Source organism: Hordeum vulgare, chromosome 7H (assembly GCF_904849725.1).
Source record: "Hordeum vulgare subsp. vulgare chromosome 7H, MorexV3_pseudomolecules_assembly, whole genome shotgun sequence".
NCBI lineage: Eukaryota > Viridiplantae > Streptophyta > Magnoliopsida > Poales > Poaceae > Hordeum > Hordeum vulgare.
The window spans coordinates 521,639,905-521,711,993 of NC_058524.1; the positions used below are offsets into that span (position 1 = coordinate 521,639,905).

General features: G+C 43.5%; 3 protein-coding genes and 1 pseudogene across 5 annotated transcripts; all 4 read left to right on the top strand.

Moving 5' to 3' along the window:
* The first annotated feature begins 24,585 nt into the window (after positions 1-24,585).
* On the top strand, positions 24,586-27,369 carry LOC123411644. Of its 3 annotated transcripts, none has more exons than XM_045104608.1 (2): positions 24,586-25,622; positions 27,001-27,369. In XM_045104608.1, exon 1 carries the CDS (start codon positions 24,641-24,643, stop codon positions 25,598-25,600), a length of 960 nt encoding a protein of 319 aa, XP_044960543.1. In that variant the 5' UTR covers positions 24,586-24,640; the 3' UTR covers positions 25,601-25,622; positions 27,001-27,369. The 3 variants fall into 3 exon arrangements, with proteins under 3 accessions (XP_044960543.1, XP_044960542.1, XP_044960540.1); XM_045104607.1 differs by having other exon boundaries at positions 27,004-27,369; XM_045104605.1 differs by lacking the exon at positions 27,001-27,369 and adding an exon at positions 26,082-26,296.
* Positions 27,370-31,303: 3,934 nt separating this feature from the next.
* Positions 31,304-32,802, top strand: LOC123411643 (peroxidase P7-like). Its single transcript, XM_045104604.1, has 3 exons — positions 31,304-31,581; positions 31,683-31,874; positions 31,963-32,802. Exons 1-3 carry the CDS (start codon positions 31,363-31,365, stop codon positions 32,512-32,514), a joined length of 963 nt encoding a protein of 320 aa, XP_044960539.1. The 5' UTR covers positions 31,304-31,362; the 3' UTR covers positions 32,515-32,802.
* A 5,658-nt stretch (positions 32,803-38,460) lies between these two features.
* Positions 38,461-40,087, top strand: LOC123411645 (annotated as a pseudogene).
* A 15,199-nt stretch (positions 40,088-55,286) lies between these two features.
* Positions 55,287-56,525, top strand: LOC123409203 (outer envelope protein 61-like). The gene has a single exon (XM_045102165.1). It carries the CDS (start codon positions 55,287-55,289, stop codon positions 56,523-56,525), a length of 1,239 nt encoding a protein of 412 aa, XP_044958100.1.
* Positions 56,526-72,089: the final 15,564 nt, after the last annotated feature.

Consider the following 72,089-nt stretch of genomic DNA (forward strand, 5'->3'; position numbering starts at 1 on the left):
TGATGCAATCGAGAAAATGCCTTGCCCCACAGATATCAGAGGTATACGAAGTTTCCTAGGTCATGCTGGTTTCTATAGAAGGTTCATTAAAGTCTTCTCTAAGATTTCTAGGCCTCTCACCAACCTCTTGCAGAAGGATGTTCCTTTTGTTTTTGATGAGGATTGTGAGGAAGCTTTCGAAATACTTAAGAAGGCCATGATAACCGCACCTATTGTTCAACCACCTGATTGGAACTTGCCCTTTGAAATCATGTGCGTTGCTAGTGATTATGATGTTGGTGTTGTTCTAGGACAAAGAGTTGACAGGAAGTTGAATGTCATTCACTACGCTAGTAAAACTCTAGACAGTGCCCAAAGAAACTATGCCACTACGTAGAAGGAGTTTTTAGCAGTCGTGTTTGCATGTGAAAAGTTCAGATCTTATATAGTTGACTCCAAAGTACCTTATGGAAAATTAGGTACCTTATGGAGAAGAAGGACGCTAAGCCTAGGCTAATCAGATGGGTTCTCCTGCTACAGGAATTTGATTTGCACGTTGTTGACCGAAAGGGTGCTGATAACCCTGTAGCAGATAACTTGTCTAGGATAGAGAATGTCCTTGATGACCCACGACCTACTGATGACAGCTTTCCTAATGAGCAACTAAATGTCGTCCGCACTTCACATAGTGCACCGTGGTATACTGATTACGCAAACTATATCGTAGCCAAATACATACCACCCAGTTTCACCTACCAGCAAAAGAAGATATTCTTCTTTGATTTGAGACAATACTTTTGGGATGATCCTCACCTTTATAAGGAAGGAGTAGATGGTGTTATTAGACGTTGTGTGCCTGAACATGAACAGGGACAGATCCTGCAGAAGTGTCATTCCAAAGCCTACGGAGGAAACCATGTTGGAGATAGAACTGCTCATAAGGTATTGCAATCAGGTTTCTATTGGCCCACTCTCTTCAAGGATGCCCGTAAGTTTGTCTTGTCTTGTGACGAATGCCAAAGAATAGGGAACATCAGTAAGCGTCAGGAAATGCCTATGAACTATTCACTTGTCATTGAACCATTTGATGTCTGGGGCTTTGATTATATGGGACCTTTCCCGAGTTCCAATGGGTATACTCACATCTTAGTTGATGTGGATTACGTCACTAAGTGGGTAGAAGCTATCCCCACTAGAAATGCTGATCACCACACCTCTATTAAGAAGCTTAAAGAAGTCATTTTCCCAAGATTTGGAGTCCCTAGATATCTGATGACTGATGGCGGTTCACACTTCATTCATGGTGTTTTCCGCAAGATGCTCGCTAAGTATGATGTCAACCATAGAGTTGCATCTCCTTATCATCCTCAGTCTAGTGGTCAAGTGGAGTTGAGTAATAGGGATATCAAAATTGATCTTACAAAAGACCGTCAATAGATCTCGAAAGAATTAGTCTAGCAAACTTGACGATGCACTATGGGCTTATAGGACTGCTTATAAGAATCCCATGGGCATGTCGCCGTATAAAATGGTTTACGGTAAGGCCTGTCATTTACCTCTTGAGCTGGAACACAAAGCTTATTGGGTAATCAAAGAGCTCAACTTCGATTTCAAACTTGCCGGTGAGAAGCGGTTATTTGATATCAGCTCATTAGATGAATGGAGGGCCCATGCATATGAGAATGCCAAGTTGTTCAAGGAAAAGGTTAAGAGATGGCACGATAAAATAATACAAAAACGAGAGTTCAATGTAGATGATTATGTCCTGCTATACAATTCTCGCTTAAGATTCTTCGCAGGCAAGCTTCTCTCTAAATGGGAAGGTCCCTACGTTGTCGAGGAAGTATATCGTTCCGGTGCCATCAAAATCAATAACACAGAAGGTAATTTTCCTAGAGTGGTAAATGGGCCAAGAATCAAGCATTATATCTTTGGTACTCCCATAAATGTTGAGACCAATATCATCAATATCATAACTCCATAGGAGTACATAAGGGATGTTTATCAGCCTGTTTCAGACCCTGAAAACAAAGAGGTATGTGTTTCGGTAAGTAATTGGACTCCGAAACTTTTCCAATAGGAAATTTTCTCTGTTTTGGAATTTATGGAAAACTAGAAAAATAAAAAGCAGTCCGGAGAGCGCACGAGGCGGCCACAAGCTTGGTTGCCGCGGCCGCCCCCCTGGTCGCGGCAACACGGCTTGTGGGCACCTCGTGTGCCTCCCGGACTCTGTTTTCTTGCGGAGCACTCCTTCTGGTCCAGAAAAAAACATTATATATACGCCCGAGGGTTCTGATCACCGTATCGCACAATTTTCCTCTTTTTTCATTTCGAGCCTGTTGTCTGCCGCAGATTTAGAGCAAAGATGTCTCAGGAATCTGTTGGGGAGAATAATCTCCCTCAAGTTCATGAAGAAGTAGGTGCTGATCTTAAAATAGTAGAAGTCACGGAAGCCAGGGACAAAGCTAAGGAGAAAACACAAGCTAGGGAGGAAGTTCAACCTATGTTCAACATTGAAGACGTTGAAGGAGTGCATTTTCTCCAACCCTTCCTCCATGTGTTGTCTCCATCCTTGATTGAACTCTTGAGATCTCCAAGGTATAAATCAAAGATTGATAGCTCTCTTGGAATCAAAGGCAAAGACTCCATCACCATCACCACCAAAGGAAGACAATTAAGCATTGGTATGGGCAACTCCCTTGGCTTATGCCAAGATTGGGGGAGCTGCCTTGGTATCGTATCACCTTTATATATTTTGCTTTTACCTTTGTTTTAGTTCTTTCTTTTTCAGTTTTTACTTTATTCTCCTAGTGGAATAAGTATTTAGTGTTTGGTTTGAGTCTTTTTCCTTGTGTCTCCCCCGATGTATTTGAGCTTGCGAGCTATATAATAAAGAGTATCTTAGTCAAGGGCTTTGTTTTGTGCCGTGATCAAAAGTATGAAAAGAACGATAGCATGAAAGATCATGAGATGATCTTATGGAAAGTGATAGCTTCACATATAACAAGTATGATGATTGAAACTTGTTGGGAATAGACCAACATAGACCTCAGTCATTGTTGCAATTAATAAGAAGTAATAAGGAAAGAGAGGTTCACATATAAATATATCATCTTAGACACTTTCTATAATTGTGAGCACTCACCAAACTATTACATGCTTAGAAGTAGATGTTGGACAAGGAAGACAACATAATGAATTGTGTTTGCTTGGTTCCAAACAATGTTATATGATTAGAGATCCCTTAGCATGTGACGATTGCTTCCACCTCATATTAGCCAAAACTCCCGCACCAAGTAGAGATACTACTTGTGCATCCATAAACCTTCAACCCAGTTTTGCCATGAGTGTCCACCATACCTACCTATGGATTGAATAAGATCCTTCAAGTAAGTTGTCATCGGTGCAAGCAATAAAAATTGCTCTCTAATATGTATGATCTATTAGTGTGTGGAAAATAAGCTTTATACGAAACTGTGATGAGGAAGACATAAAAGCGACAGACTGCATAATAAACTTCTTTATCACAGGGGGCAATATAAAGTGGCATTCCTCCGCACTAAGAGGACACGCATCCAAACCTAAAAAGCGCATGACAACCTCTGCTTCCCTCTGTGAAGGGCCTATCTTGTACCTTTAATTTTTTGCCCTTGTAAGAGTCTTGGTGATCAAGACCAATTCCCTATTCCGTCTTCATCTTGGTGAACGTCATATGCTTGGGAAAGATCTATATTCATATATCAACTTGGAGATGAGTACTTATGCTTTATTATTGTTGACTTTACCCTTGAGGTAAATGGTTGGGAGGCAAAACTATAAGCCCCTATCTTTCTCTATGTCAAACAGCTTCTCCCCAAAAAGTCCCCGACAGGTTCTTGCTCTTGAGTAAACTCCTTGACATGTCAATGACGGTTCGATTGCGCCTTTCAACGACACCGTTCTGCTGCGGTGTGTAAGGTGTCATCAATAACCTTTTTATGCCAATTTTCTCATAGTAGTCGTTGAACTCGATCAACCTAAACTCTCCGCCACGATCTGTCCGTAGACCGCGAACATTCAACTTGTGTTCCATCTCCGTTGCAGCCTTCAGCTTCTTGAACGCTTCAAACGCCTCATCTTTGGATCGTAGGAGAACGACCTACATATATCTCGAGTAGTCATCTACCACAAGGAAGAAATACTTCTTTCCCGTGTGAGTTGTCGGGGTGATAAGGCCACATAGATCACCATGGAGCAGCTCGATGATACGTCCATTTTGCATCATGCTTTCATGTTGATATTTATCGCTTTATGGACTGTTATTATACTTTGTGGTACCATACTTATGCGTTTTCTCTCTTATTTTGCAAGGTTTATTTGAAGAGGGAGAATACCGGCAGTTGGAATTCTGGACTCGAAAAGGAGCAAGTATGAGTCCTCTATTCTGCGCAACTCCAAATGCCCTGAAAATCAACGTGGAATTTTTTGGGAATATATAAAAATACTAGGCGAAAGAAGTGTCAGAGGGGAGCTGCCAGGGGCCCACAAGCCTGGTTGCCACGGCCTACCCCCTTGGCCGCGGCAACAAGGCTTGTGGGCACCCTGGTGGCCCACTGCCCCCCCCCCCCCTCTTTTGCTATATGAAGGGTTTCGTCCAAGAAAAAATCAGGGTGGAGCTTTTTCGTGGATTCTCCGCCGCCACGAGGCGGAACTTGAGCAGAACCAATCTAGAGCTCCGGCAGGACGATCCTGCCGGGGAAACTTCCCTCCCGGAGGGGGAAATCATCGCCATCATCATCACCAACGCTCCTCTCGTCGGAGGGGAGTCATCTCCATCAACATCTTCATCAGCACCATCTCCTCTCCAAACCCTAGTTCATCTCTTGTAACCAATCTCCGTCTCGCGACTCCGATTGGTACTTGTAAGGTTGTTAGTAGTGTTGATTACTCTTTGTAGTTGATGCTAGTTGGATTAATTGGTGGAAGAGTTTATGTTCAGATCCTTGATGCTACTCATTACACCTCTGATCATGATTATGATTATGCTTTGTGAGTAGTTACTTTTGTTCCTGAGGACATGGGATAAGTCATGCTGATAATAGTCATGTGAATTTGGTATTCGTTCGGTATTTTGATATGTTGTATGTTGTCTTTTCCTCTAGTGGTGGTATGTGAACGTCGACTACATAACACTTCACCATCTTTGGGCCTAGAGGAAGGCATTGGGGAGTAGTAAGTAGATGATGGGTTGCTAGAGTGACAGAAGCTTAAACCCAAGCGCCGGTCCACCCACATATCAAACTATCAAGGTAACGAACGCGAATCATATGAACATGATGAAACTAGCATGACAGAAATTCTCGTGTGTCCTTGGGAGCGTTTTTCCTCCTATAAGACTTTGTTCAGGCTTGTCCCTTGCTACAAAAGGGATTGGGCCACTTTGCTGCACCATTGCTACTACTTGTTACTTGTTACTTTTCGCTTGCTACGTTTCACCTCACTACACCATCACTTGTTACCGCTACTTTCAGTGCTTGCAGTTATTACCTTGCTGAAAACCATTTATTAGAGCCTTCTTCTCCTCATTGGGTTCGACACTCTTACTTATCGAAAGGACTACGATTGATCCCATATACTTGTGGGTCATCACTCGAGTGCATCTTTTGCACAATAGGTAGACTGAGGAGGGAACGGCCTGCGGTGCTGTTTTCCAACCAAGCACCCGTCACATACTCGATAAACATGGTCGATAAATGGAATCCCGGATACCATCCATCTTTGACATCTTCTTCAAGGCGTAGAAGTTAACGTGTCCAAATCTAGCATGCCATAACCACGAATCATCATCACTCTTGGCAAGCCAACACTCTGCTTGAGATTGATCAAGGTTGAGGATATAGAGCCTGTTCCGTGTGCGATTAACACGAGCTAGCACGTTTTGGAGGTTGTCGAAGATCGTCATCACTCCGTTCTCGATATCCACCTTGCATCCATTCTCGTCAAGCTTCCTAATAGAGATTATCTTGTTGTGAAGCCGTGGGATGTAGTACACTCCGGTGAGTATGCGATGTTAACCTGTGAGACCCCCGAAGAGGACAGATCCTTGCCCACAAATCTCCACAGCTGAATGCTACGGCAACAAAAGTCCTTCCCTGGCAACGGCGCCAGAAATCCTTCTATCGTCTCTTGAGCTTGTGTTGGTTTTCCCTTGAAGATGAAAGGGTGATGCAGCACAGGAGCAGTAAGTATTTCCCTCAGTTTGAGAACCAAGGTATCAATCCAGTAGGAGAATCTCGTCAAGTCCAGAGTACCTGCACAAACACAAAGAGCTTGCACCCAATGCTATAAAGGGGTTGTCAATCCCTTCAAGATTGATTGCAAAGTGAGATCTGAAGGCGGAAAGTGCAATGAAGTAAAAGTGTAAGGCTGAAAATATGGTGTGGAGTAGACCCGGGGGCCATAGTGTTCACTAGAGGCTTCTCTCAAAATAGCAAGTATTACGGTGGGTGAACAAATTACTGTCGAGCAATTGATAGAACCGCGCAAAATCATGACGATATCTAAGGCAATGATCATACATATAGGCATCACGTCCGAGACAAGTAGACCGATACTTTCTGCATCTACTACTATTACTCCACACATCGACCGCTATCCATAATGCATCTAGTGTATTGAGTTCATGACGAACAGAGTAACGCCTTAAGCAAGATGACATGATGTGGAGGGATAATCTCAAACCAATGATGAAAACCCCATCTTTTTACCCTTGATGGCAACAACACGATACGTGCCTCGCTACCCCTTCTGTCCCTAGGTGAGGTCACTGCATGGTATGAACCCAAAACCAAGCACTTCTCCCATTGCAAGAATCATAGATCTAGTTGGCCAAACAAAACCCACAACTCGAAGAGAATTACAAGGATCTGAAATCATGCATAAGAGAGATCAGAAGAAACTCAAATAAGATTCATAGATAATTTGATCATAAATCCAGAATTCATCGGATCTCGACAAACACACTACAAAAGAAGATTACATCGGATAGATCTCCATGAAGATCATGGAGAACTTTGTATTGAAGATCCAAGAGAGAGAAGAAGCCATCTAGATACTAGCTATGGACCCGTAGGTCTATGGTGAACTACTCACGCATCATCGGAGAGGTCATGGTGTTGACGAACAAGCCCTTTGTATCCCAATCCCCCCCATCCGGCAGGGCACCAGAACATGCCCCAGATGGGATCTTCTGGAGACAGAAGCTTGCGGCGACGGAAAAGTATTTTCGATGATCTCCTGATTTTTTTTCTCGGATTTTAGGGAATATATGGGCGCAAAAGCTAGGGCATAGGAGGTTCAGGGGGCCCACAAGCCTGGGAGCCCCGGCCTCGCCCCTGGTCGGGGCTAGGGGCTTGTGGGGTCCCTAGGGACCCCCTGACTTGGTTCTCAAGTCTCCCGATCTTCTTCTATTTCAGAAAAAATCGTTTCGGGGATTTGATTCCGTTTGGACTCCGTTTCAAATATTCCTCTGAAAAGGGTCAAAAACATGGGAAAAAAACAGTAATTGGCACTTGGCACTGAGTTAATAAGTTAGTCCCAAAAAATATATAAAAGGCATACAAAACATCCAAAGTTTGACAAGATAATAGCATGAAACCATCAAAAATTATAGATACGTTGGAGACGTATCAAGCATCCCCAAGCTTAACTCCTGCTTGTCCTCGAGTAGGGAAGTGATAAAGACTGAATTTTTGATGTGGAATGCTACCTAGCATAGTTGTCCTTTGCAACTTCTTTCATGTGACATGAATGTTCAGATCCGTAAGATTCAAAACAATACTTTGCTATTGACATGAAAACAATAATACTTCAAGCAAACTAGCAAGGTAATCATGAACTTTCAAAATAAAGAGGCCAAAGAAAGTTATCCCTACAAAATCATATAGTCTGGCTATGCTCCATCATCCTCACACAACTAATGTAAATCATGCACAACCCCGTTATTGGCCAAGTAATTGTTTTCGCACTCTTACTTTCTCAAACTTTTTATAACTATCACACAATACATGAGTGTGAGCCATGGATATAGCACTGTAGGTGGAATAGATGGTCACATTGACTCGGCGTATCAAAGGGCTATGGAGATGCCCATTAATAGATATCAATGTGAATGAGTAGGAATTGCCATACAAGGGATGCACTAGAGCTATAAGTATGTGAAAGCTCAAAAAGAGAACTAGTGGGTGTGCATCCAACTTGCTTGCTCACGAAGACCAAGGGCAATTTGAGGAATATACAAGCCAAGTTATATAATGAAGATTCCCACTAGCATATGGTAGTGACAAAGCAAGAGGCTCTCAATCATGAAGAACATTGTGCTATTATGAAGCACAAGTGTGGAAAAAGATAGTAGCATTGTCCCTTCTCTCTTTTTCTCTATTTTTTTATTTGGGCTCTTTGGCCTCTCTTTTTTATTTCCTCACACATGACAATTCTCTAATAATGATGATCATCACACTTTTATTTACTCACAGCTCAAAGCTCAAAATGATGATGACTCTATAGGAAATGCCTCAGGCAGTGTACCGGGATGTGCAATGATCTAGCTTGACGTATGACGTTGAAAACATCTCGCTAGCTATCTTACAATCATGCAATGGAAATATGAGAGTGACGACACAAGTCATGAGACGGAATGGTGGGAGTTGCATGGCAATATATCTCGGAATGGCTATGAAAATGCCATAGTAGGTAGGTATGGTGGCTGTTTTGAGGAAGGCATATGGTGGGTTTGTGCACCAGCGAGAATTGCGCGGCGCTAGAGAGGCTAGCAATGGTGGAAGGTGAAAGTGCATCTATACCATGGACTCACATTAGTCATGAAGAACTCGCATACTTGTTGCGAAAGTTTTTATTAGTAATCAAAACAAAGTGCTAAACGCATACTCCTAGGGGAAGGGTTGGTAGGTGTTAACCATCGCACGATCCCGACCTCAACATGAAGGATGACAATCAATAGATCAATTATGCTCCGACTTCCTAACATAGCGGTTCACCATACGTGCATGCTACGGGAATCACTAACTTCAACACAAGTATTTCTAGATTCACAACACCCTACTAACATAGCTCTTAATATTACCAAATCCACGTGTCAAAACTAATTGAGAGGAATCAAAACTTCTCTTTCTACTCAATGCACATGAAGATGGAGGTTTTTGTATCCTCTTTGGGTACCTATCACCTTTGGGACTACTTTCATCGCATAAGCCAACTACCAAGTCACGCACCGCCGTGCTCTAAAGATATAAGTGAAGCACATAGAGCAAAGTTATCTAGCTCAAAAGATATAAGTGAAGCACGATGAGCATTCTAGCAAAATCACGATGAGTGCATGTCTCTCTCTAAAGGTGTGCAGCAAGGATGATTGTGACACAACAAAAATAAAAGACTCCTAATATACAAGACGCTCCAAGAAAAACACATATCATGTGGTGAATAAAAATATAGCTCCAAGTAATGTTACCGATGGATTGAAGACGAAAGAGGGGATGCCTTCCCGGGGCATCCCCAAGCTTAGGCTTTTTGGTATCCTTGAATTTGGCTGGGGATGCCTTGGGCATCCCCAAGCTTGAGCTCTTTCCACTCCTTATCTCTTTGTCCATGAGAACATCACCCAAAACTTGAAAACTTCACAACACAAAACTTAAATAGAAACTCGTGATAACATTAGCACAAGAAAACAAACTACCACCTCTTTTGGTACTGTAGAAAACTTGAATTATATATATATTGGTGTTGGGCTACTGTATTCTCACTTTTCCATGGCTAGTACCCCCCGATACTATCCATAGTTTCATCAAAACAAGCAACCAACTCAACAAAACAGAATCTCTCAAAAAGAGACCAGTCTGTAGCAATGTGTATACTTCGTATACTTCTGGTACCTCAAAAATTCTGAAACATTACGACTGCCTGGGAAAAAGGCATATCAACCAGCAGCAAGAAGAATCAACTCAAAAGCTCTTTCTGAATAAAAATGAAAAATCATCTCATGAGAGAAAAGTTTTGTCTTTTTCCAGCAGGATTAAACAACCATCACCAAGACTAGTCATAAAGGTTTTGCTTGGCTCAAACACAAAAATAAACACAAAAAACACAATCACAACAGAATTATGATGGTGTGGACGCAAAAAACAGCAAGAAAAAGATAAATTCATTGGGTTGCCTCCCAACAAGCGCTATTGTTTAATGCCCTTAGCTAGGCATAAGGCGACAGAATCACGTATCGTCGTCTTTGGTGCTCAAACCATAAGTGGCATGATCACTTATCATCTTAAGGTTTTCATCTTTCTTGCTAGATGATTCACCACTATTTTTAGGAACAAAAACAGACTTGGTGACCTTATTGTGGACAAAAATTGGAGTATTCTGCACAGCGGCAAAAGCAGAACCCAAGTTGGTTATAACATCCTCTAGTTTGCCAATCCTAGCAGAATCATGACCTAGTTTTTCGTTAACTGTGGGTTCCTTCTCCTTTAAATTTTTCAAAACCATTCCCACCTTGGATCCGTACTGGGTGATTTGATTGTGGATCTTTTTATCCAAATTCTCAATAAGTTCGATCGTAGCTACTTTATTTTTAATGACATCCAGCCTACGCATCACATGTTCCAGAGTTAAGGTAGTTCCATTAACCATGAGTGGGGGTGAGCCTACCAAATTTATTACAGCTCCGTAAGAATCAACGGTATGGCTACCCAAGAAATTTCCACCTACGATGGTGTCAAGAATATACCTATTCCAAGGAGAAACACCCACATAAAAACTGCGAAGTAGGACGGTAGTGGATTGCTTATGAGTGGATCTACTCTGAGCATTGCAAATCCTGTACCGAGCGTCCTTTAAGTTTTCTTCCTCAATTTATTTGAAATTAAGGAATTCATTCTCGGGAGTATCGTTCGAAGTGGTGGATCTAGCCATGAGTGACAGGTAGACTATCCCACACAAACGAACAGAAAGCAAGCGAGAGAAAATGGTGAACAAAAAGGCAAACGAAAAAGGCAAAGATTTTTTTATAAATTTTTGTTTTTCAGAAGTGGGGGAGAGGAAAACGAGAGGTGCTACTGCAACAAAAGACCTTCCAATAGCGCCAGAAATAGGCACGTCGATGGGAGAATACTTGGCTTGATCCTTCTGCTGCGGCTACGCCTTAAGGGAGTTCATAGGCAAGTATGCAAAGGATTTCCCCCATGGCCTTGGAGCCTTGCGTTGGTGTTCCCTCAAAGCGGAAAGGGTGATGTAGCGTAGCGGTGGTAAGTATTTCCCTCAGTTTGAGAACCAAGGTATCAATCTAGTGGAGGAGTATCTCAAGATCCTACACAAACACAAAACTTGCTCCCAACGCTATGAAGGGGTTGTCAATCCCTTATAGATTGTTTGCCAAGTGAGAACTGAAAGCAACAAAGTAACAAAGCAAAGTAAAAGCGGAGGTGTAAACGATGGATGTGAATAGACTCGGGGGCTGTAGTGTTTACTAGTGTCTTCTCTCATGAAAGCAAGTAGACGGTGGGTGAATAAATTACTGTCGAGCAATTGATAGAACCGCGCAAAGTCATGACGATATCTATGCAATGATTATTTCTATAGGCATCACGTCCAAAACAAGTAGACCGATACTGTCTGCATCTACTACTATTACTCCACACGTGGCCACTATCCAGCATGCATCTAGTGTATTAAGTCCATAAGAACAGAGTAACGCCTTAAGCAAGATGACATGATGTAGAAGGATAATCTCAAACCAATGATAAAAACCCCATCTTTTTACCCTTGATGGCAACTACTTGATGTGTGCCTTGCTGCCCCTACTGTCACTAGGAAAGGTCACCACATGGTAGAACTCAAAACCAAGCACTTCTCCCATTGCAAGAATCATAGATCTAGTTGGCCAAACAAAACCCAAGACTCGGAGAGACTTACAAGGATATCAAATCATGCATATAAGAAATCAGTAAAGACTCAAATATATATCATAGATAATCTGATCACAAATCCACAATTCATGGGATCTCGACAAACACACCGCCAAAGAAGATTACATCAGATAGATCTCCATGAAGATCATGGAGAACTTTGTATTGAAGATCCAAGAGAGAAAAGAAGCCATCTAACTACTAACTACGGACCCGTAGGTCTGAAGTGAACTACTCATGAGTCATTGGAGGGGCGATGATGATGATGAAGAAGCCCTCCAACTCCAAAGTCCCCTCCGGCAGGGCGCCGGGAAAGGTCTCCAGATGAGATCTCGCGGAAACGGAAGCTTGCGGCGGCGGAAAAGTATTTTCGAGGCTCCCCTGATTTTTTGCTGAATTTTTGGGAATATATAGGCCAAGGATCTAGGTCAGGGGGCGGCCAGGGAGGCCACAAGCCCTGCCACCATCGCCTCCCCCTGGTGGCGGAGTGGGGGCTTGGGGGCTCCCTAGAGCCCACCTGGCTTGCCCAGAAGCCCCCTGATCTTCTTCCATTTGGGAAAAAATCATTTCAGGGTTTTTATTCCGTTTGGACTCCGTTCCAAAATCAGATCTGAAAAGAGTCAAAAACACAGAAAAAACAGGAACTGGCACTTGGCACTAAATTAATAAGTTAGTCCTAAAAAATATATAAAAGGTACACAAAACATCCAAAAAAGACAAGATAACAGCGTGAAACCATCAAAAATTATAGAAACGTTTAAGACGTATCAAGCATCCCCAAGCTTAACTCGTGCTCGTCCTCGAGTAGGGAAGTGATAAAGAATGAATTTTTAATGCTTTCATGCTACCTAGCATAGATGTCCTTTGTAATTCCTCTTATGTGACGTGAATGTTCAGATCCATTAGATTCAAAACAATAATTTGCTATTGATGTGGAAACAATAATAATTCAAGCAAACTAGCAAGGTAATCATGAACTTTCAAAATAACAAGGCCAAAAGAAAGTTATCCCTACAAAATCATATAATCTGGCTATGCTCTATCATCATTGCACAACGAATTTAAATCATGCACAACCCCGGTATTGGCCAAGTAATTGTTTTCACACCTTTACTTTCTCAAACTTTTTCAACTCGCACGCAATACATGAGCGTGAGCCATGGTTTTAGCACTATAAGAGGTGTGAAGTGTGGTGGAGGTTGCAAGACAAACAAGGAGAAGATGGTCACATTAACTAGGCATATCAATGAGCTGTGGAGATGCTCATCAATAGATATCAATGTCAATGAGTAGGGATTGCCATACAAATGATGCACTAGAGCTAAGAGTATGTGAAAGCTCTTAAAGAAAACTAGTGGGTGTGCATCCAACTCGCTTGCTCACGAAGACCTAAGGCAAATTTGAGGAAGCCTGTCATTGGAATATACAAGCCAAGTTATATAATAAAAATTTCCCACTAGCTATATGGTGGTGACAAAACGAGAGACTCTCAATCATGAAGATCATGGTGCTTAATATGCACAAGTGTGGAAAAGGTGGTAGCATTGTCCCTTCTCTCTTTTTCTCTCATTTTTTTATTTGGTGGGATCTTTGGCCTTTTTTGTGGGCTTATTTGGCCTCTTTTATTTCCTCACATGGGACAATGCTCCATTAATGATGATCATCACACTTTCAACTCAAAACTTAGAGCAAGTATGACTCTATATGAAATGCCTTCGGTAGTGTATCGTGGCAATGATCTAGCATGGCATAGACATTAATGGAAACATCATACTAGCTACCTTACGATCATGCAATGGCAATGTAGACATGGTGGCACATGTCATGGTGGTATTTGTATGGCAACATATCTCGGAATGACTTTGAAAGAGCCATAGTAGGTAGGTATGGTGGCTGTTTTGAGGGAGGCTAATGGTGGGTTTTGTGCACCGGCGAAAGTTGCACGGCACTAGGAAGATAGTGATGGTGGAAGGTGAAAGTGCATCTAAACCATGGACTCAACATTAGTCGTAAAGAACTCATATACTTGTTGAAAAAGTTTTATTAGTAATCGAAACAAAGCATTCAACGCATACTCCTAGGGGAAGGGTTGGTACGTATAAACCATCGCGTGATCCCGACCGCCACGCAAAGGATGACAATCAATATACTAATCATGCTCAGATTTCATCACAAAGCGGTTTACTATACGTGCATGCTACGGGAATCACTAACTTCAAACAAGTATTTATAGATCCACAACACCTTACTTTCATGACTTCAATATTACCATAACCACAACTCAAAACTAATTGAGATGAATCAAACTTCTCTAACTATTCAATGCACATGAAGGTGGAAGTTTTCGTATCCCTTTGGATAACTACCCCTTTTGAGACTACTTTCAAAGCATAGATCAACTACCAAGACACGCACCGCTGTGCTCTAAAAGATATAAGTGAAGCACATAGAGCAAAAGTATCTAGCTCAAAAGATATAAGTGAAGCACATGTAAGCTGAATTGTCTACCAAAAGATATAAGTGAAGCTCGACAAAATCATGGTGTGTGCATGTCTCTATCTCTCTAGGTGTGCAGAAAGGATGATTGTGACACAACAAAAATAAAAGACTCCTATGATACAAGATGCTCCAAGCAAAAACACATAACATGTGGTGAATAAAAATATAGCCCCAAGTAACGTTACCGATGAATTGAAGACGAAAGAGGGGATGCCTTCCCGGGGCATCCCCAAGCTTAGGCTTTTACGACATCCTTGAATATCTTGGGGTGCCTTGGGTATCCCCAATCTTGAGCTCTTGCCACTCTTTATCTCTTTGTCCATAAGAACTTCACCCAAAACTTGAAAACTTCACAACACGAAACTTAAACAGAAACTCGTGATAACATTAGTACAAGAAAGCAAACCACCACTTCCTTAGGTACTGTAGCAACCTTAAATTCTACTTCTGCTGATGTTGGGTTACTGTACTTTAAATCTTCCATGGCTAATACCCCCAATACTATCCATAGTTTCATCAAAATAAGCAACCAACACAACAAAAACAGAATCTGTTAACAGCAGACTAGTCTGTAGCAATCTGTATATTTCATATACATCTGGTACTTCAAAAATTCTGAACAATTACGAGAGTCTGAACAATTTGCGTAGCAATCATAAGCAGAAAGAATAAACTCAAAATCTCTTACAGAAAAAAAATGAAAATTCTTTTCGTGAGCAGAAAGTTTCTGTCTTTTCCAGCATGACCAAACGATCATCCCCAAGACTAATCATAACGGTTTTGCTTGGCACAAACGCAAAAAAGAAACACAAAAACACAATCATAACAGAATTATGAAAGTGTGGAAAACACAAAACAGAAAGAAAAAGGATAGATTCGTTGGGTTGCCTCCCAACAAGCGCTTTTGTTTAACGCCCTTAGCTAGGCAAAAAGTGATGGAATCACGTATAGTCATCTTTGGTGCTCAAACCATAAGTAGTGTGATCATTTATCATCTTAAGATTTTTCATCTTTATTAGATGACTCACCACTAGCTTTAGGAACAAAAACAGGCTTGACGGTCTTTTTGAGAGTAAGATTTGGAGTATTTTGCACAGCGGCAAAAGCGGAACCCAAGTTGGTTATGACATCTTCTAATTTGCCAATTCTAGAAGAATCATTAACTATAAGTTCCTTCTCCTTTAAACTTTTCAAAAAGTTTCCCACTTTGGATCCGTACTGAGTAATTTAATTGTGGGTCTTTCTATTCAAACCCTCAATAAGTTCAATTGTGGCAATTTTGTTTTCAATAGCGTCAAGCCTTTGCATCACGTGTTCCAAGGTCAAGATAGTTCCATTAACCATGAGCGCGGGTGAGCCTACCAAATTCATGATAGCTTTTTAGGCGTCAACAGTATGGCTCCCCAAAAAGTTCCTGCCTACAATGGTATCAAGGATATACCTATTCCAATGAGAAATTCCAACATAGAAACTACGAAGGAGGGCGGTAGTGGATTGCTTACGAGTAGATCTACTTTGAGCATTGCAAATCCTGTACCAAGCGTCCTTCAAATTTTCTTCCTCATTCTGCCTAAAATTGAGAACTTCATTTTCAGGGGTGTCGTTTGGAGTGGTGGGCCTAGCCATTGATGGACTATCTCACACACAAACGAGCAGGAAGAGAGAGTGACACGGGCAAAAGAAAACAGCAAAAGAGAAAGGCAAATGAAAACGGCAAATGTGAAGTGGGGGAGAGGAAAACGAGAGGCAACTCGCAACAAAAGTAAATGCAAGAGAAGAGTTTGTGAGACCTACTTGGATAGATCTTGATTTATCCTCCCCGGCAACGGCGCCAGAAATACTTCTGCTATTGCAACAAAAGACCTTCCAATGGCGCCAGAAATAGGCACGTCGACGGGAGAATACTTGGCTTGATCCTTCTGCTGCGGCTACACCTTAAGGGACTTCCTAGGCAAGTATGCAAAGGATTTCCCCCGTGGCCTTGGAGCCTTGCGTTGGTGTTCCCTCAAAGTGGAAAGGGTGATGTAGCATAGCGGTGGTAAGTATTTCCCTCAGTTTGAGAACCAAGGTATCAATCCAGTGGAGGAGTATCTCAAGATCCTGCACAAACACAAAACTTGCTCCCAACGCTATGAAGGGTTGTCAATCCCTTATAGATTGTTTGCCAAGTGAGAACTGAAAGCAACAAAGTAACAAAGCAAAGTAAAAGCGGAGGTGTAAACGATGGATGTGAATAGACCCGGGGGCCGTAGTGTTTACTAGTGGCTTCTCTCATGAAAGCAAGTAGACGGTGGGTGAACAAATTACTGTCGATCAATTGATAGAACCGCGCAAAGTCGTGACGATATCTATGCAATGATTATTTCTATAGGCATCACGCCCAAAACAAGTAGACCGATACTGTCTGCATCTACAACTATTACTCCACACGTCGACCGCTATCCAGCATGCATCTAGTGTATTAAGTCCGTAAGAACAGAGTAACACCTTAAGCAAGATGACATGATGTAGAGGGATAATCTCAAACCAATGATAAAAACCCCATCTTTTTACCCTTGATGGCAACTACTTGATGTGTGCCTTGCTGCCCCTACTGTCACTGGGAAAGGTCACCACATGGTAGAACCCAAAACCAAGCACTTCTCCCATTGCAAGAATCATAGATCTAGTTGGCCAAACAAAACCCAAGACTCGGAGAGACTTACAAGGATATCAAATCATGCATATAAGAAATCAGCAAAGACTCAAATATATATCATAGATAATCTCATCAGAAATCCACAATTCATCGGATCTCGACAAACACACCGCCAAAGAAGATTACATCGGATAGATCTCCATGAAGATCATGGAGAACTTTGTATTGAAGATCCAAGAGCGAGAAGAAGCCATCTAGCTACTAACTACGGACCCGTAGGTCTGAAGTGAACTACTCACGAGTCATTGGAGGGGCGATGATGATGATGAAGAAGCCCTCCAACTCCAAAGTCCCCTCCGGCAGGTCGCCGGGAAGGGTCTCCAGATGATATCTCGCGGAAACGGAAGCTTGCGGCGGCGGAAAAGTATTTTCGAGGCTCCCCTGATTTTTTGCTGAATTTTTGGGAATATATAGGCCAAGGATCTAGGTCAGGGGGCAGCCAGGGAGGCCACAAGCCCTGCCACCGCCGCCTCCCCCTGGTGGCGGAGTGGGGGCTTGAGGGCTCCCTGGAGCCCACCTGGCTTGGCCCAGAGGCCCCTGATGTTCTTCCGTTCGGGAAAAAGTCATTTCGGGGTTTTTATTCCATTTGGACTCCGTTCCAAAACCAGATCTGAAAAGAGTCAAATACAAAAGAAAAAACAGGAACTCGCACTTGGCACTGAATTAATAAGTTAGTCCCAAAAAGATATAAAAGGTACACAAAACATCCAAAGAAGACAAGATAACAACGTGAAACCATCAAAAAATTTAGATACGTTTGAGACGTATCAAGAGGCAAAAAAGTAAATGCAATAGATGAGTTTGCGACACTTACTTGGATGAGTTTTTGACTTGATCCTCCCCGGCAACGGTGCGAGAAATTCTTCTGCTATGACAATAAAAGTCCTTCCCCGGCAACGGCGCCAGAAATCCTTCTATCGTCTCTTGAGCTTGCTTTGGTTTTCCCTTGAAGAGGAAAGGGTGATGCAGCACAGGAGCAGTAAGTATTTACCTCAGTTTGAGAACCAAGGTATCAATCCAGTAGGAGAATCTCGTCAAGTCCAGAGTACATGCACAACCACAAAGAGCTTGCACCCAATGCTATAAAGGGGTTGTCAATCCCTTCAAGATTGATTGCAAAGTGAGATCTGAAGGCGGAAAGTGCAACGAAGTAAAAGTGTAAGGCTGAAAATATGGTGTGGAGTAGACCCGGGGGCCATAGTGTTCACTAGAGGCTTCTCTCAAAATAGCAAGTATTACAGTGGGTGAACAAATTACTGTCGAGCAATTGATAGAACCGCGCAAAGTCATGGCGATATCTAAGGCAATGATCATACATATAGGCATCACGTCCGAGACAAGTAGACCGATACTTTCTGCATCTACTACTATTACTCCACACATCGACCGCTATCTAGCATGCATCTAGTGTATTGAGTTCATGACGAACAGAGTAACGCCTTAAGCAAGATGACATGATGTAGAGGGGTAATCTCAAACCAATGATGAAAACCCCATCTTTTTACCCTTGATGGCAACAACACGATACGTGCCTCGCTACCCCTTCTGTCACTGGGTGAGGTCACCACACGGTATGAACCCAAAACCAAGCACTTCTCCATTGCAAGAATCATAGATCTAGTTGGCCAAACAAAACCCACAACTCGAAGAGAATTACAAGGATATGAAATCATGCATAAGAGAGATAAGAAGAAACTCAAATAAGATTCGTAGATAATCTGATCATAAATCCACAATTCATCGGATCTCGACAAACACACCACAAAAGAAGATTACATTGGATAGATCTCCATGAAGATCATGGAGAACTTTGTATTGAAGATCCAAGAGTGAGAAGAAGCCATCTAACTACTAGCTATGGACCCGTAGGTCTATGGTGAACTACTCACGCATCATCGGAGAGGTCATGGTGTTGACAAAGAAGCCCTCCGTATCCGAATCCCCCCTCCGGTAGGGCACTAGAACGTGCCTCAGATGGGATCTTTCGGAGACAGAAGCTTGCGGCGGCGGAAAAGTATTTTCGATGATCTCCTGATTTTTTCTGGGATTTTAGGGAATATATAGGCGCAAATCCTAGGGCAGAGGAGGTCCAGGGGGGCCACAAGCCTCGGAGCCCCGGCCTCCCCCCTGGCCGGGGCTAGGGGGCTTGTGGGGTCCCTGGGGACCCCCTGCCTTGGTTCTCAAGTCTCCCGATCTTCTTCTGTTTCGAAAAAATCTTTTCGGGGATTTTATTCCGTTTGGACTCCGTTTCAAATCTTCCTGTGAAAAGGGTCAAAAACACGGAAAAAACAGGAACTGGCACTTGCACTGAGTTAATAAGTTAGTCCCAAAAAAAATATAAAAGGCATACAAAACATCCAAAGTTTGACAAGATAATAGCATGAAACCATCAAAAATTATAGATACGTTGGAGGCGTATCACTGAACCATCACCGAACTTGACCGAGCCTTCAACATCGTATTCCAGGTCGAGGAATTTCTCCTTGCACCCTGTCATGTGGTTACTGGCACCCGTGTCGAGATACCACGACACATTTTGATCACCGGATAACTTCGGTGTCACTTTCTTCTCATGAAGTAGCACCTTCCAGCTTGGTTTCACAACCACCGTTTCAGCGAGATCACGAACTTCGGCCATCAGAACACTTGGACCTTCACCTTCCTGCTTTGCCAAATTTGCCTTGATCTCCCGCTTGTTAGCCTTCGGACAATTCTTCGTAAAGTGACCCATCTTATTGCAGTTATAGCATTTGACCTGGGACAAGTCCAAGTTTTGTGGCTACTGCTCTTTAGATTGGTCCGCCTTACCACGACCTTGTGGTTTGCCTTTTTCGGTTTGTCTGTCGCCCTTCGTGTTGCTTGAGACTTCACCACCGTCACGCCTTCCTTTGTTACTCGGGGCCTCCCAATCTGCGCGCGAGTACATGAATTGGTCACTACCTCTTCCTTTGCCTTTCCGATAGCCACAAGCATTCTCTTCCCATGTCCGCAAGCGTCCGATTGCCTCCGTTCTGGTCATGTCGTCGATGTCGTAAAGCTGCTCGAGCATGCCAATGATGTATGTGAATTTATCAGTCACCGAACTGAAAATTTTCTCCACAATCTCAGTCTCATCGAGCTTTGCACCAAGCGCGCGGATCTCTCCCACCAAAGTAGTAAGACGCATGGCATAGTCGTTCACCAATTCAGTTTCCTCCATCTGCAACTTGTGAAATTGACGCTTCAGCACTTGTCCCCAAGCCTTGGTGACGCGATCTTCTCCGATCCTCATCTCCTTGAGTGTGTTCCACGCCTCTCTTGCCGTCTCGAACTCCGCCAATGTCATTAGCACGGAATCCAGCAGGACTGGGCTATGGAGGACATGGCACCTTAGTCGCGCTCCTCATTGACGTCGTCGTCCGTGATGGCCCCCCACACTCAAAGGGACCAGAGAATAATCTTCATCTTCACCGCCCACACGCCGTAGTTGGCGTCGATGAGCATCGTGTACTGGATGGGGATGTTGCGATGCGCCTGGACGTTGGAGCCGCTCGTTCCCCCACCACTGGTTGCTGACTCGCCGCCCTTCTTCACCTTGCCGTCGTTTTTGTTCGCCTTGGAACCGATATTGCCGGACTTGATCGACTCAGAGTCACTCTCCGTCATCGGAGATCGTAGGTCTTAGATCGTCGAGGCTCTAGATACCAATTGTTGGCTTTCAGATCGGCTGATCAAAACACGAGAATAGCAGCACACGCACGTACGTGCAAAGCTAGCAAGCTAGCAAGCAAGTGGATGGATTTGCAATGTACGTGACTAGCCGCAGCCTCTCAACTTCAGTCAGCTAGACCTGGTTACTTCCGATCAACTCGACGGAACGGGAAAAGAAAACTCTCGACGGAACACACCGAATCGATGTATCGCTAAAGGCTCGTATCGAGCCTTTCTTTTCTTTGTATTGCTTTGCTCAATCTGATCTGGTGTAATACAACGTGGGTTACATAGATATATAAAGAAGATACCATGCCCCTATTCAAAACCTATTCGGTGACTATTTCCTGTCCAAGCCGGACTAGGACATTGTGGTTAATTTCAATAACATATATAATACCTGAAACTAGCACTCGTAATAATGATAAACAGTTCATTCTACCTAAATCTAAGTATCTGTTATATGCGAGGCTAGCTTTCCAAACATAAATGTTTGACTCTTTTTGTGTGAGGCTAGCTTTCCAAACATAAATGTTTGACTCTTTTTGCGTGTCTGTATTTGTTTCATAAAATACCATTTGAACCATTGTAATTAAATAAACATCGAAGAGCTTAGTTTTTTTTGTCTTTTTGATGCCTTTTGTAAAGAACTGATAATCGATAGTGACAATATTACACATGATTAAGCTGTATCACTAACTTGTTCCTAAGATTTGTATATCTGCAATCTGATGAATGTCCTTGCAGTATTTTTGTACCTGGTCAGATTAATCATTGTAGTAGTTATTATGGCATAATCTCAATAACATGAGCAAAATCCTGCAATATCTTGCTCAGATTTTTCTTACTTAGCTGGACAACAATCACTTCAATTTCTTATTTTCCGAAACTTAATTAGATTTGGTAGATATCTATAACTCATCTATAAGTGTGGGTTGATATTAATAAATTGAAATTTTTGGAAATAATACAATGTCAGGATCTTTGAGAGAACAGAATTTTGTCGACATGGTGTTTGAGGCTATTATTGATGAGGTATCCTGGAGAGTTGCAAGCTACTTGTCTTGTTTTGAATCATGTTGTGTGGTTTTTGCCCAGTTGTGTCGGTAGTGTAAGCATCATGCTCAGCTGCTATCGATGGTTAAGTTCATTCATGTGGCGAACACAACTGAAAAAAACTGAAATGAGCGCCACCTACCTGGCACCGTAGAGCTTTGGGTGTGCCCCAACTACTAGTATGGTAAGAATGTTGGGAGGTCTTGAGTTTGAACCCGCCAACGCACTATAATTAAAAGTAATACTTTCATTTCAAATCACAATACATTTTGACTTTTCTTTTACGTGGATGTATATAAACGTATTTTATTATGTTTTTTCACTCATTTTAATATGTATGTAGCCCACATTACAATATTCAATAATACTTATAATTTGGAACGGAGGTGATAGCACACTGACCCACACATGCTCTTGTGAAAATGAACGGGTTGCATCTTAACCGTATTCAGGAGTATTTACTATTCTTTCACAAATTACACAAAGTAGGAGCATGCACACTCCAAAATCCATAGTATTTGTTCCTTTCAGTGTATAATTATATAATTATGATTACTCTAACTTCCTTGATATGTCTATTTACTTTTATGATTTTATTAAGGAAGTATGTGTCATCATTTATTCACAGAAATACTCAAATGAGATTCCAATAGAATGAAGTACATCCATTTGTAAGAAGATAAACTTGAAACGATGCACTTAAACATTTTCAAAAAAATTGAGTACTCATACTAATAACAAAAAAGTTAGCTTGCAAAAATATATTAAAAATATTTTGGTTGATAAGTTGAAAATCGCATCATTATAACTTTGATGAATATTATTTGAATTCTATAATTTATATTAATTTCTACTAACATATGCCTACAAAGAATGGTCAAAGATGCACATTGGAAATATGTGATACCCAAAACGGCATCCCTTTACGAAGGACTAGAGTATATCGTTTATGCAATTTGTGATGTGGATATCATCAAGACCTATAAATTCATGAAAATGTTGGAAATCCGATATCAGATTATTAAGTATGGCAAATATGACTCCCAGGATGACAAATTATGTCATTTCCTTCAGCAAGCATGGAAAATCCTGGCAAAAAAAAGAGCATGGCTTGCTATGCTTGCTGAAAGAAATTACCATCCTTGCGACAATATTATTTGCCATCCTAGGTATTAGATTTGCCATGCTTAAAAAGTAGGATATCAGATTTGTAGCGAAACCTTAAATTTAAGCATGTCGACGAAATGCACAATACTACATAGTATTTATTAATGTTAGATTTTGCCTCCAAAAATGATAGACCCATTGATTTCAAAAGATGCAATTCAGTTGCAACCATTAAATTTATGCTAAACAAAAAGAGTAACTAATCATTTCCGATCCACTTAATTACTTGTACAAAAAAAAGAATGTTGACTAAAAATACATGAATAAAGTTAGAAAAGAATAACAGAAACAAACAGAAAAAGGGAACATAAGATAAAATAAATAAATAACAGAAAACATAAAATAAATAAAAAAGTGGGAAACCAAGAAAGAACAAAAAAAATGGTGCCAAAATAAATTATGTTAATGCCATGGGGGTGCTACCACAACTAATGCAATTTGGTCAAAAATCTGGAATTTATCATGCCCTGATAAGGTAATTTCTTTTTGTTAGGAGAACCCTTCACGGTACTCCATTTTCTTGAACTTGGCGAATAGGCACATTTCTCTGCACTCTAAATATATGAAGCACATTTTATTGCAATGCAATTTTGCGAAGAAAGTGTGGTTGTCCTTAAGCATCGAAGAGATCGGGGCTAATCCATCTGAGATTGATCGAGGAAGAGAATCAGTCGTGGATTTCCTCCTCCAATGCATACACTACCAGGTTGTTCTTGGATAAGGATATGTACAAAAGATAGTGGTCATTGGCCGCTATGTGGTACGAGTGAGGGAAAAGAAATCCAAAGAAAATCCCTCATGGAGAAAACCGGGGAATGGCCGAAGTCTGGGTTATGTCAAATTAAATGTTGATTCTAACAATGACACACTACAAGCTGCAACTGGAACTGTACTGAGAAACTCAAAGGGAAATTTTATTACGGTCGGTAATTGGAACTTGGAAGATTTATTGGAGTGCACACACTCTAATGTTTGAAGCATCTGCTCTTCGGTTTGGACTGTCGCTTGCGCAACCAACTCGTAGCAATAGGTGAATTGAACAACATTGAGGATTAACACAATGAATGTTGGAGCTGTTTCTTCAGGGAGTGTTGTTGCCATCTTTGATAACTGCTATCATATTGCCTACCAATTCCTAGTGATTAAGTTTGAACACTATTTTGGAGAAACAAATCTTGTTGCCCATGAACTAGCAAAGCTAGCAAAACATGTTGTTTGTAATAGTTGGATGGAGGATGCTCCTCCTCTAATATCTCTTCTGATAGATAATGTAACTCTTATTACCAGCAAATAAAGAGGAGCTGATTAATAAGTTCATAAAAAGAAAGACCAAAAAACCGGATCAAACAAAAAACCAAGAACACCACCAAAGCCTAGAACAGAGAGAAAAAAGAAAGATAAAATCAGTAATGGGCCGGCTAGAACGTGATCTGTGCATTGGGCCGACAAAAAAGTGAAGAGGAATTTGCCGGTAAATAAACCTCCCGTTTATATGCCCAAAACAATCGACTAGTCCAGTAGCCCCCGTCCGTCACTCTCTCTCGGTCTCTTTCTTCTACACGTCTCATCTCCATCCCCAAGCCCACCCACCCCACCAATGGATTCCGTCCCGCCGCCGCCGTCCCTGCCACCGTTTGGCTCGCTGCTCCTGCCCTTGTCCTCCGATTCGTCGGTGCCCTCCCTCCCTTGGCCTGACCTCATCGCCGGCGCGGCCGGCGCCACCCTCCGCCTTGTCTCCGCCCACTCACGCCACTTCCTCGCCCTCTCCTGCCTCCTCCTCCTGCCACTCTCCCTCCTCCTCCTCTCCCTCCCCACGCCCTTCCCCGGCGCCTCCCCTTCCGTCTCCCTCCGATCTCCGCATGATTCTTGGAGCAACCCCATCTTGCTTCTCCCTCTCGTGGCGGCGCTTCTTTACCTCGCCGCCTTCGCCGCCGCCGCCGCCAGCGCGCACGCCGGGTTCTTCGGCCGCCCCGTCAAGCTCCTCGCCTCGCTTCTCTCCGTTCCCGCCTCCGTTCCCCGCCTCCTCCTCACAGCCCTCCCGGCTTCCCCTCTTCTGCTTATCCCCCTGCTCCCACTGCCCGCTGGACTTGGCACAGCTATTGCTCTTCTTGGCGTCTCCCTCTTAGCCCCCTTCTGGTCCCTCGCCGGCGCCGCAGCCATCGTGGAGTCCACTGCTGGCCCCTCCCCGCTCCGCCAGAGCTGCCGGCTGCTCTTGGGCGCACGGCTGGCGGCGCTCTCCATGTTCTTGGTCTTTGCCGCAGGCATTGGGCTAGTACTCTGGGGTTTCAGTGGGGTGGCCATGGAGACATATGATGCTGCCACCGGGTGGGCTGGGATGGCGCCGGTTGTGATGAAGGCCATGGTCGGAACGGCAGTGTTGGCTGCAATGATGCTCTATGGAATGGTGATCAACGTGGTATTGTATATGCACTGCCGTGCGCTGCATGGGGAGCTCACTGGAGAGATCTACAATGAATTTGCAAGCTCATATGTTTACCTGCCGTTCGACGAGGGCAAGGATCGTCATATCGTATCGGTGCTCACGCTGTGGCCTTGATTGTCGCGCCATCTGGATAATGGTGAGTTTGTACATCCCAAGCAAAGTTTTGACCACATCGTGATGACTGTGTGTTCATCCCTGCTCCTCTGTGCTCAAGTGTGTGTTCCACTGTGCAAATGTTAAGATGAAATAATGTCTTATTAGCCTCAGATGCTGCACTCTTAACAGATAAGTGTCTTATATATTTACGTTGTTGTATCAATGTTACTGAATAGCAAACCGGTAATTATGTGGATGGTTTACCTCAGAACAACATAGTGGTATATCAGGGATGACTGAAAAGTCCATTCCAATTAAAAGAGTCCAAGTTGGAATTGCTTCAGTGTTTAGAATGCATTTTGCTTGAATGGTACAATGTGGTGTTTGTAACACTACTCGGAAAAGGAAATTCTTTATAGTTTCAGAATTCAGACATACCAAAAGCACATTTATTCGATAGATTTACCATGCGTGTGAAGCTAAAGTTTTACAATTTCAGGTGCTATTGAATGCAAATGTAACCTGCGCAACAACAGCATGCATTATTCTAGTTGCAATTTTCTTCATCGAGGGACATGACTGGTGTTGTTATCCTTACATTAGGAAATAAGTAAATAAGTTGCATTGTAATTCATACCACTATGCAGTTTCTGTAAAGGAGAGTTTAGTATTTTTATGTTGCCAATGCCGAGAAAGATGCATAGCATTGAATTATTTGCAAGGACAAAACTCTGAACTTAGTTTTGATATTGGAGTAGTTGCCCTCCCTATTTGCAACCAATTATTTGACCCTTTGGATCTTTAACTAGTGAAGCACGACACCGATTCAAGAATTACTCGGGCAAATCTTGTATGAAATTAACAACCAATCAAAAGTGACATCTAGTTACTCATGTCAACAGTATATGGGGTCAATGCACTCACAGTGTGATTGTTTGCTCCTCAAACAGTCAAACTCACATGATCTTACTGTAATACAATCTATGGAGTATATTGTACTCCCTCCGCCCCCTAATATAATATCGTTTTTAACACTAGTGTAGTGTTTTTTAGGAGAAGAAATAACCATATATTCCACTTCCATTCAATAACCCGCACAAGCAAACTGCGCTGCGTTGCATTGTTACTACAATATCTTTTTACATGTGTGATACTAAATAATGATAGCAATAGTTTAAAAACATTTCCAAAACATGTGTGATACTGCAGTGTGCAGTGGATGGGATCTTACTGAATCCGAGGACACTACACTGTGAAGTAATTTAGTTTGTAAAAAGCATATAATAACCATCATTAGTAGCTTCTTTCAGGTTTCTTGAGATTTGGTAGCTGCAAATACCTTGCAGTTAGTAGGTTTACAAATTGCAACAAGCACTTCTATGGGTTTCTTCCAACAAAAACACTGATCATAGTTTCAGCAGGCACACCTATCCAGCACCGACAAGCCTACCAAATACACAGCTGATTAGGTATTGGCAGCAGCGAAATGTGTACTACAATATTGCGAGTAGGTAACGAAGGATAATTGTGATTGGAACCGGACGATGTTTAAGCCTTGATATAGGCTGGATTTTTCATACCTGCCGGTCAGTTTTGTCTCTGATGCTGAGCAGAGTTGGACAGAGTGGATCCATCGTGCTTACTTCCCTGCCTAACTCAGCTCAATACCATTTCACATGGTATACAATGTTCCATTGTGCTCCATCTCAGGTCCTGGCTAGATCGATCGAGTTTATTAAATGATGGATCTTTTATTCAGATTCAAATAGCGTACATTTGTTCCTGAAGAAACAATAATTCCTAACGTATAGAGATCAATGGAAAACAGCGTGATATGAGAGCAGCATTTTGGCTCCCAGGCTCAGATGAGCCCCGGAGTGAACAGTACCGTGATTTAAAATAGTAAACAAATCCAAAAACTCCAATTTTTTTGTCACGAAAGATGTTTAAGTGTGTGATGTCCATGCCAAATTTAAAGAAGTTTGAACATTCGAGAGCTCCTCATGACAAAAAAAATCAGGTCTGAAAGAAACATTAAAAGAATAACACTTTTCATGCCTGGAATTGTCTTTTTTGCTGTGCGCTACTCGAATGTCCAAACATCCACGAATATCACGTGCATGCACGTCTTGCTTGCAAAAAGTAAATTCTTTACTTTTTTATTTTTAATTGCAGTATTGTTTACGGGGCTCATCTGAGCCCGGCACCCCCTACTTTTTTATTTTTAATTGCAGTATTGTTTACGGGGCTCATCTGAGCCCGGCACCGAAGGGGGTTTCCGCCTACAACGTTGTTAATAGTACATGTTATAGCGTTCTAAACAATGCCCAACTAAATAAAATCATTGGGTAAATCCTAGGCTAATGACATGATAACTCAAAGAATCCAATCACTCTGTTAATTGACATTTGTAATAATTTGGAAATTAAGGGACATGGGCGGTTTTTAAAGCACTTTTTTGCATAAAAATATTCAATCTCACTAAAGGAAAATGTTTTATTTGAAACATTTTTCCTTTCTGAAAAAAGAAATGGAAATTTTTTTGAAATCTAATGATTAGAATAGCGGCAGATTATAAGGATCCCCACAAAAGAGTTGCACGCTCGGGTTAAAAAACTGCGAAAATTAGCTTGGAAAGAAATGTTTTGGAAGCTCCGTTGCGGGACTCGGACCTAGCCGTTCAAGGAGAATCAGCTGGAACGACCGAACTTATGATTCCATAGGATTTTATTGAAAAGAATCCTAACACTTCATTGGGTGGGATGGCGGAACAAACCAAAAATATTTATCTTATTTGACAAATTAATAAATAAGACACACACCGCACTCCTCCTCCCTCCCCCCCCCCCACTCCCCCAATAAAAGTTATGGCTCCTCAAACTATTCTGGTATGGGGAGCTAGACCATAAATAGCCATTCCTTGAAACCCTTAACTCCTCAAATATTTGAAGAATTGTCTCTCAAAACTTACCCCTATTGCTCAAATTTGAGCAGAAAATATATATTTCCTCATAGACTTTTTCTCTTCTGCTCTCACCACTTTTCATGACACAAATGTAACCCTAATCCTGGTCTACGCCCCCATTCCCCCTGACTCGGGGCCTAATTAGAGCCATGACTGATCTGAATTCTCGAGCCACTCCAAGCCCTAGCCATGATTTCCACCATTCTGAAAGTGCGTTATATCGACTAGAGGGGGGTGAATAGGAGATTTTTAGGATTTCATCACTGAGGAAATTCTTTTTGAGGAAATTCCTCACTGATGACTAACTTACAGCGGAAACAGTAAAGGATCAGGTGTGCAAAGTTTCACTACAACAGTTTTTCAGTACGAGGAATGTGAAAACAGATTGCACAGTAAGCAGGCACGCAGAAAACAGATGAGGATTAACTTGCGTGAGGAATTTGGGGTTGAGGAATATCAGAGAAAGTCTTCAGCAAATTCTTCAAACAGTGACAGTGAAAATCATCAACACATAATCTGAGGAATATAAAGAGTTGACGAATTATAACCCGTTCCACAACGAAGACAGTAGTTGATGACCCAGTTCCAACTGTTGTGACAGTTGTACATCTGGTTTGGAGCGGCTTGGTATTGAAACCGAAAGATACACAGTCCCGGGACACACAGTCCCTATCGTATTCTCCTTGGGCTAAGAACACACAGTCCTCGCCCAACACTCGTGGTAAGTCTTCAGGGCAGACTTCCAAACCCTCACAAACTTGGTCACCCGGCGATCCACAATTGACTGCTGGATTGCTCTAGACCATGACGCCTAACCGTCTGGAGGATGCATAGTCCTCAAAGGTAAAAGGCTTCAGTCCCACACAGGAACAACTTCTTCAGTGATGCTCAATCACTTGGTTCTCGGTTTGTGGTTTGGTGTTTGGGGTATTTCCTCACTGATGAATTACTCTCGAAGACACTGAGGAATTGGGTTGCTCTTATGACAAGTGTCAGTTTCTAACGGAGCAGCCAACCATCTAATGGTTGTGGGGGCGGCTATTTATAGCCTGGGAGCATCTCGACATGATTTGACACTAATGCCCTTAAATAATATGACCGTTGGTGTGGATAAGACCAATGATCTGGTGTGGCTATCGAAACGGTCGGGACCCTCAACTGTGAGAGTCCTCATGTCACTCATATTCCTCACTTGAGGCTTTTGGTAGGATTAGGCTTGGGTTGAGCATCATGAGGAAATTCATTCCAATGTGTTACCTCGACCCCCTTTAACAGTACAGTGTTCCTATTACTCAAGTGTGAAGAAAACAAAACAGAAAGAGTAAATCTTCATGCTTCAAAGTCTTCAGAATGATTTTCTTCAGGACACACCGAATTCCTCAATTTCAATATCTTCATGAGGAATATCAATTTCATCGCAGATTCTTCGCGATTCAATTCTTCAGCTTCAGACCAATTTCTTCAATCGAAGATATACATTTTTAGGGGTCGATATTCATCAAATATTTCAAACTCCTCAGTGACTTATAGATCCTGTGTACACTCATGAACACATTACATACTTAACCTATAAGTCTTCAAACCACCAAAATCACTAAGGGGCACTAGATGCACTTACAGATTCGGGTAGATATCACTGCAAAGGTGGCTGCAATCGTCGTCTCACGCAAGGACGCAATCGTCGCAAGTTCCAATTCGAGGTCCTTCTTCCCACCATCGAAGGAGGACCATGATGAGGATCTGGTAGAGGCTGTCAGTGAGGTAGCGGAGGGAGGTGTGTGTGTGTGGGGGGGCAAGTTCTCTCGCGGAAAGAGGTGGAACAAGTGTATGACCGGCGTCGGTGAGGGCGCCTTGGCTATTATGGAGAGGGATCACGATGCCATGTTTGTGGAGCTCAGCGACACCGACTCTGTCGACCACGAGCACATGGCGTCGATGCGGAGGGCCACCACTTACTGCGAGGCCTTGGGATTCGGCAAGGCATCGATCGTTGATCTTCCCTCCGAGGAGTAGTAGTTTTACCTTGTATTAGCTTGTTTTAGATTTAATTATGTGCTAATCTAGTTTAGGCTTCTGTTTGAAATCACTATTTGTGCTTTGAGCTTTTGAGAACTTATGAATTTGAGGAAGGCCGTGCAAAAAATTCAACTCCTCCAAATTGGAGGAGTTAAGTATTACGGGGGACGTTTGGAAAGCAATAGGGGAAGGGCCAGAGGTCCTCATGGTTGATCACTGGGAACTGCAGAATCGATTAATTTTAGCTAGTTACAACCAAAAAAAAAAAAAAAAACTATTGTCATACCCATACCTCAGGAAATTGTACTACCATTCATGGGAAGCGTAATAACAAGAGTCAAAGCCTCCAAAGACTCCTGCCATGTCCTGACGACAGTATATAACTATATACTGCACTTAGTTTGCATGTACGCATCCACTCCCATGAGGCCATATGCGTCAATCATTCCAACATATTCCTCATCACCCCCAAGTTGCATGCATTGCTGCATCGATGTGATCCACGCCGTCGTGCTCCGCATCGATCTGATGCGGCGCTAGCACTAGACTCCAACCTTAATCAGACCACCGTCACCTTCCCCGCCGGTCCTCGGCATGGCTTGCACATTAGTCAGCCCATACAGCTCGACTTCAGGCGTCCAACCAATCACTCCCCTCCCTCGGGCCATCTGCCGCCATATGCAACCACGAGCTAGCTAGCCGGAGACACACGCCCACTATATATACTCGCCAATGTCATGCTTCCCTTCTCATCAAACCATCAGCACAGTCTTCTCGTCCACTAGCTGGTCGTCAAGGTATGGCCGCCACCGTGGTGAGGTGCCTGCTCATGGCTGCCGCTGTCCTGGCCCCGCTTCTCGCCGGCTCCGAGGGCGCATTCCTGTCGTCCAAGTTCTACGACCGGAGGTGCCCGAGCTTGCAGGCCATCGTGCGGTCGGTGATGACCCAGGCCGTCGCGGCGGAGCCAAGGATGGGCGCGTCCATCCTCCGCCTCTTCTTCCACGACTGCTTCGTCAATGTGAGTGGGAGTACACTTGTGTTGTGTCATTTCCTTTGTTCATATATAGCGTGTGTATGTAGTTGTTGATTTGCTGATCTCGGAATTGTTTTCTTGCGCAGGGCTGCGACGCGTCCATCTTGCTCGACGACACCGCCAACTTCACCGGCGAGAAGAACGCCGGGCCGAACGCCAACTCGGTGCGCGGCTACGACGTCATCGACACCATCAAGGCCCAGGTCGAGGCGGCCTGCAAGGCCACCGTCTCCTGCGCCGACATCGTCGCCCTCGCCGCACGGGACAGCGTCAACCTGGTAACCAGCCGCTCTGGCTCATCCGCGATCCATATGCACGTCGCCATTGATAAACTTACTTATCAGTAAGATGATTCATGCAATGCAGCTCGGCGGGCCGGCCTGGGCGGTGCAGCTTGGCCGCCGCGACGCGCGGAACGCGAGCCAGAGCGCGGCCAACTCCAACCTCCCGAGCCCGGGGTCCAGCCTCGCCTCCCTCATCGCCACGTTCGGCAGCAAGGGGCTGTCGCCGCGGGACATGACGGCGCTGTCCGGCGCGCACACCATCGGGCAGTCCCGGTGCGCCACCTTCCGCGACCGCATCTACAACGACACCAACATCGACCCCAAGTTCGCGGCGCTCCGGAAGCAGACGTGCCCGCAGACCGGCGGCGACGCCGCGCTCGCGCCCATCGACGTTTCGACGCCGACCTGGTTCGACACCACCTACTACGAGAACCTCGCGAACAAGCAGGGGCTCTTCCACTCGGACCAGGAGCTGTACAACGGCGGGTCGCAGGACGCAATGGTGAGGGTGTACATGCGCAACCCGGACATATTCGCCGGCGACTTCGCCAAGGCGATGGGGAAGATGGGTAGCCTCATGCCGTCGGCGGATACGCCGACGGAGATCAGGTTGGACTGCAAGAAGATCAACTAAGGTCAACCGGAGGATGAATCAAGACTCAAGACTCAAGACTCAAGTCCAGTCCGTACGAAGTCGAGAGGCTATGCTCACAGCTTCACTCAGACTCAGAGTACATTGAACAGTGAAAGGGGCTGTTAGCCGATATGGAATTAGCTAGTACCGTTGGGCATGGATGGCGAGCCATCTCAAAAACAAGGAACTAGCTAGTAATCCCGTCGTCATTTCCATTTTGTTACTGGCAATTGTAATGATCAATTAATCAAGATTTATTTTCAAAAAATTAATCAAGATTTCTTTTCACGAACTGGCGTAGTAGATGGATCAGCTTGAGATCGCACTCAATCCGACAGCGGAGTCTACTGAGACACCATGACAGACGTCAAACTGATAGTAACAATTAAAAATCAAACTTGCTGCACCTGATCTGTCAGAGCCTAAACAAAACATTTAGTTTACCAGTTAAAGAAAAAATTAGTTCACCTACATCCCAATCAATAATGCAGTGGAAGTTGGCACGCACAGATCGAGCGCGACATGCGTCATGGGCATGGATGGCGCACAGCCCCAAGTTCCGGTGCGAGCAAACATGCGCGCACGGTGACATACTACATACTGAGATGATGACAATGGCAGCCAGCCAGGCCACCACTTGCCGGCGACGAGATAGGCGCCCGCCGATTCGGGTTGTCTCGTCACGTGGGAGCGGTGACCTAACTGTTTGTCGCACGGCGTTGTGACAGCGCGCGTGGAGCCGCACGTTTGCCCGGAGGCGGCGGCTGGCTGGCTGACTCGACAGGCTCGGTCCTTCCATTTTGCGCCGCCGCGCAAGAAGAACCCCGGCATTATCGGCTGGTCCGTGCCGCCGTGGGCTCGGCCATCACGGGGCGCCGTCGCGTCCGGCGGTTGGAGGCCATGCCCTGCCGTGTCATTGCACAGCCTCGTGTGCCTGAGGAAAACGACGCCGGCCGCAGGCATCCTATCCTGAAGCCGGATCGGTGAGCCGAAGGACGTGGGGTTGGCGAGCTAGGCCGCGAAACGTGGGTGGAGTGCTTGATATGAAATGGCAAGTGGTGCGTCCGACGGAAGGTGGCAGAGGGAGATTCGGTCGTGTTTGCTTCTCCACGCTGTGGTCGTCACGGCGGGAATCTCTATGAGGATCCGGCAGACCAAGAGGACAAAGTTATGGGAGATGTTTTATAGCCCATTCACTGGCAGACGCTGACGATCACGACTCCATGCGTGGGTGATCATGTTAGACCATCTATATTTCAACATCGTAAATATGATTCCCTAAACGTTCGTGTACGCGTCCTGTCAGTGACTGGACGTGTTCCTATCTATCCGTCCGTGTATTCACATCTTTTATTTTCTTCATTGTATGTTTGGTCAGTTGCACGTGATTGATGAAGAGGAACAGAGAAAAAAAAGAATGAATAAAAAAAGGTGGTCCGGATGGAGGCCGCGTCCTATGTGGCGGACTCACAGGACGTGTCCGGGCACATCCGCGAGCAATCATATCCTTTCCATATTTGAGATGGATACGAGGATTCGCGAACAGCCCGGTCGTATAGGAATGATATGAGGGGTCCGGTTAGGTGACTTTCTTCCTTCTCTTCCGGTTAGGTCACTGACCGAACACATCCATAAGGGTATGAGGGATCATTTGAGAGGTCCGATTATAGACACACTTAACTATGAATTAACAACCAGCCCCCCTCCCAGATGCGAGAAAAAGGAAAAGTTCCAAAGAAAAAGTGTATGTATTTTCATTTTCTTTTTTCGGGTATTCATTTTTTTTCCTTGGACGCCCATAACTCACGAACGTTGGTCACGGAGGATGGCATTTGCGAACGTTCGCCTGTCAAATTTAGCATAGAGGGAGACAGAAGAAGTGACGGTTTCTTCAGCCAACGTTCGCAAATTGATGCCTTTTTTAAAAACGGAGGCAAAAGCTTTGGCTCATTCATTAAATAAGAAAAAATAGAGTTTGTTACACGCCATCGAAATACATGACATGCGGATTACTCGTGAGCAATAAAAAACCCTAGTTTCTTTGCTACATCAATGACCCAAAGGTTTGCCTCGTGGGAGATGGAAGCAAGCAAGATTGGCGGTGGGGCACTCTTTTGCTTGAAAACTCTTGCATTTCGCTCGTTCAAGACTGTCCAAAAGACAAGCATGGTGATGGAGGCCTTGGCTTGTCAATCTGGTGTTCCTTCGACGCAAGTGCTTGCCCATCAATCTTCAACCGTGTCAAGGGCCAAGCAAAAGTGTCGAGCCCGAGCATGGGGAATTTCCCAATGACCAAAGACCAAAGGCGCCGGATGAAGCGACACTTGTAGAAGAGATGGGTCCCGTACACTTGTACCGTCATGCAGAGGGGGCAAACATCACAATTTGGCCACCCTCACTTTGCTAATCTATCCGCCGTCCAGATTCTATCCTGAAGATCTAGCCAAGCATTTTTTTTACTTTTGAAGGTACCCAAACCATCAAGATCATCCTATCTGTGGGCGAAAGGACCATCCCTAGGAATTGCGCCTTGTATGCTGAAGTTGCCGAGTACGACCCATTGCTCGTATGCTTCCAAACGGTTTCATCCTCGGTGAGCTCGTCAAGGTGGACCTCATTGACAAGCATCCAAAGAGTGAAGAACTGGGTGGCATGCTCAGCGGTGACGTTGATGAGGGTTTTGATCTTGAGTATCCACGCGTTGTGCTTGAGGGCCTCTCTCTATTCCATTTTTTTTCTCTTGGAAGCTTCATAAATGAGAGGGGCAATGTCTTTTGGCATACACCCAAGTAGCCAGGGAGAGTCCCAAAAGGGTGCCGTCGCGCCATTACCAACGGTGATGGTTGTGGAAGCATAGGAAAAGCTCGGGTCCTTCGCCACACTTGGGATCTCCAACCCCACCTACATCTTGGTGGACTCCTTCCATTCATACTATGTCCATCGTAATTGGAGAGCCCTTGTAAACTTGGCGGTGTTGAGTACCTCGAGCCCTCCTTGTGAAAGTGGACGACAAACTTTCTCCCAGTTCACATTGCATTTGGCCCCCCCTGTCTTGTCCGAACCGGACCATAGGAACGCTCTTTTGAGCTTGTTGACATTGTGAAGGATGGTTGGCGGGATGATCAACGGGATGGCGGGGTAGACCACTTGGGAAGTGAGCACGGACTTGATGAGGGTCGTTTCGCGATGTTGGTGATGTTCCGGCCATCATATGTTGGCAGTTTGCTTGCCACTCTATCCACGAGGAATTGAAGGTCCATCAATTTCAGCTTCCACACAGAGGCGGGGAGTCCCAAGTATTGCAACGGAAAAGATGCTCGCGTAGCCGATAAGCTTTGAGTTAGGTGATCCAAATCAAGGTGGTTGCAACGAATGGGAATGACCGAGCTCTTTTGGAAATTGGTGCAAAGGCCCGTGATGTCCCCAACCCCCTCAAAATGCCAGCGAAGTTATCAACATCATGCTTGATCGGTGCGAAGAAGACGGTCGCGTCATCTGCGTAGAGAGAAGTCCTCATCATGCCCCTCCCTGAATTTTATGGAGGACCCCCTTGTTTGTTTTCGCATCAACAATTTTTTGGAGCGGGTCGATGGAGATGACAAATAGAAGCGGGGAAATAGGATCTCCCCGTCGAAGCCCCTTTCCATGATTTATTGGGCAGCCGACAATACCATTCAGAAGGATCCTCGAGGATGAAGAGCTAAGAAGGGCCGCAATCGAATCCCTGAATTTACTTGGAAATCCTCGCCGCTAGAGGAGATCAAGCCAGTACTCCCACTTTAGGAGTCATAGGCGTTCCGAATGTTGAGCTTGAATAGGAGGGATAGAGTCTTCCTCTTGTGAAGGCGCCGGGCAAGGTTGCGGACATGCAAGAAATTGTCGTGGATGCTTCTTGTTTTTATGAAGGCTCTTTGGGCATTAGAGATGATATTTTCCATATGTGGGTCTAGCATCATGGATAGCACCTTCGCAATAATATTTGCGATCGTGTGGATGAGGCTAATGGGTCTATAGTCGGCGATCCCCTTTGCCCCTTCCTTTTTGGGCAAGAGCACCACATTTGCAGATTTGAGCCAATGGAGATTTGAGGTGTCGAGGGAGTCAAAAATATGTGACGACCCTCATGAGATCGGGCTTGATGATGCCCAACACTTCTTGAAAAAGAGCCCATGTGAATCCATCCGTACCTAGCGCCTTGTAACTTGGCATGTCGTTGATTGCATCAAGGACCTAACTCTAGGCCATTGGGGAGCCAAGATCATGCAAGGCAAGAGGCTCCAAATTTAGTTCATCCTAGTTGAAATCTTTATGGCATCAAGGGCCACCCTTCGGGACCTTCGAAAAATGGTCGTGGATTAGCTTTCCTTTTTCGTCGTGCTTGGAGACCCATCCATGCACATTTTTGATTCTATGGATATGATTGTTACTCCGCCTTGCATTGACCCAGCGGTGGTCGAATTTTGTATTAGCATCCCCTTCTCTAAGGTTGGCAATTATAGCACATTGTTTCTTGTGTGCTCTTTCGAGCGCAGCCAATGCGATGACCGTTCTCTTGTGCCCGACCCGGAGCTCAACTTCCTCGGTGGAGAGGAGCCTGTCCTCTTGGGCAATGTCGAGGCTAAGAGGGTGGGGATGTCGCCTAGGGGGGGGGGGTAAATAGGCGCTTTAAAATAATAACGGTTTAGGCTTGAACAAATGCGGAATAAAACTAACGTTTAGTTAGTCAAGGACAAAACCTAAAACAACTAGGAACACGTATGTGCACCAACAACTTATGCTAAGCAAGATAAAAAACTAAGTGATAGCAAGTTATATAACAAGAAACAATATGGTTATCACTAAGTAAAGTTCATAAGCAAAGGCCCGGGTAGAGATAACCGAGGCACACAGAGACGACGATGTATCCCGAATTTCACATCCTTGCAGATGCTATTCTCCGTTTGGACTATTGTGGAGGCACAATGCTTTCCAAAAAGCCACTAGGGCCACTGTAATCTCACCACGCCCTCACATAATGCAAGATGCCATGGTTCCACTAAGGGACCCTTGAGGGTGGTCACCTAAACCCTAAACCCTGAATCGAACCGGGACCAATGTCCCAGCAAACCGAACCGGGACCAATGCGTGGTATTGGTCCCGGTTTTGGTTTGAACCAAAACCAAGATGACTCATTTCTTTTCTCTCAAAAAACACATTAAATAAGTAATCTTTTAGGTACAGCAATAATAATAAGATGCTCCATATAAGCTATAATTATTGGAGTACATTAGCACAATGCATTGGAAGGGCTATATCTAAGTGTATATTTAATGCATATGATATATAGTCTCAGATATAATGCATTTGGCGTTTTGGCTCTCGGCCTCCATGAAGCCCGAATTTTTGACAATTCAAAATTCAAAAAATTTGATTTAAAAAAACTGAAAATAATTGTACAACTAAACAAGAATGTTAGAAGTACGTGTACAAAATTTCAGGATGAATTACGTTGAAATGTGACATGTGCAAAAAAGATAAATTCATGGTCTAAAAGGATGAATAGTATCATATGTTAAAAAGGCTCAGATTTATTTTACATAGCTCTCATTTCAATGTATTTCGTTCTGAAGATTTACACACTTGTGCATTATGCCTTCATCTATTATTGTAATGTTTTCAGTATTTTTTGAAATATAAAAATATGAATTTTCATAAATTTTGAACTTTGCATTCGGAGGTCTTCACGAGTTCGGCCTTCAAAAGCATTTTCCGATTTGAAGTACTCCATATAAGCTGTAAGTATGTGATAATTATGTGCCTATTTGCATATAAGCTATAACTATTTGATAATTTCGTGCCTATTTGCAGTACTGTAAATAGGCATTAAATTATCAAATACGGAGTAGTTAATTGCTGTCACAAATAGAAGCAATCCAGGTTTTGGGGACGACCGAACAACACCAAGCACTGACCGCGTTCCCTTGAGTGAACTGAGCCGACTGGGCATATCACGAACCTAACTTGATCGCCATGGCTGTTGGTCCTACGTTGATGCACTGCCTGCTCGCCGTCTGTCTCCTCTCCTCCGTCGCCCACGCGCAGCTCTCGACGACTTTCTACTCCAGGTCCTGCCCGAGCCTGGAGAGCACCGTGTGGGCGGTGATGAAGCAGGCCGTCGTCAACGACCGGCGGATGGGCGCGTCCCTTCTGAGGCTCTTCTTCCACGACTGCTTCGTGCAGGTGATGACTCGTCGCACTTGACTACACAGTCTACACTTTTCGCATGATAATTCTGACATGCGTGTACTGCAGGGCTGTGACGGCTCGGTTCTTCTTGACGCCGGCGGCGAGAAGGCCGCCGGCCCGAACGCGAACTCCCTGCGTGGCTTCGAGGTCATCGACGCCATCAAGGCGCGCGTGGAGGCCGCGTGCCCCGGCGTCGTCTCCTGCGCCGACATCCTCGCGCTCGCGGCGCGCGACGGAACGTTCCTGGTGCGTCACGGCCGGCCAAACTTAGCCATCGACTTCCGGAGTGATCTGCTCATTGCAACTTACTACCCCCTCGTTTCAAAATAAGTTATTCAACTTTGTATTAATTTTATACTAAAACTGATATAAAGTTAAATCATTTATTTCAAAGCAGAGGGAGTACATAATTTCCATGTTTAGAATCTTTTTTTTTAGGGGAATGTTTAGAATCTTATTAATGTGTCTGTTTCGTTTGTTCTTACATCTGTAGCTCCACGGGCCGACCTGGCCAGTGCCGCTCGGCCGGCGCGACTCGACGACGGCGAGCCAGTCCCTCGCCAACCACAACCTCCCCGCGGTCAACTACAGCCTCGCCACCCTAATCTCCACGTTCGCGAGGCAAGGGCTCTCGCCGACGGACATGACGGCGCTCTCCGGCGCGCACACCATCGGCCAGGCCCGGTGCACCACCTTCCGCGACCGCATCTACGACAAGTCCAACTCCAACATCGACGCGACCTTCGCGAGGCGGCAGCAGCGCACCTGCCCCATCTCCGGCGGGGACGACAACCTGGCGCCGTTGGACGTGCAGACCCCCAGGGCCTTCGACGGCGCCTACTACCAGAACCTCATGGCGCAACGCGGCCTGTTCCGCTCCGACCAGGCGCTGTTCAGCGGAGGGTCGCAGGACGCGCTGGTGCGGTAGTACGGCACCAACCCCGCGCTCTTCCGGAGCGACTTCGCCAAGGCCATGATAAAGATGGGCAACATACATCCGCTCACCGGCACCGCCGGCCAGATCAGGAAAAACTGCAGATTCGTCAACAAGTAGATCCAGCGCCCAGACGGTGGGACGGAACTCTCAAATGTTGCATCGTTGCAAAACATAGTACACCATTTGTAGTATACTATTACATCATCTCTAACAGATGCCCTATTCTATATGCATTTCGATGTCATAGTACATCCGGTTTAGAAAAACTCTTGTAAACAGAAGGTTGATTTCCTGAGAAATCAGTCACGTCGGCTCAACGCCACACGTACTTCTCAGGCCCGCGCTTGACTCGATTTTATCCCCATCGCAACGAGAGCCAATCATTTCCTTCGCATGCTCGAGTACGAGTCGCCGAGTGAGATCCCCGGTTCTTTCGTCTCCTACCTTGGTCCCTTGCTCCCAATTATCTGCCATGACCCTCTTCAAAGCCGACAGCACCCGCGTCGTCCTGGACCACGTCCTGGACCACCCGTGTCGGTATGGTGCTACAGATAGCGTAATAGTTGAGGGGAGACACGTCGTCGTAAGGCCGGTCAACCAGAGCTGCCATGCACTGCTCGCCGTGAGGCTGGTGCCGCGTCAGAGCACCGCGAGAGCTGTAATGCATCTTCGTCAAACGTGTCGGTGCTGCGTTGGAGCTCTGTCGTGGTGCAATGGAGCTTCGCCGATCAACGGCGGTGTGCCATGAAAGCTGCAATGGAGCTTTACCGGACGCATCGGTGCTGCGTTAGAGCTCTGCTAGTGCTGCATTGGAGCTTCGCCGGATGATATCTTACAGAAATCATCCGGCTGTCTAACCGTCCGATCTGGCTGCTAGTGGCCGCTAGATTACAACAACGTCACGGCATCAGTAGACACGTGAGTGCTTCAATGCAGCCCAACTACATCCACAAAAACAGCTCCATTGTAGCTTCTGACATCGTCGTCATTAGGCAAAGCTTCAACTCAACACCGAGGACGTCCGGCAAATCTTCATTGCAGCATGAGCGGAGCTCCAATAGGGCATCATTGCATTCGGCGAAGCTCCGGCATGGTGCTACAAAGAGCGCAATAGTTGGGCACGTCGTCGTAAGGCCGGTCAACCAGAACTGCCATGCACCGCTCGCCGTAAGGCCGGTGCTGCGTCGGAGCACCGTGAGAGCTGTCATGGATCTTCGTCGAACGTGCCGGTGTTGCGTTCGAGCTCCGTCGTGGTTCAATGGAGCTTCTCCGGATGTCATCGGTAATGTGTTGGAGCTTCGCCGAACAACGGCGGTGCACCATGAAAGCTGCAATGGAGCTTCACCGGACGCATTGGTGTTGTGTTAGAGCTCCGCTGGTGCTGCAATGGAGATTCGTCGGATGCAACGATGCCCTATTGAGCTCCGCTAATGCTGCAATGAAGCTTCGCCGGACGTCCTCGGTGTTGAGTTGAAGCTTTGCCTAACGACGACGGTGACAGAAAGCTGCAATGGAGTTGCTTGTCTGGATGGAGCTGCGCTGCATTGAAACACTAACGTGTCTACTACTGTCGTGACGTTGCTGTAATCTAGCGGCCACTAGCAGCCAGATCGGACGGTTAGACAACCGGATGATTTCTCTAAGATATCATCCGGCTGATTCGTAGCACTAGCCCCTGTTTTAGCGTTTTAGGGCACAAAAAACTGTTCTCCTTTTCGAGATGCCCTATTTTAGGACACGCCTTCTCCAACAGCTGCCCTATTTTAGGGCACCGCAACCGAACCGCACCACTCGTTCTTTTGATATTTGAGAGATAGAAATGAATATACACATATATATGATTATCAAACATTGCAAAAGATAGCACACACGAATTAAGGTCAATCGGTAGCATAAGATAGTTCAAATCATCTCACAAAACGACACATAGTTCAAACATGGTACTACTCGGTGTTGTGCACATCACATCTCAAGCAACGATCACAACACATCTCAGGCCTCGGTATTGTGCACATCACCGCCCTTGTCCTTCTTGATGCTTGCTTGTTGAGTAGGGATCGAACCCGTGCTCATGTTGGCCGTAGGAGATGACATGAACCCGGCCATGCCTCCTCCCATGCCACCACTCGTACCAATGCCCATGCCACCTCCTCCCATGCCTCCTCCCATGACACCACTTGTGCCAATGCCCATGCCACCTCCTCCCATGCCCATGCCTCCTCCCATAATCCCATGAAGCTCAACCCACCTACCATACCACCTCCCATGGCGTTCATTGCACTCACATATGTCATTTGCTTCTTGGCCAACACTTGATCACGACATAGCTCAATGTATTGGCGTTGCTTCTGATCCATTTTGCTTGTATCCATGAACATGAGCTTTTGCTCATTCTCCACCTCAATCTTGGCCTCCTCGATGGCTAGCTTCTTCTCCTACATGACAACCTTGCGGCTCTCGGCCGCCGCCCTCATCTCCTCGACCGCCCCCGTCCGCTCAACTGCTTCTTTGAGCTCCTCCAATTCCTTGAACTTCAATAGCTTCCTCTCCTCATTCATATCCTTTCGAGCTTTCATCATTGCATCGAAGGGATTAGGGCGCCTCACAGCCCGCCCGGCGAGCAGACGCAGCCCTAGGGTTCGTTGACGCCGCGGGGGCATCGTGGGCGGCGCCCGAGAGTGTGGATGAGGCGGAGATGGTCGCCGGGGGTAGGGAGGTCGGGAAGGGGAGCGTCGTTGCCATCCATGGCGCGATGGTCGCCGGAGGCGGTCAAACCCAAGGCGGAAAGGGCGAGGCGAAGGGTTCAGCGCGGCGGTTGGAGTTCGCGCGCGGTGAAAATGAAAGAATAGGGCACCCTTCGGCGGCCCTCTCTTCCCCAAATATGGGGCAGAGAGGAGCAAAATTTGGGACAACCCTATTTTAAGGCACCTCATAAGACACCTGTTGGAGGACCGTTTTTGGCCTTTCGTGTCTCAGAAAGCAGTTTTTTGGACACAAAGACTAAAATAGGGCATCTGTTAGAGATGCTCCTATGATCTTTCCAAGAACACAAGAAGTGACACATTCTTACAATTGCAACATTTTTGACATATTCAAATCGCCATTTAATTTAGTCTATTTGATTGATGGCTAGGATTATACAAAACCTCCCCAACAAATAATATCTAATATGGATTGATGGGAGTATAAAAATGTTCATCCTTTATTTAGAATGAGAGAAATGTTCAATGTATTTTGCAAAAAAATATCAAAAATGCAAAAAAACCAGTAAAAAATATGAAAAGAGTAAATGGAAAGAAAAAAAATAAAGGAAAACACTTGAAATCAGGCGGCTCATCACGAACACGCACATCAACCATGTTCCTAGCCAACCACGTGTTAATGTGGACCACGCCGAGGCTTGTTTGTTTTCTTTCCTACATGCATCATTGATACTCCCTCCGTTCTTAAATATAAGAGCTTTTAGAGATTGTACTATGAACTACATACGGATGTACATAGACATATTTTAGAATATAAATTTACTCATTTTGTTTCGTATGTAGTCTTTTAGTAAAATCTTTAAAAGGTATTATATTTTGAAACGAAGGGAGTACTTGCTGAGCACCGTCACGTGATGGACTGCAGACTAGTACGTTTTTCTCTCGCCCATGCATTGTACGACATTTTTTTTCTTTTATCATTTCTCCGTAGCTCTCTTCTCTAGTCGTTCCTCCCACTTTTCATCCCCAGCTAGAGCACAAATCCATGGGTAAGTAGTGCTACGAGGGGCGTTCTTCAGCTTTGCCTCATTCTCCTCTCTCTCCCCCTCTATTCCCCCCCCCCTCTCTATATATATATATATATTCGGAATAATTAAAATATTCGGAATAATTAAAATATTTAAAACTAATCTAAACTAAATTAAGTTACAAATTCAGGTTTTAATGTTGATATACGTGATTACGTATACGAGTTATTAAAGTAAATACAAAGTTATTTATTTATTTTATATTATTTTAACACGAAGTGTTTTTAAATTATTTTGCTTATATTGCAGGATCTTTGAGGGACTGTCGAGGCCAACAAGACGACTGAGGTGTACGCAGTGGTGTAATATCCTACTCAGTACTCACCATATTTATCATTATGTTGTTTCAGATGTAGCTAAGTTTGTTCACTTGATGTTTTAGTTGCAAATTTATGGAGTAAATTCCTATCGTCTTCCCAGGTAGTTCCACCCGAAGGGAACACTTCTCTACGGCCATAAGGTTCTCATTCAAATGCCATAAAAGGCTACACAGAGAACTACCGGCAAAGTTTTCTCCTATAGGATCCCTAGCATAAGAACTAGTTCCATAAATTCAAAAATAAAATACCAAGTGAAAACACGAAACTACATCATTTCCACAACATAATTTACATATGGTTTTCCCTTTCGGGAACCCCCGAAGGGTTTACACAAGGATAAAGAAATTACCTTCTAACTACCTTCGCGAGCTTACAAATGCTCTAAATATTGTAGCTCTTTATTACACGATGAGGAAGTACTACTACTACTACTACTTGAGCAAAGAGCTTGCTAACTGAGTTGCAACTCTGTGCTCTATCTGTGGCTGGTTCTTCTCCGTCTGGTGTCTCTCTTCGCAGCAAGGCTCCTCCTTTTATAGGCAAGAGAGCACCTCTTGGATGGCTTCCGGGAGAAGGCTCCTCTATTATTTTCTCCTTCTTTCTCCTTGTCCATCATGCACCTAGTTTTTAGGCCTTCTAGGCTTTATAGGCTTTGTAGCCATTATAGCCCTTCTTTCTAGGGTATTGAGTGTATGTTGGAGAGGTTTGCACACCGTGTCTTGGCTGCCAATGGAGGTGGCATTGTCTTCTTTTTTGATTTTCTTCTTCGTCATGATTTTGTCTTGGACTTTAATTATCAGGAATATTACAATCTTTGGATATGCATGTGCCCGTACACTACCTGCTGATATGTGTATGCGGGCATACTTGGCTGAAAACATGCACATGTGTGTGCATTGGCTATTGATATGCGTACGCATACATGCTGCATTTTTTTTGTTTTTTTTAGGGGGGGTCTTCCCTGCCCATATAATTGATATTTCATATCAATATACACTAAGATTCTAAATTCCTATCAGCATTCAGTCGGAGTATATGTCCTCCGCGCCCGAATGATTGATAGTAATATCAATTCAAATTCAGTGACATTTGAAGTTGGGTTTTACTCAGGTGGCTGCCCATGCCCTGCGATATCCATATGATCCTCATCTAAGAGATGGAAATCATACTTCGTATCACATTCTTTATTTATATCTTCAAATCTTATTTTCATTTCAACCCTTATTTCTTCTAATATCTCTTCCTTTAATTCTTTCTTCATTATTTTTGACAATTCTTCAAATCTTTTGTCCATTTCTTGATCTATATATTCACTATCCAAAGGGTCTAGGCCCTTGAGAAGGCATTCTTTATATGTATAATTTTTTGGAGAACCTTCTTCCTTTATATTCTTTCCTGATGATTCTCCCTTGGTTATTTTAAATATTGGCATATTAGATGCATTGTTATCTGCATTCTTTCTCTTCTGGATATAATCCTTGGGGTCAATATAATAGTTTTCCCCTATCATTTTTCTTTGCCCAAAACAAGGCCTCATCAATACCTTCATATTTTTTGAATGTTAAGTCTTGTCCCATTCGTTTTGCATCTAGTTTCTCTATCATGATGTCTTCCCATGTCAAATATATCCCGGGTTTATTTCCGTCAAATAAAACATATAATATTTCTCCTTTTTGTATTTCAGCCCTTTCTAGTTTTGCCGCCTTCATATTCATTTGGTTAAAATATTCTGCCAATCTATTTAGAATTGATAGCATATATCCTTTTTCATCTCTCTTATTGGTATATTGGAACCAGAAATTGTCCAGTATGCACCTGTGAATTTCATCAAGCTTGATATGGGCCTTTGGCTTGAAATTGAAGGTATTTGGCTGAAATATCTTCAGCCTGTTCTCCTCTCCAAAGAAGAAGCATTCGTCCCTGGTGGGGAATAATCCTTTCTTCATTTCTGCAAATTTGATGCACGAGAAAATATGTCAGGTAAAGTATTATCTTTTCCCTTAATATGCTCAAGAATAACTTTATAACCATTCCCAGCTATGGTGTCTTCAAATAAGACCCATCTTCTGGTTGAACTTTTCTTACTATTAATTTTATTATAATATCGACATATGGCTTCACAATCAGTTCGCACTGTAAATTCTTTGAATCCTAGATATAACCTAAAAGCATTTATTGCATTTACAACTGCAAGGATTTCTCTATCAATATTATTTACCGTTTTTAACTTATAACTTCCTGAAGCATATCTACATATTTTTTCATCTGCTTTCGGGGAATATTTATTAGGTTTTTGTTTTAATATAGCACCCCATCCTACTTTAGATGCATCTGTTTCAATAATAAAATAATTATCTTCTAGAGGCAATTCTAGGGGTTTTAAATTCTTGACTTTTTCTTTGATGGCCTTTACTAATTTTATATCTTCAGAATTAAAATATCTCTGACCATTCTTTCTTAATTTAGCATATAAAGGTCCGGCTAGCTTTGCTAGGTTATCTATGTAATTTCTTGCATAGTTTACAATTCCTAAGAATTGTTGTAGAACTTTTTTATCACTCATATTATCAGGAAACTCTAAAATTTTCTTTGCAATGTGTTCTTGCAAATATATTTTTCCTTCTCCTATTTCATGACCAAGGAAATTTATTCTTTCTTTACAAATTTCCATCTTCTTTTTTGATAATATGAGCCCATTTTGTTCTACCTTGCGAAAGAACACTTCGAGATGGGCTATATGCTCTTTATATGTTTTTGAGAATACTAACAAATCATCTACGTATACTAATATAAAGGCTTGGTTCTCATTAAATATATTTTGCATTTTCCTTTGAAATAGTGCAGGTGCATTCTTTAGACCCAATGGCATTACTAGCCATTCATAATGGCCTTGCGGACAAGTAAAGGCAGTCCATGGAATGGATTCTTCGGCCATTTTCACTTGCCAAAACCCTGCTTTTAAGTCAAATTTAGAGAAAAATTTGCTTCCTTGTATTCTATTGATCCATTCCTGTTTATTAGGTATGTTGTATGCATCATCTACCGTATTATCATTAAGCCTTTTAAAGTTAATTACCATTTTGAATTTACCTCTCACCTCTTCAGCATGATTTCTCACTATAAAAGCAGCAGACCTTTGAGGACTTCTACTTTCTCTAATTGCTTTTAATTTTAATAATTCTTCAATATGCATTTTGAACTCTTCAATATCTTTAGGAGTAGCTTCTATTGGCCCTGACTTAATGATATAGTCTGGATTTATAATATTTATTTTGCAAACTATAGAGTTCCTTTCCCAATGTTTCATCGGTATTTCCCCTATAATTTGTATGTTTTCTAATCTTTGCACTATCTTATCTATATCTTTTTTGGATTTTATGTCTCTATACCAATTTGGTGAAAATGATTGTAATGCTATGCATTCTGTACTTGTATTTTATATATGATATTCTTCTATGGTCTCACTAAGTTCTTCATCTTTACAGAATTCAAGGGCTACCTCTGGACTTGTACTATATTCTCCATCCAAATTAGATATCTCTACATTTTGCAAAGCTTTTCTTTGCTTTCTTACTTCAGATATGTATGGGAGATTATCTTGATAAGGGATAAATGTAACCCCTTCTTCATGTATAATTGTAGTTTGTAAAGACTGTTGTAAAAACCTTAACCCTATTATCATGTCATCATTTATTACTGATAAATCTCTTATTGTAATTTCATCTATTATATATTTCGTGCCATTTATGTATGCTTCAATATTATATGCTAACTGGTTGTGGATTTTCTTTATTCCTGACATATCGGTAGATACTTCAGCTTTATTATTATCTATAGTTTCAACTATTTCTGGACATCTCATGAAATATTTATCATGTATGATGTTCTTTGTGCAACCCGTATCTAGTAGCGCTAACACTTTATAAGAAATGTTTGGCTTTAGAACTATTCTAACTGGGATTCTTATCCCTAACACTTCTTTGAATGGTAATCGAACAATATATTTGTTTCCAAAACTAGTTATTGCATCTTTTAATTGTATTAATTTATCTCCTTTTTTATCCCTTATTGTTATCATTTGTTCTTTCATCTCTGTGATTTTTGCAACCTTATTATCTTGCTCTTTATTATCTTCTAATTCATCCTTTAGCTTTTCTAATTCTGCTTCTAGCTTATTTATTCTATTTTCTAAGTTTCTAACCCTGCTGGATAATATTGTTTCTTCTGGCTCCCATTCTATTTCCTGTCTCCATTTTTGATTACTGACTTTTAGACAGGAGGTACATGCTTGCTTTAAGCATAAACTACACGTGAATCTATTATCTTGGCTAGGATAATATATACAGAAAGCACATTTTATGTTATAATCCCCTTTTCCTTTAATCCAGTCATGTTCACAATCTACTTGATTCATCATTTCGATCTTTAAACCGGCTAATTCATCAATTAGGTTTATTTCATCATCGCTTGATTCATATTCTAGAGTCTCATTTTCTACTTCATCTGTCTCTATGATTGAATATATTGACTCGTCGTCTTTTATTTCATCATCACATACCAAAATATTCTCATTAACACTATCTACTATTAATACTCTCTCTTGCTCCTCATATTTGCTAGAGTACCTTTTTTGGTCTTTATTAGGGCAAGTTCTACTTAAGTGATCGGGAGAGTTACATATGAAACACCTGCATGTTTTATCATATGATTTCTTAGGATTATATCTTCTTACATTTCTTTTATGCAAGAATGGGGCTCTATTATCGGACCTTCTCAAGAAATATCTTTTCTTTGTTCTAAAATTTCTATTATCTCTCCTTTGTGGTTTATAATATTTGTTTTTCCGATGCCTTTCTTCTCCATACGTAAGCGGTATTTGGACAATGTTATTGCAGAAATTGTAATCTGACTTCTTCATAGACCTTTGGGCTTGTATGCCTGTACATACCTTTCTTAATTGTTTAAAAACAAATGTTATGGCTTGAGATATATTTACCACGTTTCCACCTGTTTCTTTTTTATATTCTTCAAATATTATGGATCCTAGAGGGTCTGGCAACTTATTAAAATATCTTTCTACAACACCTACATTAAACCCTTGCTTCACAGTGGTAGCATTATATAAATAATGTTGAGAGAATTCTTTTATTCCTTTCCAGCTAGTTAATGTTAGTTTTTCTATTTCTCTCAACCTTTCGTTTTGTAGTGAGGTATATCCTAATTCCGGGTCTTCTGCGATGATCATATTTGAAATAACATTTGCAAAGTTATTAGGGTTACTTCCGGCCCTTTTTAATTCTTCATACTGATTAGGATATGTCTCTACCCATTGTTCCCATAGAACTTTTACAGATTCTCCTAAAAATGTTTCAAAATATGTTAACATATCTTCTACCTTAGTTCCTATATTATACTGGTTTTGTATATATTTTTGAACTATTAAACCTTTCCATATGCTGATTATATTCGGCCAATCTATAGGGTCATGAGCTGCTAGGTTTAAAATAGCGCCATCATTCTTATAATTTTGAAATTGCACTGGCTTTTCAAAATCTCTTCTTTTAGCACCCATATATCTATATTGTCCAGGGATATATGTAGGTTGATAATCATCCTTTTCTGGAGGCCATTGTCCAGCTGATCTGGTAGGTCTCTCTCTCTCTCCTTCTCTTTTTACCGAAGACTCGCCATATCCCTTTCTTCTTTTATTACTACTTTCTACTTCCATAGCTTCCATTGCATTGTCTAAATTTTGTAGCCCCACATCATCTAGTGAGTTATAAAAATCACTATTCTGCTCCGAATCATTATAATTTTCATCTTCTAACCACATATCTTTTACTAATTCCTCTTCCTCTTCATAACTTTCTAGTAATAACTTATTATTTATATCCCATTGCTCTTCTTCACTAACAACTTCTTCTTCCTGAGGAATATTCTTATCTCTATTAGTGATAGCATCATTATTACTACCAGCATGTTCTCCCCTTTCAATTGATGATGTATTTGGCATAATTGAACCACTAGTTACCAACTTTTTCTCATTTTTTAGTTTTTTTAACCTTGCAATTTCTCTAATTATAAACAATTATCTTTCTCTTATCTTAGGCCAATCTTTTGTCATAGAATTTTTATATTCCCAATCTATATGCTTTAGCTTATTTTCCCAGTGAATTATTTCATCATCTAAATTAGCTTTTTCCATGCATTCGGTCACACCTTTATTCTTATCGTCAATAGATTCTGTTTCTGACATAAAGGATTCTGCGTCTTCTATTGATGCCGATTTATAGTTCATAAATCTAATGCTACTACTTCCTTCACAATTTTGATAACTTATATAGTTTTCAGGTTGCTTTAATTCTTTTTTCTCTATTAATTCACCAATCTTCCACTCTTCTCCCGCTCTTTCTTCAGAACCAATTTTAAGTGGATTCATAAATTTAATACCCTTGGATTGCATACTATCAATTACATCGCTCACATTAACTCTATATCTAGAGTTACTTCTGTTAGTAAGCCTTCCTATAAATTCTATGCTTACTACCAAATTTGTTCCTTTAAAATCTTCATATCCCTTAGTTTGGAAACCAAAACTCATTTTTTCAATAAATTCTTTTACAGGCATCATTAGGTCTGGAGCTATATAGGTTATTAACCTATTTTCATTCATGTCTCCTTCTAAAAATCCTAATGCTGCTTTATCTACTGATTCCCACCTTCGGTCTAATAGAGTTATAAGCACCTTTGCTCCTAATTTCTTTCTTGTCATACCTTTAACTCCTATAATATACATACCTTGATGAATATATTTGTAACCACAATATTTTAATACATTTTCAATATTTTTGCTTACTATTCTTAAATCAACTGGGTGTGTTAACACACTTAGTTCTACTTCTCTTGATATACGGTATAACCCGCTCTTACTCTCAAACATACCCATGTGATATACCTGTTGCGGTTTTATTTTTCTTAGGGTATCCTTTTGATATCTTTCGAGGTCTCTCTGAATATCTATAACTTCTTCAATACTATCAATATCATCGGCTTTACATGATAATCTATGCTTCATTGCGAGTGGTCTTGAGTCTTGCCTTACTAACTGGAGGGTTTTATCTCTTCTAAGGAAGCCTTTAGATATGTCCATTTTTCTGAATTAATATTTCTTGATGATGTTACGATTCCAGATGACGATAGCACAATTTCTTTGTTGTTTTGGACACTTTTTAGCTTGTCTAAAACTTGAATTAATAGCTGAAGAATTGTATTATTTTGTCTTATTATAATTGTAGAGTCTTCTTTTGGTGAGTCGTGATCAGAAAATCCTACAGGAGGTGACAAGTATTTGGCTACTTCGTTTAATGCTTGGCTATATTCAGTCATATAATTATGAGACAATCAAAGTTTTAACTTCTTGCAGCAACTTCTTTATATCGAGTATATCTTGTCTTGCTTCTGTGCGAGGGAGTGAGTCTTTGCCTTTACTTAGGTAACGGCCAATTGACAACACTTCTTCTTTAATATAATCGTTATTCTTGCAAAGTACGTTCTGCCTGGCCTTTCCTTCTTCTAGCTTATGTAAGGCGAGATCGATTTTATTGTTCAGACCAGAATATTTATCCGCAAGCTTTTGGTATTCTTTGGATAAACTCTCAAATTTTTGGTCTAAATTATCTTGTCTTTTCCCCCAAGATATGTAAAAGTTATATATCAAATCGACAATTGTATTTAGCTGGCTATGAGATGTATGCCACGTATGCTCTTCAGAAGGATTTATTCTGCACCTTATATTAATATTCTCTTTAGTATTTATTACCTTACCTGCGCTAACTTCTAAATTTAAATACTTTAACCTATCAATGTTTAAAACGCTGGACCTGATACCAAATATACGGAATATTTAAAATATTCAGAATAATTAAAATATTCGGAATAATTAAAATATTTAAAACTAATCTAAACTAAATTAAGTTACAAATTCAGGTTTTAATGTTGATATACGTGATTACGTATACGAGTTATTAAAGTAAATACAAAGTTATTTATTTATTTTATATTATTTTAACACGAAGTGTTTTTAAATTATTTTGCTTATATTGCAGGATCTTTGAGGGGCTGTCGAGGCCAACAAGACGACTGAGGTGTACGTAGTGGTGTAATATCCTACTCAGTACTCACCATATTTATCATTATGTTGTTTCAGATGTAGCTAAGTTTGTTCACTTGATGTTTTAGTTGCAAATTTATGGAGTAAATTCTTATCGTCTTCCCAGGTAGTTCCACCCGAAGGGAACACTTCTCTACGGCCATAAGGTTCTCATTCAAATGCCATAAAAGGCTACACAGAGAACTACCGGCAAAGTTTTCTCCTATAGGATCCCTAGCATAAGAACTCGTTCCATAAATTCAAAAATAAAATACCAAGTGAAAACACGAAACTACATCATTTCCACAACATAATTTATATATGGTTTTCCCTTTCGGGAACCCCCGAAGGGTTTACACAAGGATAAAGAAATTACCTTCTAACTACCTTCGCGAGCTTACAAATGCTCTAAATATTGTAGCTCTTTATTACACGATGAGGAAGTACTATTACTACTACTACTTGAGCAAAGAGCTAGCTAGCTGAGTTGCAACTCTGTGCTCTATCTGTGGCTGGTTCTTCTCCGTCTGGTGTCTCTCTTCGCAGCAAGGCTCCTCCTTTTATAGGCAAGAGAGCACCTCTTGGATGGCTTCCGGGAGAAGGCTCCTCTATTATTTCCTCCTTCTTTCTCCTTGTCCATCATGCACCTAGTTTTTAGGCCTTCTAGGCTTTATAGGCTTTGTAGCCATTATAGCCCTTCTTTCTAGGGTATTGAGTGCATGTTGGAGAGGTTTGCACACCGTGTCTTGGCTGCCAATGGAGGTGGCATTGTCTTCTTTTTTGATTTTCTTCTTCGTCATGATTTTGTCTTGGACTTTAATCATCAGGAATATTACAATCTTTGGATATGCATGTGCCCGTACACTGCCTGCTGATATGTGTATGCGGGCATACTTGGCTGAAAACATGCACCCCTCTATCTACAAAAGTGCTACAACCATCGTTGCAATTTGCTACAACTTGCAACAAGGCGAGCTGCAACATGTAGCGCGTTGGCTCTATGGCGAGATGTGTTTTTGCTGCATCCGTCATAATTTTTTGCTACTACCATCGCCTAGATTTGATACATCATTAATGGTGATGCTAGACACGCGACAACGGTGACCACATTTTTTGCTGCAACCGCCGTCATTTTTTGCTATGACCAGCGACAATTTTTTTAACACCATTCTTTTTGGTTGTCATCAGTGACGGAAATCATAGAAATGTTGCAACCGACTACGAGAAAGCTTCAACCCTCTTCTGAAAAAAGCTTCAACGATAGAACAACAAGCTGACATTGGCGAGCAACAACGATAGGAGCTACTCGTTACCGATGCATGGGGTGATAGAACAGGCGCACGTCGCGATATGACAGCGGCTGGTAGCAGTGCTGGAACCCCAACTATCGCTATTAGAACCAGAGGTCGAGCGCGGCGAGCTGCAAGGCCCTCTGATGAACTGCGCGGGTGGCAACCTCTGCTATGGGCGGCGAGCAGTCTGATGATGGGGACAATGATGACGAGCGCGTGGGAGCCCGGGGGGCTACATGAACGGAGTGCTGGCTCAGCTGCTAGAGGAGGACGAAGGAGCAGGTGGGATCCAACGATGTGGGAGCCTTCAATCTTAGGGTTGCGTTGCGACCAGTCGAAATTTGGGACGCGACACGCCGGCGCCTAGCAGCCGCCATTCGTAGTAAGCTCTAAAGACCCGACGAGTGTGGACAACACATTGTTTCTTGCAACAATGTTGCGTCGGCTGTAAAACACGATGTCGCTGCAAAGTTGTCGATGGTGTAGCAAGATGGATGTGTGACGCGATGCTGCAATAAGCGACACCGTCATGGGTAATGCGTCCAACATGGGAGCTTCGCCGAGTGTGTATTGGGATCGCTTCAGAAGCATCATCAGCTAGTGCATGTTGGGTGTCCAACGATTTTTTGACGACTGTCCACGGTGTTGCATTGTTACTTCGTCGGTTGAGGTGTTGCGATGTTATGACGGTGTTTGAAGGTGTTCCGATGTCGACGATCAACGGAGTTGCGATGTCATGGCGGTGGTCAATGGTGTTGCGATGTCTGCGATCGACGATGTTGCGATGTCATGATGGCGGTCGGCCATGTTACCATGTCGATGGTTGACGTTGTTGCAATATCACGATTGTGGTCGACGTAGTTGCGGTGTCACGACGATGGTCGATGGTGTTGCGATGTCGGCAGTCGACGGTGTTGGGGTATCACGACGGCGGCCAGCGGTGTTACGTTGTCATGACGTGGTCGAAGGTGTTGCGATGTCGGCGATCGACGGTGTTGCGGTATGACGACGACGGACGGCGGGGTTGCGATGTCACGATGATGGTCGACGATGTTGTGATGCCGCGATGACGGTAAACGGTGTTGCAATGTTACTGTAGCGTCGAGAGTGTTGCGATGTAATGACGATGTTGACAGTGCTGCGATATTATTAGATGGGACTTGTGGGTGACTACTAGTCGGAAGGGGTATGGACAAGGCGAATGCGGTGTTGGAACCTCATGATGTGCCATAATGATATGGTTTGCGCGACATAGTCGGGATCGAAAATGTTGCAAAGATTACGTAGGATATTCTAAACTTACGAATGGACTAGCATTGGTGCACTTTGTGTTATATTTGGTGTCAGCGTAGGTACGTACGTCAAGCGAAGTGCACTAACTAGTAAAAAGAGGACGTGGTATAGGGTCGTTCATGGGACCACCTAAATGGAAAAGGATGAGACAAAGCAGTGTATTGGAATCATATAGCCGGTACTTTGCCCGCTGCTAACCACAACTAGCTGCCAGAGGAGAGCCGAGAGGCGTCAGATTCGGCCAGATCACACGGCTGATCTTTGGCATCGGCCAAAAATAAAAGTAGAAAAAGGAAAGCGAAACGAAAAACCACAAAGAGAAAAAAAAAAGGGAAAAGCAGCAGAAAAAGGCCGGCCCAACTGAAGACGCGCTTCAGGGTGGCCATGACTATTTTGCTCAAAAAAAAAACATTTGCCATGACTATTTGGCGCCAGCGGGCGGGAAATAGGATTGGCCCGTCAAGAGCCGCTTTCGGATTCCATGGATGACGATTTCCATCCATCGAGCGGGCTAAAGACTCGTACGAGTCGGACAATGAAAACCGTACGCACAGTGATTCCGCTTCCAAACCCAAACGCCATCTATAAATTCCAGCCTGAGCTCCCGACCAACCGCCAAACCAGAAGCGACGGAAAAGTAAAGAAGAAGGCGAGAGACACACACGATCGAGACCCAATTCCCAAACCCTCGAGCTCCCGGTCGCTGCTTCGTCTTCGCGTCAGTCCATCCATCGGCGACATCCTCAAGACACCTCTCGGGATCGCCATGATGAACCCGGAGATGATGCGGGTGGCGGAGGAGCAGATGCGGCGCATACCCGCCGACGACCTCGCCAGGATGCAGCGGCAGCTCATGTCCAACCCGGACCTGCTGAAGCTCGCGACCGAGAGCATGAAGAACATGACGGCCGACGACTTCAAGCGAGCCGCCGAGCACCTGAACCAAACAAACCCAGAAGAGATGGTCGACATGACGGAAAAAATCGCCAAGGCCAAGCCCGAGGAGTTCACCGCCATGAAGGCCCAAGCCGACGCACAGACGTCGCACGCGATATCCGCCGCAAAGATGCTGAAGCGGGAGGGGAACCAGCTCCACCGCGACGGGCAGTACGCCGACGCCGCCGCCAAGTACAAGCTCGCCAGGGATAACGTGAAGAACGGCGTGCCGTCGGCGGCCGGGCGCGATCTGCAGCTGCAGTGCAGCGTTAATCTGATGGCCTGTTACCTGAAACTAGGCCAGTTTGAGGAGTGCGTCAACGAAGGCTCGGAGGTTTTGAGCTACGACTCGGGCACCGTCAAAGCGTACTACCGAAGGGGTCAGGCGTACAAGGAGCTGGGAAACCTCCAGGCTGCTGTTGCTGACCTGAGTAAAGCCCATGAAATGTCTCCGGACGATGAAACTGTCGCTCAAGTTCTGAGAGAGGCACGAGAAAAACTTGCAACCCAAGGGGAGGCAGCAGAAAACGTGCCAAAGGGACTTGTTATTGAAGAAGTCGTGGAGGAAGATGTTAGTTCTGATCTGTCAAGCGCTCAACGGAATTCTTCTTCTTCTACTACTGAGCATACTGTTTCACAACCACAACCACACGACGAAGCACGAAGCTCAAGACAGTCTGACTCTTCAGAAAGCTTGATCAATACGTCTCAGGTCCCTGTTGCTCCACATTTTGGATCCAATATGCCGACTGGCATGGTTGGTATGGCAGACCCTGCTACGTGGGAGATGTTGTCATCCATGATGGAGAACATGAGTCCTGAAGCGATGGCAAACATTAGCGGGCAGTTTGGTATCGAGTTTTCCAAGGAGGATGCTGCCAACGCTCAACAGGCTATGTCTTCGGTCTCTCCACAAGATTTAGAAACGATGATGAAATGGATCGGCAGAGCACAGCGAGGAGTCCAAGCAGCAAAGAAGACAAAGGATTGGCTACTAGGCAGGAAGGGCTTCATCTTTGCTATTCTCATGCTCATCTTGGCGTTCCTGCTTGGATTCATCAGGAGGTGATGGCATAAGCATCCGAGAATCGGCAACAAAAAAAAACACTGTTGTGGAAGCAATAGTTGAACATGGGCTTTTCTTGTACCATTGTTTATTCTTTCAATCATATGTGTTTATCAATTGTAACAGATTAATTAGGAGTAACTGGCCGAGTGTTTTCATTTGGACATCTAGTAATTGTGCGGGCATCGATTTCATTTCTTCCATGTTGATTTTTTTGGTCATTTTGAACACCCATGCATATTCAAATGTCTGAATCCAGCACCCGTTCATCCAAGAATCACCAACAAACGACTATACTTGACAACGATGGTTGGCGATTGACAATGTGGAAGCACCGAGGGAAGAAGAGTGTACCACTGTTTATTCTTTCATCGTGTCATCGTGTGTGTGTGATATATTGTATTGCAATCATTAACCACTACTAATGCAAGCAGAAATAAAGCATTTCACCATTCAATAGCATGCCTGCCTTCAGCTTTGAAATTGTTCCGAGGAGAATTGTCAATTCTGTTCAATGCAGTTCTCAGGTTCATAGCATGATTCCATCAGGCGTTCATGCTTGGATTCATCAGGAGGTGATGGCATAAGCATCCGAGAATCTGCAACAAAAAATATTTGGCGACAATATTGTGCTCTTTTTCCTGGGCCAGTTACTTTGTTCGTGTACCATTGTTTATTATTTCAACATAAAGTATATGTGTGTATTAATTGTAAAAGATTAGAAGTGTTTTCATTTGGACAACTATCAATTGTGCGGGCATCGATTTTATTTCCTTATGAAAGTAATGTTCTGTTTTTCGGATAAGAACAAAGTTAGGGTGTAACAGACGCCAATGCGCATTTCTTCTTCTCTTTATGCTGAAGTTTTAGGGTACACCAATAATTCGTCCCTTCATGTTGATTTTGTTTTGTCATTCTAAAAACCCATGCATATTCGAATATCTGAATTCGTCACCACTCACCAGCATTGGTAGTTCTCGTGGTACTCTTTCGGCCATCTTCTCTGGTTTCCTCCCTCTTTGTCAACTCTTGTTGGAACAATTTGCGACCAAGAGAAAAGATCACCATACTCATAACAATACTTGTTGGTTATCCGTGTCTTGCTTTGCTCCCTTGTCTGTTGATTGGTTTGTTTAAGGCACATCTAGATATGTTGTAGTTATTTCACATCTAAGTGACTCAGTCAAATATATATAAAAAAATATCCATACGAATCTCCACGTAAAATCAATGGCATAATATTTTGATTTGCAATACTTGGAAAATATCTAGACATGCTTTAGCAAAATTGTTTGTAATTTCTCGAGGATCGTTGAGCTCCATAGTTTGTCGTGACATTTTTGTACTTATTTGTAATGTTTCTTCTTGACAGCTTGAGGTAAAGAACTAACAGATCCTCCACTTTGCATTTAGGTTAGTGCTCCTACCGAGCCTTAAGCAAAGAATGATACATGGGGTGGGCCATAAAAATTATTTTCATTTCCTTTTTTGTTTAGCATATTTTAAGACAAATATGTGAAAGGCGATTTGAACAATAAAAATATATATTAAATTACAAAATATTTATAAAAAATCTCATACTTTTTTTAAATGTCCACATATTCAAAAAATCATTGATCTTTAAAAGTGTCCATGTGTTTTGGAAACAAATGTTTTTACTGTGTTTTAAAAAATCGTTTATGTCAAAAAATGATCATATATTTAAAAAAAAATATGTGTCAGATTCCGGGATCTACGGCCGAGGATCTCTCACAAGAACTACGGTTCGAACACTAGGGGACTTGGCTTTGCCACCTGCAACACGAGGGTAAACACAGTGAGATCGGTGGTGAGCTCACTCCTTTTTGTCGGGAACTATGGTGACGCGCGAGATACCCAGGTTCGGGCCACCGTACGCTGTAAAACCCGACTCCGCATGCGTTAAATTGCTATGGAGAGCTTGAGCTCCGAATATGTGAGGTGTGGGGGAGGGGGAGAGATGGGTCGATCCCCTTACATGGAATGGGTCATGCCCCCTTTGTAGTGCCTCATTCCTCTTCCTCAAAATATGAGTAGGAAAGGATGGCCACACGACGGCAATTCAAAGGGGGATAGGAACCAAGGCTTATCCTGACTAAAGGCGGTCTTTGCCTAATAAAGTGGTCTTCGTGATGCGCTTGTGGGCTCGGCGATGCCATCCGTCCTGTCGCATTGATCCGTCCTGATCCTCTTTCACTGAAATGGCAACCTGTGGTAACTTGCTTTTGCAGGGGGCAGCGGGCGCTGCACCTTAATCACCAAAGAAGAAATACTCCATGTCTGCATCGCCTCGCACAACCTCTATCGTCCTTCTCCGCGCGGATGTGTCGCCCACGTGGTTGGCACATAACCTCGCGGCTGGCTTCGTACGATCATATGACCTTCTTCGTGAGGCGGTCACGCGGGGAGGGGGGGCTCGCGAGGCGATCTGGTGCCCGCGGCCTTGGCAGGGCTTGATCCAGCGGCAAGGGGCCTCGACAGGCTTGCCCCTCGCGAGACAACTCCCTCTAGAGCGGCCGGGGTTGAGTCATCCCAGGTGGGCGGCCCCAGGCGTCGCCGTGAGAGCCAGCGACAGACGCGCCATAGTACCCTTGTTCCCACTGGGTCGACAGTAGCCCCCGGACCCGGGGTGCGAATGTTCCTCTTGCTTGGGATGAAACGACGCGGGGGCCATCGAGCTACAAGGCCTAGAGGTAATGTGTGGCGTCTTTTACGGGGCGAAACATCTCCACTCTTCATGAGTCCTTGGAACCGTCGTCCTGGCGATAAAGCCTCCCCGCGTAGAGCGCAATCATTATCTTGCGTGTGAGCATCTCCTCTCCCCTTTCTCCTCCAACTTCTCATCTTTCCGCTGCCATGGCCCCTCGTGGGAGAGGGAAGAAGAAAGCCGCCAAGTCGGGACCGCCGGTCTCAGCGAGTCATGGCCTGCGCGGCGGAAACACGTGATCCTCAACGAAGAGGGCTTGGACAAGGTGTGGTGGATGACGGCTAGCGCCAGGAACGGGCATGGTGTGACGAAGATCTGGCTCGCGTCGTGACCAACGACTCTACGAGGGGAATTGTATAAGGGATTGATTGAATCCTTGACATCGAGGTTAGACCGATATAGATCTTCGTAGAATATGTAGGAACCAATATGGGCATCCTGGTCCCGCTATTGGTTATTCATTGGAGAGTGTCTCGGTCATGTCTGCATAGCTCTCGAACCCGCAGGGTCTACACACTTAAGATTTGGTGATGATATAAGCATAGTCGCATCATGATGTTGGTGACCGGGGGTTGTTGGGAGTCTGATACGTCTCCAACGTATCTATAATTTTTGATGGTTTCATGCTATTATCTTGTCAAACTTTGGATGTTTTGCATGCCTTTTATTTATTTTTTGGGACTAACTTATTAACTCAGTGCCAAGTGTCAGTTCCTGTTTTTTCCATGTTTTTGACCCCTTTCAGAGGAGATTTTGAAACGGAGTCCAAACGGAAGAAAATCCCCGAAAAGATTTTTTCTGGAACGGAAGAAGATCGGGGAGCTTGGGAGCCAAGGCAGGGGAGCCCCAGGGGCCCCACAAGCCCCCACCCCGCGGCCAGGGGGAGGCCGTGCCATCCAGGCTCGTGGGCCCCCTAAGCGTCCCCTGACCTAGGGGTTGCACCTATATATTCCCAAAAATTCCCAAAAAATCAGGAGATCATCGAAAGTACTTTTCCGCCGCCGCAAGCTTCTGTCTCCACAAGATCCCATGTGGGGCACGTTCTGATGCCCTGCCGGAGGGGGGATTCGGACACGGAGGGCTTCTTCATCAACACCATGACCTCTTCGATGATGCGTGAGTAGTTCACCATAGACCTACGGGTCCATAGCTAGTAACTAGATGGCTTCTTCTCTCTCTTGGATCTTCAATACAAAGTTCTCCATGATCTTCATGGAGATCTATCCGATGTAATCTTCTTTTGCGGTGTGTTTGTCGAGATCTGATGAATTGTGGATTTATGATCAGATTATATATGAATCTTATTTGAGTTTCTTCTGATCTCTCTTATGCATGATTTCATATCCTTGTAATTCTCTTCGAGTTGTGGGTTTGTCTGGCCAACTAGATCTATGATTCTTGCAATGGGAGAAGTGCTTGGTTTTGGGTTCATACCGTGCGGTGACCTAACCCAGTGACAGAAGGGGTAGCGAGGCACGCATCGTGTTGTTTCCATCAAGGGTAAAAAGATGGGGTTTTCATCATTGGTTTGAGATTATCCGTCTACATCATGTCATCTTGCTTAAAGAGTTACTCTGTTCGTCATGAACTCAATACACTAGATGCATGCTGGATAACAGTCGATGTGTGGAGTAATAGTAGTAGATGCAGAAAGTATCGGTCTACCTATCTCGGACGTGATGCATATATGTATGACCATTGCCTTACATATCATCATGACTTTGCGTGGTTCTGTCAATTGCTTGACAATAATTTGTTCACCCACTGTAATACTTGCTATTTTGAGAGAAGCCTCTAGTGAACACTATGGCCCCCAGGGTCTATTCCACACCATATTTTCAGCCTTACACTTTTTACTTCGTTGCTCTTTCCGCCTTCAGATCTCACTTTGCAAACAATCTTGAAGGGATTGACAACCACTTTGAAGCGTTGGGTGCAAGCTTGTTTGTGTTTGCGCGGGTACTTTGGACTTGACGAGTCCCTCCTTCTGGATCAATACCTTGGTTCTGAAACTGAGGGAAATACTTACTGCTCATGTGCTGTATCACCCTTTCCTCTTCGAGGGAAAAACCGACGCAAACCAGAGAAGTAACAAGAAGAATTCCTAAGCACTAGGGAAGGACTTTTGTTGCCGCAGCAGAAGAATTTCTGGCGCCATTGCCGGGGAGGAAGATCAAGTCAAGAACTCATCCAAGCAGGTGTCGCAAACTCATCTCTTGCATTTACTTTGTTTGCCAGTTGCCTCTCGTTTTCCTCTCCCCCACTTCACCAATTTGCCTTTTCCGTTCGCCTTTTCGTTCGCCCTTTTTCTCGCCTGCTCTTTGTTTGCTTGTGTGCTTGCTTGCTTGCTGAAGTCTCCATGAATGGAAATACCAAACTTTGTGACTTCTCGAATACTAATAATAATGATTTTATTAGTACTCCGATTGCTCCCGCCACTAGTGCGGAGTCATACGAAATCAATGCCGCTTTGCTGAATCTTGTTATGAAAGAGCAATTCTTTGGCCTTCCTAGTGAAGATGTCGCATCCCATCTCAATACCTTCATTGAGCTTTGCGATATGCAAAAGAAAAAAGATGTGGATAATGACATGATTAAATTGAAGCTTTTTTCCTTTCTCATTGCGAGATCACGCAAAAACTTGGTTTTCTTCTTTGCCCAAAAATAGTATCGATTCTTGGGACAAGTGCAAAGATGCTTATATATCCAAGTATTTTCCGCCGGCTAAGATCATCTCTCTCCGTAATGATATCATGAATTTCAAGCAACTTTATCATGAACATGTTGCAAAAGCTTGGGAGAGAATGAAATTAATGATTAGAAATTGTCCCGCTCATGGCTTGAGCCTTTGGATGATTATTCAAATCTTTTATGCTGGCTTGAATTTCGCTTCTAGAAATATCTTGGACTCCGCCTCAGGTGGAACGTTCATGGAAATCACGTTAGGGGAAGCAACAAAGCTCTTAGACAACATCATGACAAACTACTCTCAATGGCACACTGAAAGGTCACCTACTAGTAAGAAAGTACACGCTATAGAAGAAATTAACTCGTTGAGTGCTAAGATGGACGAGTTAATGAATTTGGTTGCTAGTAGAAGTGCTCCTTTGGATCCTAATGATATGCCTTTGTCTTCTTTGATTGAGAGTAGCAACGCTAGCTTGGACGTTAATTTTGTTGGTAGGAATAACTTTGGCAACAACAATGCTTTTAGAGGAAACTATGTTCTTAGGCCTTTTCCTAGTAACTCCTCGAATAACTTTGGCAACTCCTACAACAATACCCATGGAAATTACAACAGATTACCCTCTGATCTAGAGAGTAATATCAAAGAGTTCATCAACTCTCAAAAGATTTTCAATGCGTCCATAGAGGAAAAACTACTCAAAATTGACGATTTGGCTAAGAGCGTGGATAGAATTTCTTGTGATGTTGATGCTTTGAAAGTTAGATGTGCTCCTCCCAAAATCAACATGGATGAAACTTTGAAAGCTATGCATGTTTCCATGATTGAGAGCCATGAAAGAACCGCCCAAATTCGTGCTAGACATGAATGGCTTAAAAAGGCGTGTTCTCGTGATGAGAATCACGAAGATCTTAAAGTGCTTGGTGTGACTCCCATTGAATCTTTGTTTTCTTGTGTAAAACCTAATTATTATGGGGTTGGATATGAATCCAATTTGGTTGAAAAGTGCCCCAATGATTCGGAGTCCATCTATCTTGATGCTAAAAGCATTAAAAGTGGAGTAGAAGACGTTAAAACTTTGAGTAGTAATGAAATTACTACCGTGGATTTCAAGGAATTCAATTATGACAGTTGCTCCTTGATTGAATGCATTTCTTTGATGCAATCCATGTTGAACTCTCCACACGCTTATAGCCAAAACAAAGCCTTTACCGATCATATCGTCGAAGCTATGATAAAATCTCTTGAAGAGAAACTTGAATTGGAAGTCTCTATCCCTAGAAAGCTTCATGATGAGTGGGAACCTACCATCAAAATCAAAATAAAAAACTATGAGTGCAATGCTTTGTGTGATTTGGGTGCTAGTGGTTCTGCGATTCCAAAGTCTTTATGTGATGTTCTAGGTTTTAATGAGATTGAAGAGTGTTCTCTTAATTTGCATCTTGCTGATTCTACTGTCAAGAAACCCATGGGAAGGATCAATGATGTTCTTATTATTGCAAATAGGAACTATGTACCCGTGGATTTCATTGTGCTTGACATTGATTGCAATCCTACATGCCCTATTATTCTTGGAAGACCTTTCCTAAGGACTATTGGTGCTATCATCGATATGAAGGAAGGGAATATTAGATTTCAATTTCCTTTAAGAAAGGACACGGAACACTTTCCTAGAAAGAAAATAATATTGCCTTATGAAACCATGATGAGGGCCACTTATGGTTTGAGCACCAAAGACGACGATACGTGATTCTATCGCTTTTATGCCTAGCTAAGGGCGTTAAACAATAGCGCTTGTTGGGAGGCAACCCAATGAATTTATCTTTTTCTTTCTGTTTTGTTGCGTCCACACTTTCATAATTCCGTTGTGATTGTGATTTTTGTGTTTCTTTTTGCGTTTGAGCCAAGCAAAGCCTTTATGATTAGTCTTGGTAATGGTTGTTTGATCTTGCTGGAAAAAGACAGAAACTTTTTGCTCACGAGATGATTTTTCATTTTTATTCAGAAAGATCTTTTGAGTTGATTATTTTTTATTCTGATTTTTATACTTTTTTCCCAGGCCTTAGTAATTTTTCAGATTTTTTGAGGTACGAGAAGTATACGAAGTATACAGATTGCTACAGAGTGGTCTGTTTTTCACAGATTCAGTTTTTCTTGAGTTGGTTTCTTGTTTTGATGAAACCATGGTTAGTATCGGGGGGTACTAGCCATGGAAAAGTGAGAATACAGTATCCCATCATCAATATAGATGGAATTCAAATTGCTACAGTACCAAAAGAAGTGGTAGTTTGTTTTCTTGTACTAATGTTATCACAAGTTTCTGTTTAAGTTTTGTGTTGTGAAGTTTTCAAGTTTTGGGTGATGTTCTCATGGACAAAGAGATAAGGAGTGGAAAGAGCTCAAGCTTGGGGATGCCCAAGGCATCCCAAGACAAATTCAAGGACATAAAAAAGCCTAAGCTTGGGGATGCCCCGGGAGGGCATCCCCTCTTTCGTCTTCAATCCATCGGTAACATTACTTGGAGCTATATTTTTATTCACCACATGATATGTGTTTTGCTTGGAGCGTCTTGTATCATAGGAGTCTTTTATTTTTGTTGTGTCACAATCATCCTTGCTGCACACCTTTTTGAGAGAGAGAGACATGCACTCATCGTGATCTTGCTAGAATGCTCATAGTGCTTCACTTATATCTTTTGAGCTAGATACTTTTGCTCTAGTGCTTCACTTATATCTTTTGAGCTAGATACTTTTTCTCTTGTGCTTCACTTATATCTTTTGAGCTAGATACTTTTGCTCTTGTGCTTCACTTATATCTTTTGAGCTAGATACTTTTGCTCTTGTGCTTCACTTATATCTTTAGAGCACGGCGGTGCGTGATTTGGTAGTTGGCTTATGCTATGAAAGTAGTCCCAAATGTGCTAGGTACCCAAAGAGGATGCAAAAACCTCCATCTTCATGTGCATTGAGTAGAAAGAGAAGTTTCAATTCCTCTTAGTTAGTTTTGAGACATGGATTTGGTAATATTAAGAGTTATGTTAGTAGGGTGTTGTGAATCTAGAGATACTTGTGTTGGAGTTAGTGATTCCCGTAGCATGCACGTATAATTAACCGCTATGTTAGGAAGTCGGAGCATAATTGATCTATTGATTTTCATCCTTTGTATTGAGGTCGGGATCGCGCGATGGTTTACACCTACCAACCCTTCCCCTCGGAGTATGCGTTTAGCACTTTGTTTCGATTACTAATAAAAACTTTCGCAACAAGTATGTAAGTTCTTCATGACTAATGTGAGTCCATGGTATAGATGCACTTTCACCTTCCACCATTGTTAGCCTCTCCAGTGCTGCACAATTCTCACCGGTGCACAAACCCACCAAATTCCTTCCTCAAAACAGCCACCATATCTACCTACTATGGCATTTTCATAGCCATTCCGAGATATATTGCCATGCAACTACTACCGTTCCGTCTCATGACTAGTGCCGTCACTCTCATATTGCCATTACATGATCGTAAGATAGCTAGCGAGATGTTTCAACGTCATACGCCATGCTAGATCATTGCACATCCCGGTACATTGCCGGAGGCATTTCCTATAGAGTCATCACCATTTTGAGCTGTGAGTAAATAAAAGTGTGATGATCATCATTTTTAGAGCATTGTCCCATGTGAGGAAATAAAAAAAAGAGGCCAAAGAGCCCAAAAACAAAAAAAAGGGAAAAGAAAAAAGAAAAAAAGAGAGGCCTAAGAGCCCAAATGAAAAAAGAGAGAAAAAGAGAGAAGGGACAATGCTACTATCTTTTTCCACACTTGTGCTTCATGATATCACCATATTCTTCATGATTGAGAGCTTCTTGCTTTGTCACTACCATATGCTAGTGGGAATCTTCATTTTATAACTTGGCTTGTATATTCCAATGATGGGCTTCCTCAAAATTTCCCTAGGTCTTCGTGAGCAAGCAAGTCGGATGCACACCCACTAGTTCTCCTTTTGAGCTTTCACATACTTATAGCTCTAGTGCATCCGTTGTATGGCAATCCCTACTCATTCACATTGATATCTATTAATGGGCATCTCCATAGTCCTTTGATACGCCGAGTCAATGTGACCATCTCCTCCTTTTTGTCTCACAACCTCCACCACACTCTATTCCACCATAGTGCTATATCCATGGCTCGCGCTCATGTATTGCGTGTTAGTTATAAAAAGTTTGAGAAAGTAAGAGTGCGAAAACAATTACTTGGCCAATTCCGGGGTTGTGCATGATTTACATTAGTTGTGTGAGGATGATGGAGCATAGCCAGACTATATGATTTTGTCAGGATAACTTTCTTTGGCCTTGTTATTTTGAAAGTTCATGATTACTTTGCTAGTTTGCTTAAAGTATTACTGTTTTCATGTCAATAGCAAACTATTGTTTTGAATCGTACGGATCTGAACATTCATGTCACGTGAAAGAAGTTGCAAAGGAAAACTATGCTAGGTAGCATTCCACATCAAAAATTCATTCTTTATCACTTCCCTACTGGAAGACGAGCAGGAGTTAAGCTCGGGGATGCTTGATACGTGTCCAACGTATCTATAATTTTTGATGGTTTCATGCTATTATATTGTCAAACTTTGGATGTTTTGCATGCCTTTTATTCATTTTTGGGGACTAACTTATTAACTCAGTGCCAAGTGCCAGTTCCTGTTTTTTCCATGTTTTTGACCCCTTTCAGAGGAGATTTCGAAACGGAGTCCAAACGGAAGAAAATCCACGAAAAGATTTTTTCTGGAACGGAAGAAGATCGGGGAGCTTGGGAGCCAAGGCAGGGGAGCCCCAGGGGCCCCACAAGCCCCCACCCCGCGGCCACGGGGGAGGTTGTTGGAAATATGCCCTAGAGGCAATAATAAATTAGTTATTATTATATTTCTTAGTTCATGATAATCGTTTATTATCCATGCTATAATTGTATTGATTGGAAACACAATACTTGTGTGGATACATAGACAAAACACTGTCCCTAGTAAGCCTCTAGTTGACTAGCTCGTTGATTAAAGATGGTCAAGGTTTCCTGGCCATAGGCAAGTGTTGTCACTTGATAACGGGATCACATCATTAGGAGAATCATGTGATGGACTAGACCCAAACTAATAGACGTAGCATGTTGATCGTGTCATTTTGTTGCTACTGTTTTCTGCGTGTCAAGTATTTGTTCCTATGACCATGAGATCATATAACTCACGGACACCAGAGGAATGCTTTGTGTGTATCAAACGTCGCAACGTAACTGGGTGACTATAAAGATGCTCTACAGGTATCTCCGAAGGTGTTCGTTGAGTTAGTATGGATCGAGACTGGGATTTGTCACTCCGTGTGACGGAGAGGTATCTCGGGGCCCACTCGGTAATACAACATCACACACAAGCCTTGCAAGCAATGTGACTTAGTGTAAGTTACGGGATCTTGTATTACGGAACGAGTAAAGAGACTTGCCGGTAAACGAGATTGAAATAGGTATGCGGATACTAACGATCGAATCTCGGGCAAGTAACATACCGAAGGACAAATGGAATGACATACGGGATTATATGAATCCTTGGCACTGAGGTTCAAACGATAAGATCTTCGTAGAATATGTAGGATCCAATATGGGCATCCAGGTCCCGCTATTGGATATTACCGGGAATGTACCGGGAATGACGAATGGGTTCCGGGAGTTCACCGGGGGGGGGGGGGGAACCCACCCCGGGGAAGCCCACAGGCATTGGGGGTAGCGCACCAGCCCTTAGTGGGCTGGTGGGACAGCCCAAGAGAGCCCTATGCGCCATAGGAAGAAAAATCAAAGAGAAAAGAAAAAAAAAGAGGAGGTGGGAAAAGGGGGAAGGACTCCTCCTTCCAAACCTAGTTGGACTCGGTTTGGAAGGGGAGGGTTCCCCCCTTAGGTTCGGCCGACCCCCTTGGGAGTCCTTGGACTCCAAGGCAAGTCTCCCCCCTCCTCCCCCTATATATACGGAGGTTTTAGGGCTGACTTGACACAACTTTGCCACGACAGCCCGACCACATATCTCCACGGTTTTACCTCTCGATCGCGTTTCTGCGGAGCTCGGGCGGGGCCCTGCCGAGACAAGATCATCACCAACCCCCGGAGCGCCGTCACGCTGCCGGAGAACTCTTCTACCTCTCCGTCCCTCTTGCTGGATCAAGAAGGCCGAGATCATCGTCGAGCTGTACGTGTGCTGAACGCGGAGGTGCCGTCCGTTCGACACTAGATCGTGGGACTGATCGCGGGACGGTTCGCAGGGAGGATCGAGGGATGTGAGGACGTTCCACTACATCAACCGCGTTCACTAACGCTTCTGCTGTACGGTCTACAAGGGTACGTAGATCACACATCCCCTCTCGTAGATGGACATCACCATGATAGGTCTTCGTGCGCGTAGGAAAAATTTTGTTTCCCATGCGACGTTCTCCAACAGAGGTCGCGCCATCCAGGCTTGTGGGCCCCCTGAGCGTCCCCTAACCTAGGGGTTGCGCCTATATACTCCCAAAAATTCCCAAAAAATCAGGAGATCATCGAAAGTACTTTTCCGCCGCCACAAGCTTCTGTCTCCGCAAGATCCCATCTGGGGCACGTTCTGGTGCCCTGTCGGAGGGGGGATTCGGACACGGAGGGCTTCTTCATCAACACCATGACCTCTCCGATGATGCGTGAGTAGTTTACCATAGACCTACGGGTCCATAGCTTGTAATCCAACTAGCATCAACTACAAAGAATACACCTTCTACAAAACAAAATGCATTTTTAGCCATGGAAGAATGGGAATACACTTTCTAACTTGGAAAGTATATTTTCGTTAATACGTTTCCAATTAAATCTATGTGGGCCCAAGACTTGTCTGGATGACAGCCGGGTCCCATGGGCTTTCTCTGTTTCCTCTCTCAGGCTCTCTCCTTCTTCTTCTTTCACTGACAGCGGACAGAAGAGTGATTGGTCATCAGCGTCACGGTTGCCTCACCGCTCTAGGGATCCTGCCAGCAGGCGAGGGAGCCTGGCCGCTCCTTACCGCGCCGAAGGGTGGCTGCTGGTTCGCCCAAGGCGGCCTACAGGAGCGGCACCGCGGCTCGGGATGCACAGATGGAGCACAGGTGCAGGAGTGGCACCGACAAGGCTCCCTTGGAGGAGAGGAGGGCAGCGACAGCTTGCGGGCATCCAGATGGGCTTTGGAGGTGGCTAGGAGGGGAGGGACTCGGTCTAGCTCGAATCTGAGCTGAGTCCAACGGCGGCCAAAACCGCCACTACAGGAAAAATGCTCAATTATGACCCCAAAAAATGACGGTGGTTTAATTCGTCATTGATCCATGACCAAAATTCCAAAATTAGTCATGGCAAGTCTAAGAGGGTCCAAAGCCCATAATGTTATGACCTTTTGTATCCATTAGCTCATAATACCATTGCACAAATTGGTCATTAAGTGCTACCGATTGAAAAAAAAGAGAAAAAAAATGATAGAGGTGTGTTGGATGAGGGGAGGGTTTTTGAAGCGTTGGATGTAGGAGGAGTGGATGGCCAGGATCTGTTTCAGGGGAGCGATCCGTGGCCTCGCATGTGATAGGCTGGCTGCCCAAGTGAAATGAAACCAGAAAAAAAGTGAAAGACAATCTCTCTGGCGATCCCCATCTCTCTCTCCCCCACGACCATATCTCTCTTGGCGATCCCCATCTCTCGCTCCCACATGACCTACTATGGCGGCCGATCCTTGATATGTCCATTTTGCATCATGCTTTCATGTTGATATTTATCGCTTTATGGACCGTTATTATACTTTGTGGAACCATACTTATGCCTTTTCTCTCTTATTTTGCAAGGTTTATTTGAAGAGGGAGAATACCGGCAACTGGAATTCTGGACTGGAAAAGAAGCAAGTCTGAGTCCTCTATTCTACGCAACTCCAAATGCCCTGAAAATCAACGTGGATTTTTTTGGGAATATATAAAAAATAATGGGCGAAAGAAGTGTCAGAGGGGAGCTGCCAGGAGCCCACAATCCTGGTTGTCGCGGCCTACCCCCCTGGCCGCGGGAACAGGGCTTGTGGGCACCCTGGTGGCCCACTGGCCCCCTCTTTTGCTATATGAAGGGTTTCGTCCGAGAAAAAAATCAAGGTGGAGCTTTTTCGTGGATTCGCCGCCGCCACGAGGCGGAACTTGAGCAGAACCAATCTAGGGCTCCGGCAGGACGATCCTGCCGGGGAAACTCCCCTCCTGGAGGGGGAAATCGTCGCCTTCGTCATCACCAACACTCCTCTCGTCGGAGGGGAGTCATCTCCATCAACATCTTCATCAACACCAACTCCTCTCCAAACCCTAGTTCATCTCTTGTAACCAATCTCCGTCTCGCGACTCCGATTGGTACTTGTAAGGTTGCTAGTAGTGTTGATTACTCTTTGTAGTTGATGCTAGTTTTTCCTCTAGTGGTGTTATGTGAACGTCGACTACATAACACTTCACCATATTTGGGCCTAGAGGAAGGCATTGGGGAATAGTAAGTAGATGATGGGTTGCTAGAGTGACAGAAGCTTAAACCCTAGTCTATGCGTTGCTTCGTAAGGGGCTGATTTGGATCCACTAGTTTAATGCTATGGTTAGACTTTGTCTTAATTCTTCTTTCATAGTTGCGGATGCTTGCGAGAGGGGTTAATCATAAGTGGGATGCTCGTCCAAGTAAGGGAAGTACCCAAGCGCCAGTCCACCCACATATTAAACTATCAAAGTAACGAACGCGAATCATATGAACATGATGAAACTAGCATGACAGAAATTCCCGTGTGTCCTCGGGAGTGTTTTTCCTCTTATAAGACTTTGCTCAGGCTTGTCCCTTGCTACAAAATGGATTGGGCCACTTTGCTGCACCGTTGCTACTACTTGTCACTTGTTACTTTTCGCTTGCTACCTTTCACCTTACGACACCATCACTTGTTATCGCTACTTTCAGTGCTTGCGGTTATTACCTTTCTGAAAACTGTTTATCAGAGCCTTCTTCTCCTCGTTGGATTCGGCACTCTTACTTATCAAAAGGACTAATATTGATCCCCTATACTTCTGGGTCATCAAGACTCTTTTCTGGCGTCGTTGCCGCGGAGGGAAGCGCCTTTGGTAAGTGGAATTTGGTAAGGAAACATTTATATACTGTGCTGAAATTTATTGTCACTTGTCACTATGGAAACTGTTCCTTTGAGGAATTTGTTCTGGGTATATTCACCACGAACAGAAGCACGAGGAGTTGTTCCTCAACCTGAGGTACCTACTGAAAATATCTTTTATGAAATTCCTTCGGGTATGCTTGAGAAACTGCTGGCTAATCTTTTTTACACGAGATGGATCTTCACATCCAGACTTGCATCTAATCTATGTAGATGAAGTTTATGGTTTATTTAAGCTTGCAGGTTTACCCGAGGATGAGGTAAAGAAGAAAGTCTTTCCTTTATCTTTGAAGGATAAGGCGTTGACATGGTATAGGCTATGTGATGATACTGGATCATGGGACTACAATTAGTTGAAATTGGAATTTCATCAAAAGTTTTATCCTATGCATTTAGTACATCGTGATCGGAATTATATTTATAACTTTTGGCCTCGTGACAAGGAAAGCATAGCTCAAGCTTGGGGGAGGCTTAAATCAATGCTATATTCATGCCCCAATCACGAGCTCTCGAGAGAAATTATCACTCAAAACTTTTATGCTCGGATTTCTCATGAAGATCGTACCATGCTTGACACTTCTTGTACTGGTTCTTTTATGAAGAAGGGTATTGACCAAAAGTGGAATTTATTGGAAAGAATCAAATGTAACTCTGAAGATTGGGAGCTGGAAGAAGGTAAGGAGTCAGGTATGAATTTCCAGTTTGATTGTGTTAAATCTTTTGTTGAAACAAACACTTCTAGAGATTTTAGCGCTAAGTATGGACTTGACTCTCAGATAGTAGCTTCTCTATGTGAATCTTTTGCTGCTCATGTTGATCTTCCCAAAGAGAAGTGGTTTAAGTAGCATCCTCCTATAGAAGTCAACATAGTTAAACCCAATCTAGTTGAAGAGAAAGTCATTGCCTTTAGTGATCCTATTGTTCCTTGTGCCTACGCTAAGAAACCACCTTACCCTGCTAGGAAAAAGGA

Coding starts and splice junctions, on each gene's coding strand:
- LOC123411643 (XM_045104604.1), top strand. CDS start 31,363: ATGGCCGCCACCGTGGTGAGGTGCCTGCTCATGGCTGCCGCTGTCCTG. Junction 31,582..31,682: donor TCCACGACTGCTTCGTCAAT/GTGAGTGGGAGT, acceptor TTTCTTGCGCAG/GGCTGCGACGCGTCCATCTT. Junction 31,875..31,962: donor CACGGGACAGCGTCAACCTG/GTAACCAGCCGC, acceptor CATGCAATGCAG/CTCGGCGGGCCGGCCTGGGC.
- LOC123411644 (XM_045104608.1), top strand. CDS start 24,641: ATGGATTCCGTCCCGCCGCCGCCGTCCCTGCCACCGTTTGGCTCGCTG.
- LOC123409203 (XM_045102165.1), top strand. CDS start 55,287: ATGATGAACCCGGAGATGATGCGGGTGGCGGAGGAGCAGATGCGGCGC.